At 37.0% G+C, this 72,089-nt stretch overlaps 2 protein-coding genes across 11 annotated transcripts; one reads left to right on the forward strand and one right to left on the reverse strand.

Annotated features, from left to right (window-relative positions):
- The first annotated feature begins 1,603 nt into the window (after positions 1 to 1,603).
- LOC126823223 (ras-related and estrogen-regulated growth inhibitor-like protein) lies at positions 1,604 to 36,259 on the forward strand. Of its 10 annotated transcripts, none has more exons than XM_050551899.2 (6): positions 1,604 to 2,020; positions 26,566 to 26,686; positions 27,183 to 27,313; positions 29,065 to 29,258; positions 33,766 to 33,892; positions 35,209 to 36,259. In XM_050551899.2, the coding sequence occupies exons 2-6, from the start codon at positions 26,605 to 26,607 to the stop codon at positions 35,344 to 35,346; spliced, it is 672 nt and encodes a 223-aa protein (XP_050407856.1). In that variant the 5' UTR covers positions 1,604 to 2,020; positions 26,566 to 26,604; the 3' UTR covers positions 35,347 to 36,259. The 10 variants fall into 10 exon arrangements, with proteins under 10 accessions (XP_050407856.1, XP_050407848.1, XP_050407847.1 ...); XM_050551891.2 differs by having other exon boundaries at positions 1,605 to 2,020; positions 26,563 to 26,686; XM_050551890.2 differs by lacking the exon at positions 1,604 to 2,020 and adding an exon at positions 19,621 to 19,860 and having other exon boundaries at positions 26,563 to 26,686.
- A 31,334-nt stretch (positions 36,260 to 67,593) lies between these two features.
- LOC130010542 (alpha-(1,3)-fucosyltransferase C-like) lies at positions 67,594 to 70,092 on the reverse strand. Its single transcript, XM_056101901.1, has one exon. The coding sequence runs from the start codon at positions 70,051 to 70,053 to the stop codon at positions 68,701 to 68,703; it is 1,353 nt and encodes a 450-aa protein (XP_055957876.1). The 5' UTR covers positions 70,054 to 70,092; the 3' UTR covers positions 67,594 to 68,700.
- Positions 70,093 to 72,089: the final 1,997 nt, after the last annotated feature.

A 72,089-nucleotide genomic window follows, 5' to 3' on the forward strand; every position in this document is an offset into this window, starting at 1 on the left:
AACCCAGAATTTTTATTTTTGTTAAATTTAAATTGAAAGAATTAATTTAACACATTTTTATTGGCCTTCTGGCAATTCAAAAATACTAAATTTCAAGCTGTTTCTGCTTCATTGTTGGCAGGGATGAAAGCAGATTAAAAATCGGATTCATTCCTTAAGAATTATTTACATTTTCACGCACACAATGTAGGTTGTCATAAACAGGCAATGTTTTTCGGGGATGTCATCTAGTTAGATGAAGGTAGGGACCATAAAACAAACTTTTCTTCCTTCATTTGAGCTTTAAAAATGGAATGGAGTTGTACGTCTACTTACGCCATTTCGAAACTAAACTACGGAATGTTATATTGCAGTCCGATCTGCCCTTTAAAATATTTGAAATTCGGTAATTATATAGTTATTACTTTTCAATCTGTTTCTAAACGCGTTAATAGATTTTTTCACTTTTAAAATTTCAAGAAAAAATGTTAAAATTTCTAAAAATTATCTTATCATATACTTACATATTGCTGGTAGAAACATAACCTGATTTAAAGATGTGTTGTCTGGTGCATAATTAGGTCATTTGAACAACAAGCCCCTTTTTTTACTTGAAAGTATAATATTTTTGATATTCAGGATTAATAATAGAATCCTAAATCTAAAATTTGTAACGTACAAAACATGCTTGTATCTCGTTATGAATGAATATTTTTCCAATTGATGGCTATTAGTTAAGGGTGGGTACACGGCAGGTAAAAATGGAACATGTAATAATGACAGGTAAAAATGGCACAGGTAATAATGACAACTAAAAGTGGCACAGGTAATGATGACAAGTACATATGGCACAGGTAATAATGACAGGTATAAATGGCGCAGGTAATAATGACAGGTAAAAATGGCGCATTTAATAATGGCAGATAAAAATGCACATGTAATAATGACAGGTAAAAATGGCACAGGAATGACTGGCAGGTGTAAAATGGTGTAGGGTTAAGGAAGGATGCAATATTACAGGTGCAAAAGATTAGGTTTGGAAGTATTACCTGTGCTGTTATTTTTGCCATTCGCATTTAGAAACTCAAATCTCGAGGAACTACATCTTTAAAGGTAACGGTAAAACACGAGCTGTATGTATACACGCGCTAACACACGTGCAATATGCTATATATATATTCTCGTCAGTGTTTTCTAGTTAGCCGTATATTAGTGTACTTGTGTTTACTTATCTGGTATACCACTACATAACCTGTTGGTATTTTACTTAAAACGTTCAGGTTTTCTAACCAATTTCTCTTCTTTCATGCTTTGGTGTTCAATTCCCATTACCGAGTGTTGTGTGAGCTATCGGACAAGTTTAATTATTTTTAATATATTATAAAAATAAGGTTTTTTTGTGAACAAAAAATCATTTCACCAGGTGACCGTGATTGCTTTCTTAATCAACAGTAAAAAAAAGGTTTTTCTGTTTTCTAAACGGAATCTATTTATGATTAACATATTTTTACTGTTTCTTTCCTGTTCTGCACTAAACATGTTGTCGCTCCCTTTGAAACTAATCTAGTGGTAGGAGTGCAGTTTTCTCGTTTAGACATTAATGTTGTATGCTTAAAAGATCATATTGAAAGTGTCAAAGGATTGGTTAGCTGTTGATTATATAATGTGCCTTTTAGATATTAAAATCGTACAAAATTTCATCGAAATTACAGTTTTATTCTCTCATGGTGTGCTGTGACGGATATTGTGATTTTGATTACAGAGTGTGATTTCGTTAGATCCAAAGGATATTAAGAATAAAAGTACGAGGGATTACATCGTATTTTTTTAATTATAGACTAAGATTTTGTTACATCTAAGGGATATTGAGAGTATATAAACAACAGCACGAGGGTTTGCATCGTGCTTTATAAGTATTAAGTATATGTAAACAAAAGTGGGAATCACATTCTACATTCTGATCACAGACCACCATTTCGTTCGTTCTAAAGACATATTGTATCTTAATATCAGCTTATTATCGTTAAAAATTGAATCCATGGTGAGTATATTTTTATTTGATTGTATACAATGTTTGTATCTTGAAACACTTCGCGTCCTAAAATCTTCGACCTGTTTCCATTTTATAAATGAAGGTTTCTAATCATAAATAGTGAAAAACACATTTAAAACAAGACGGCGTTGTCCGATTGACTTCATTTCTTATTCTGGGGAGGGGGGTTGGATGGCCGAATGGTTAGCGCGTGCGTGTTGTATCATAAGGTTTGTCATCGAGTCAACTGGCGTGGTTTCGATTCCCCGGTTGTACGTAACAAGGAGTAGGGTCGCCTGTCCAACTTCGTTGGTTTTCTCTGGGTCCTTCGGTTTCCTCCTACTGCTAACGACCTCTACGCGCTAGCGAATTACTGAAATATAATTGAACTATGTTTAAGTCCTGAAATGACCTACGTCGAGTGGACGTTAATGTCCATTTCTCTCTTTCTTATTTTGGTGTTAGGACAAGGGACATTGTTCTAACCTGCAGTACCTGTACGTTCTCTGTTACATAATTTTTATGCTTTTACATTGCACCATCCTACTGGTTTTCAGTTACAGGTAGATAGACTGTCAATATAGGGATTATTTGTTTTGTTCAAGAAGACAAGAAAAGCACCCTAAGCCAGGGTCAGAGACCTGGGTCCTTATTCACGAAAATTTAAAGTAACGTATTTTCAGGACGCAGTCTTTTCGTTGGTAGGAGGTTACAATTCTGAAACCCATTTTAGCTCTATGCCAATCAAAGGGCTGCATTCTTAATATATTTCAATTTAAATTTTCGTTTATAAGGTCCCCGGTTCGTTAACCGTTTTATTCCACCCAATAAATTATTACAAAAACACAACATACTGTTAAAATAAATGTTCATTTCAGTCTAGGATCACCACGCCCTCTCGTAAATTACAGTTTGTGATGGATCAGGTTTTCATAGCTTTATGTTGGTCTTTCATTATATCTTAACGGTTCTGGTATGTTTTTAAAGCCTATAAAATCACGAAATTAACATCACTGGGGGTAATAAAAATCTTATATATTCTGAAATAAATGTATGTTTTTGAAGGGAAACTCCCCTTTAATTCGTCTTGATGTTTTTATGTTAATGGTTATTTTATAAAAGATAACACCTGGAGGTATAAATATCTAACTAGTTCATTTTATTTATGTCAAATCCTATTCTCTATTACGATTCAACCACTGTAAATAGTATCTCCATTCATTGCAAGTTTATTAACCTTGGTAAGAGAACAATCATCTCGTCAGTATGTTCTTAGTGAGGAACTCACCCGATAATATTCTTTGAGACTTCCCACGGTGATCATCCCTGCTTTTAAAAGAAATACAATATTGCACCTATATGTAGCCATATTCCCTGCTTTAGAAACGATTCAGTTCCCGTCTAGAAAACCCAACTGATAGTTGTCTTCCTTCCTTAAATAAAATACACAATTGCTCCTAGCCATTTTCACTGCTTAAAAAAACAAGTCATCTGCATTGCTTTAAAATAAATTAAAAATTTATAACCACCTCACTTGCTACGAAACCAAAATCCCATAGCCATTTTCAGCAATCCAATTCAAAGGAAAGATGCAGGACAGATATTGACTTTTCGTTTAAACACGATGCTGAGATGAAATGATGCTGGGACTAAAGTCCTAACTTTTTACCCAAACCAGGCTAATGAAGACTGGCCATGCAATGTTTTATGAGGGATCTTGGCCTGGTAGCGACGCTTATTTCAATCTTTGTCAATAGTGTATATTTGAGCAGCTGCATAGGTTAGCTATTAAAATAGCTATTTATTTATCGTACATGTCTGGAAGATGATGTAAAACTCTTGGACAGAATATTTCAGTTGTGACCTTTCTCAAAGATTCACGGCAGTGTTATCTGGGCTTTTTATTTTTGCTATGTAACACCGTAATATATTTTTTCGAGACTACATTACCTTATGTATCGATCACAACAATGCACCCAGCGAAACGGAACTTTGACATATTAAGCGGAATTCGCTTTGTTTACTGGGGATTTAGAAAAGGAGCTTTCCGTTGCTATAATAATTCAAATATAGATAATAAAAAAATGAATTTATTGAAAATTTCCGTTAAATTACTTTATTCTGAGCTAAGTTATCATTGTTTGGAGTTTTGGCACAGATTGTTTATTATCCTATCAACGTTACTTGTTAATCGAGACTCAGTCTCGCTTCTCCATTTTTAAATTAAATCTTTAAATGGCGATCGTATTTTAATCCGTTTACATCTGCGCTATCTGATGGTCTAGAGAGTTGATTATAGGCTTGTGGTGTGACTAAATGTCTACATAATAATTTATATAAGATTGGAAGCCAAAAAAAACCTTTTCTGTAATAAGCAGATTTACATAATGCATTTTTAATGTTATATCTTTTTAAAATACACTAAAGATGTACTACAGTCGTGCATGACAATCCAGTGTCTCACGCGGCCATGTAATATCGGTCACTTGCTCTCGGTTGGAAATTAGTCGGTCTACTGTCCACGACCCAACTAATTGACGGCCCGAATAATCGAGATTACGACACATTACAGCCTAAGAGTGACAGAAGGACAGACCCAAGATTCCATATTGGCAAAATTGATAATGACGACAATATATTAAAAATGAAAGAGATATGTTTTAACATAATCCTTGAGTGGCATTTAGCGATTGAACACATTAAAAAACACAACACAGTTTATATGGAAATACAATCACTGGTTTATAGGTATAGCACGACGTTTCGACAAGTATTCTCTTATCGTTATCAAGCACAAATGATGATACTGATGACGAATATAATCCTTGATATAATCATTTGTGCTTGATAACGATAAGAGAATACTTGTCGAAACGTCGTGCTATACCTATAAACCAGTGATTGTATTTCCATATAAACTGTGTTGTGTTTTTTAATATTTTAACATATTGTGCGGTGGGATATGGTAATGGTTGGCAGCAATCAGGCTTTATGTTTTTGACTATAGTTTTATATCATGTAATCTCCCGTTGACTGCCGATTGGATTAACTTGTCAAATGCTACACCCGTATGAACCAACTGATTATAAAACTCATTAGTTTCCATGGTTACCTAGCTCCTTTATACGCCCTTTCCTGTTTGCGATTACGCATTAAAAAATGACAGAAAAAATGAAACATAATATGATAATATATAGTCTGCATTAACCGTTGGCAGAATCTGTAAAAAGTTGATGACTGTTTCGAAATATTCGGTGGTTCTGCATAAAAACAATAGTGCTGACTAGGGAATGATTTCCATTATTGCAGATGGATTTAGTTTTTGGTTTCTAAAATTTAGGTATAAAATATTGTTTCGTATAGCCAAAAAAATAGTGCCTAATGTCGTGTATGAGTTCTAGAATACCCACCTTCGTTGGTGTGGAAAACCAAACAGCTCTTTATTCAGTGTCCTCAATTCTTATTTCTTCATTTGTTGTCGTATTTCAACATTTGTATACTAAAATTAACATTTGTATCTTATAGTCAATATTTGTTTTACAAATCAGACATTTGCATATTAGATGTTTAAATTGTATCTTTGTTTAATTAAAGCATTGTATTTTAATATAATAGCAAAATTTATTTTAGAAAATCCAAAAAAAAATACATTTACATTTCATCAGAAATATTCAACGAAAAACAAATCGCCTTTTTTGCCATTTTGGCTTACCGGCGTCTCTCGCGTTACATCTGAAAAAGCGACGATCTAAATGACGCTTTCGGCCACCATACTGTTGGTTCTGCATTGTAGAATCTATTTCGATAATGAGATATAAAGAATCTTTTAATCTGTGTATATAAGTAAATACATTTCCGTAAAAATAAAATTTAAAAACCCAACACTAAAAAAAAATAGAGTTTGTAAAAATGAACCAAATATTAAACCCGAAGAGTTTGTTTTTCACTGATATTTTTTTTTTACATTCAATTCTTATTAAAATCTTCTTTATTACCAAAATTTCCACGGATATCGTTATATAAATCAAGGGTGGCCTGAAAATAACATGATGATGTGTGTAAAATTAATTACATTAATTTTCTTGGCGAGTTAATGCTTCTTTAACATGCGTTGTCTGGTGCGAATATCTAAGGTAATATCTGTCTACAAGTCAACCATACATTATAGTGTATTGCAAATTAAACAAAATCGTCGAAGCGATTCACGTACACGCTTTAAAAAAACCTTGGTATTAAAGGTGATTACAGTCGATATTAGATAGCCAAATAACAGGTAGATTTCGCATTTGAGAGAGAGAGAGAGAGGGGAGAGAGAGAGAGAGAGAGAGAGAGAGAGAGGGAAAGAGAGAGGGGGTGTTATTGACGTCACATCTCACTGATACGCATTGTTTATAGGACCCGGAGAAACCCCAACAGGTTTGACAGGCGACCCCACGCCTTGTCACGTACAAGTGGGGAATCGAAACTATGCCACTTGACTCAATGACAGACCTTCTGATTCAACGCGAACGCGTCAATCACTGCCACCCAACCACCCGTCATACATATTTTAATTTAAAAATGAGCTACATCTATATTCTTTCGAACCTAAAATGGAAGAAAATGGAACCTAAAGCACATATAAATGTAAGTCTGTACATAAAGTCTAATAGGTAAGTTCCGGTATATGCTGTAAAGAAGATGTATGATTAATTCATAACAATATTTCAACAGATAAAGAAGGGAAATTGCAAGTGATGTCTTACTGGGTTGTTTAAGATGGAGACAGACAACGGAAAACGTTCATATTGATGTGTCCGCACCGCCAAAACGCGATACCGAGCCAAGATTAATAGCTTTTTCATACACAAACCTTGAATTATGGCAAAAATGCTGCGAACTGCTTCGATATATTTAAATGTCACCCCTTTGTCCCGGCGACTGATGTAATTGGCTGCTATAATGATATTCCCCAATGTCTAAGTTTGTGAGCTGGAATATGTAAAATGTACAATTAATTTTATGTTAGAGAAAGTGGTAAATTTTTGATAATAATTTAGTATTTTGTTAGACAGTAGTTATATTTGCATTTACTGAACATTTAAGTCTGAGTTCAAAAGTTCGGGTGTCCAGCAATCTGATTAAAATACAGATCTATATAGCGATAGGTCACGTCAGGGGTCAAAAGACCGACTTATGACCCTATGATGTCAGACATTTGATTAACCAATCAGCATTGATGTTACTAGTGGATTACCCACAGTTCCATGCAAAACACGCCTAAAGCTCGCCGTAACAGACCGTTTCATTGGCTTATCCCTGGGACCATTCAGAACACGAGTTAAATAACAACTCTTCCAGATCCAAGTGTAGTAAAGACAAGTAAAACGAAATTTTGAACTATAAAACGAAACGAAATAGGACTCAATTTAGACGAATAAAAAAATGTGACATTCACGGTATGTTATTTTTGTTGTTTTTTTCGAATATGAATATTGAAACTATGTTGTGAGATAATAAGTACTATATTTTAGAATATTAGTCATGAATTTTCTTGTTTGAAATTGAAGAGTCTTGTTTGAATTTTATCACTGTAATAGATTAAAGAGTCTTGTTTGAATTTTATCAATATAATGTATAGAAGTGCTGTTTAAAATCTGTTCGGTGAAATATATAGAAGTGTAATGAATGCTCGAATGTTCGGTACAAGTCTATCCTATAGCAGGTCTGACAGATGTTATCTAGAAGGAGGAATACACTTATGTTATAGCTTATACTTGCAGCGAGAGTGCCGTTTAAATAATTATTAATAGATGGTGTACTTGTCTTGTAAGGTTCACAAAACTCATTTACCATGTTGATTATTTATATATATATATAAACAATGTTCCTCTCTAAGACTACTCGTCAGTTTAATATCTCATTATGTCCTCCCGCACAAACACTCATTTATAAAATAACATTGAAGAGGGATTCAAACTATATGACCGATTTCAAATGAACGGAGAGAAATGGGGTTTAACGTCCAGTTGACACAAACCTAGTCATTTCAAGACTAACATATAGTTCCATTTTATTTCAATAGTTTGTATGGCCTTTAGCTGTGGGGGGAAACGGGAGGACCCAGAGAAAACCCACAAGGTTGGACAGGCGACCCCTCTCTTTGAAACGTAGGCCTACAAGCTAGGAATCGAAGCCACGCCACTTGACTCAATGACAGACGTTCTCGTCAAACACGCACGCACACAACCCCCTTTTCAAATAAATGCGGATGGTAAATTGCATCTTAAAAGTGTACCTCAGTTATAGATTTGAATAAATGTCTCAAAGGAGCTAAATCCTTGTTTTTTGCGACCTAGAAATTGACACAAAAGGGTCGCAACGCATATAATAATGTAATATGAATGTATATAAACTGATTTACATTTAATCGTTTCCGTTTTTATCCCAGTTTCAAATCAGTTATGTTCGGCGAAATACGCCAGAATTAGTCTCAATCGAATGGCAATATCTAGCTTCTGGTTATTCCAGTCTACATCCCAAAAAACAGAAAAAATGTCCATGCCAGATCCTTCGTCCTGCACAACCGGAAAGGGAGAAACTATCTTGACCAGTGAGCCAGCGCCATACCCACTTAAAGGACAATATTGGTGTCAGTCATTATCACATATGTGATAGAACTAATTAAACACGTTCCAAATATAATTTTAACACAGAGATCATTGCTACGATAGCTGAGTAATACAGGTTTCCTGAATCGAAAGTGACGAACAGCAAAGGAAAACACGAGTCATACCTCTATATAACTGACTGATGTGACGAGTGATAAAAGATACACGGCCGAATTTCTGCTCACTAATAATTCCTTCCAAGACCAAAAGTTGTTGTGTCAGACTGTGAAAGGATATCTGACAATTCATAAAAAGAATTGACTGCCACTAGATAAGAGAACACAAAAGAAAAACAGAAAAAGTCCGTGCATTGCTATCGTAGCAATGATCTCTGTGTTAAAATTATATTTGAAATGTGTTTAACCAGCTCTATCACATATGTGATAATGACTGGCACCAATATTGTCCTTTAACCACTTATAATATTATTTAAGCGTTCGTCTAAGTATGTCTCTATAAACATAACACTCGTGGTTGTAAATCATATTCCTATATTACCATCTTTGTACATCATACATCTATATCTATATTATAATCTTTGTAAATCATATAACTTTTTTTTGGAAATGAAATGAAAAGAAACGAAATGAGGTTTAACGCCCTACTGTTCTGCCCCGACTGGGCTAATGAAGACGGGCATACGCCATACGGTGTGCTGTGAGGGAATTTTATATCGAATTCCAAAAACCTCGGTCGGGTTTTCGTCTCATCCGAAAGATTGGACAGCTGTCATTGTCATGCCCCCGTCCTGTACCATTGACAAGGGGAAACCGTGCCGGAAAATCTCGATGAACTTTCTAGGCCAATACTGGCTAGAGAGCCAGCGTCTTACCCACTTAGTCACCGTGGCTTTCTAATTTTAGGGATTTGTTCTTGGCATGCAACAAATTGCTCCTTTTGGTGGACTTTCTCGGAAAATCTATAGAAAAAGTCCAATAAACAGTTGAGGGCGAGCTTGCTTGATCGGTTCTGGTTTTTATTAGACCAATCACGTCCTAGTTTTCCGCGGGTTGTTTATATTGAAGTTGTTAGATTCAACTAGACATAATTGTCTGTTAAATTTGAAGAGTGTCATGATAATCGCTGTTAAACCACGTGACAGCCGGAAACTTGTAAAACAACACAAGAGTAGATTCTTAAATAGGCGAAATTAAATTAAAATGACTTGTAGCACAAATAATAAATTATCAAGACGAATTACTGCGTTCATTTGTGTGCTTTATTGGCAAATATCTTCAAGAAATTCTGCACATATGACTATCACACCATTTTCAAATATCATCTTTTATGAAAACACATTTGTGAAATACTGGACTGTAGAATGGATGGATTTAATTGTGTGATTTAATTGATAGTACTTTTATAGTTTATTACTTGTAACATCCGTGTTTGTTTTGTGTTGTCCACGGGCTTGTCTTCTAAGTTTATGGGTTTTGTTTTGTATGTGCGGTTCTCCTGTACCTGTTATTATAATTATTGATTGCTCTTCCGAAATATATCTGCGTGTTTGCTGAATTATTGACCAGATTTATACTCCCATGGCGGCGTACTATAAACAATAATTTCATTTCTGTTTCTTGAATGAATTGCAGTTAGCTACATCATAATAAACACACAAACTAGTCATGTTTCCATCTACATATTCGCGCCATTAGCTTTGGTTTATTTACACAAGTGTGCTTCCGTAGATATATCACTGACCATGTTGTGACGTGGCGGCATCTGTTTAGCTATTAACAATAATAATATCTTACCAAAATCCATGTTAACACAATTATCATTTATATATAGATATATTGACATCACTTTGACTTGTATATCTGTCAGTGTTTTGACAGACTGACGATATGTTGAAAGTCTGTTCGAAGATAAACAATAATAGTTGGTTATGCCTCAGTGTGATGAATTTCGCCGTGATCATACCCGAAAGTCTGAATTATGACCATCATGACCAATCCCATATTGAGGTTCAGTATAAAGACTTTCACTATTCTGGACGAGTCCTCGGAGACAGTGCTGTGTCCAGTACGGAAAGTCGCGACTAATTAGGCCATACCAACACTCCGAATAACATCCCGGTGCAAATAATTGCTATGTACAGTAAACTAAATACGACATGGGACATCATTAAGTTCCTTCATTTGTTCTTCCTTCTATAGTTGATTTGAAATTTTCTGCTAGGGTTTGGCGAAATTTTTTGAGTTTTAAGACGTAAGGAGTTAAGAAATTGGTTACGTTCAGATGGTAAGCTTGTATGCTACTTCCAGTTTAAGTATCTTGTGATATCTATGGTGAACATTATACGCGCGTTTGAACAAGGCGTTGCAACATGTTGCTCCATCGTGGTAAATAGCGTTCAACCCAACGACAATTTGGAAAACACGTTACAACCTGCCAAAGAAATGAAATGACATGAAATGAGGTTTAACGTCTCAGTTTTCAACACCAACCAGATTAATAATGAAGACGACCAAGGGTTCTTTTACGTGCACACCGGACTTTAGGGCCATGGTATTCCGTCCCTTCTGAACGGCTAGATGCGCTGTTCTATGCCAGGATCTTGCACGGCTAACAAGGGGAAACCACGTAGGAACTTTCTCGGCCAACGTCGGTATGGAAGTCGGGACGACCTGATTAGTGGTTACCTGGGCGACATGGGGCAATCACGACAAGCAAATCGTCAAAAGTAGTTGCGATCACAGATGCCTCTTGTATTGTACCAACCCCGTAACGTACATGTTGATGGTCTGTCATCTTTAAAACCACTTTTGTGGCTAAAATATCCTATACTTCAAAAAATCGTTTAATTCGTGTTAACCTCAAAATTACCGTAATATATGACTTAACGCGCATTCCTTTATTTTATCATGTTATTAAATTACTCAGTTATAAACATAGGTAATATAGATAAGTATATCTATAATTTATTTTATCTGTATGTATATTATTTATGACTGTGATGACTTGACAGTCAGATAATATATTTATTGTATCAACACAAAGTAATAACAAATATACTGTATATAAAATAGACTTAATGAGCTTATCCATATTCTTATAAAGTATACGAGCAATATAAAATGTTCGCAAATTTCACAGGATATACGTTTATTTATATATGCAATACAAATTGGGGGGAAAAATGTAAATAAAGATCCTAATATTGTGACTGAAAATTACAGATAAAGTGTTGCGCCTCTTGGAAAAGGATTGTCAAAATTTTGTTGCGTAAAGGGAAATTGACATTTTGTTGTTCTTTGAGGGACCTGTTAAATACGACTGAATGTAAATGAAATAAAATGAAATGGGGTTTAACGTCCTACTGGGCTAATGATGACGGACATACATTATACAGTGTGCTACGAATTCGACTTTTCCAAGATATATTTTACGTGCACGCCAATATGTACAAGGGACTTCGGTTTTTCGTCCTATCCGAACGACTATACGCTGTCCCTTGTCAGACCTCAGTCCTTCACCATTGACAAAGGGGAACCAAGCAGGAAAATCCCGATGGACATTTTCGGTTAATGCAGGGATCGAACACGGGACCTCCAGGTTAGCGAGTCAACGTCTTTGGGTATCTTTCAAGCTGAGTTTTGTATTGTCAGGAAAGTGTGCCCAGTCGTTGGGATGGGATAAAAAGAACGCGGTTAACCTGTATTTACATTGAAGTGCACGTAAAGTAACCCTTTGCAATCGGAAATTGAAGACGTGTAGGCGGAAACGCCACTGACTGGGCAAATATTTTGCCGTTTACCATTTGTTGACATCAATAATTTATCAAAACGTACTTCAAACAGTTTATGTTTACAACTTATTACAGAGGTATTAAACTATAAGCTGTTTTTATAACGACTTACACATGTGTACAGGGAGGGGCGTCGCGATACCTGAGTATTAAGTCGTGTTGGAAAAATCTTATCAACCCGCGCCTGTTTTGAACCTCACACACCCCGTAACGGATCTTCGTCGTCATTAAATCGTAAATTTCGAACTAACTATACAATTGATTTATTAATTTGGTAGTTCCAAATAAGACGTCATACAAATTATCATACTAAACTTAAGCTGTCTGTCTACAATTAGCTCCGCTTGGGAACAGACACTAAGTTAGTTAACCAACATTTTAACCTTAAATAGCCTGCTTCCATTTAATGACATTGAATAGATTTATTTAGTCTTTGTGTGTATGCCAGGTGTGAAATGTTATAGAACCGCATTACAACTAATTATACGGAAACGGTTCGTAAAACATTGTCTTTTTAAGGTATTAAATTGCTACTTTTACACGCTGAAATGTTCTGCCGTTGCGTTTTTATGAATCTATGTGCATCCTAGAACACGAAGGTGTATATTTGATGTGATTTTAACCATGATAAAGACTGGAATTTAATCATTTCTGTTGATGAGCTTTTCGCGGAATTTTCATATTTTTGCTGTCTGTCTGCCTGCTGGTTGATCCACGTGCTAAATTTAGGTAGGCGGGACCTTGCAAATCTGTATAAAAGGGGTATAGTGATAAATTAGTGAAACCAAAAATGCCCGTCGAGTCAAGTCGAAGCTTTTTAATAAGATTCGACACTAATTTCTTCTTAAATTTGAAATAGCTCAGTGACTATCGAGCGACTTTACTCCCTTCAGGAATTTGTAGGCTGAACATATGACTAGTATTGAGGTTGAACTTGGTAGATAACTGCCATCATGTCAGACGTGGAGAGCGGGCCATCAAACCGGTCACCACATCCTACTATACACATCTTAGTAGCTTTGTGATCGTCTTTGCTTTCCCTTCATGTTTTGTATTTACTTCTTATATCCACCTCAGTTAAGACGTTTGTCTTACCAGGAATAACAATGCAACAGTTCGTTTTTACATTTTATATATCATAGCCGGATACATAGAAATCGACACATCTGTTCCCTTCCAGAATCTGTCTGATGTCTGACGATATCTCACAAGTATGATAGTTTTGTAGCTTTGGGTTTTGGACCTTCAATTATCTAATTGGTCAAATATGATGTAAATAATTAGAGAGATTGGTTAATTTACTGGAGAAACTTCCCATGAGATATCTGTTATCAACCTACAATTGAATGTTTACCACATTATGACTTGTTTTATGTAACCATCTGTCACCCATTCGCTATCTTGATTTAAATACAAATACGCTCGTATGTGAATCTAATAACTTGCCAAAGATATTAATTAATTCGATGCTTCTAATCTAAAGAGCAAAAATTCTACAAAAGTGTTACAGCAGATACCCATACGTACGCGGCGCGAAAATTTGCTAAAACTCTAAAACTATATTGACGCAACGTATCAGGTGCCAAAATTCTCTACTAAGGAACAATCTTATCGTAACGCGTAGCACGACGGTGGGAATCTAGCATAAAGATCACGCGCAAGCGAATTATTAAAAGGAAGATAGATATACACAGCCCTGGAATGATTTAGTTTGTGTTGAATGCTTGCTTATAACCGTGTTACCATTTCTATAATTTAATTTATTATATTAAGTAGCGGGGGTTGGATGGCCGAATGGTTAGCACGTGCGTGCTGTATCATAAGGCCCGTCATTGAGTCAACTGGCGTGGTTTGGAATCCCCGGTTGTACGTGGCAAGGAGTAGGGTCGCCTGTCCAACCTCGTGGGTTTTCCCCGGGTCCTCCGGTTTCCTCCCACTGCTAAAGACCCCTACGCGCAAGCGAATTATTGAAATAAAATTAAACCATATGTTAGTCCTGAAATGACCTAGTTTGTGTCGAGTGGACTTTAAACCCCATTTCTCTCTATATATATATATATTAAGTATCACATATTAATGAAAGTGATAATGCTGATATGTAGAACGTTAAACCCCATTTCATTTAATCAAATACGTCATCACGTCATTATGTGTTCTATGGTGAATGACTACACTACGAGTTGCAGATTTCTAATGTTACAGTAAAAGCAAAAAACTTCAAACAGAATAGCGTCTGGTTATAAAATATTTAATAGATATGCCTAAATAACTCCAATCTACAAACATATATAATGAGACTGCCCGTAGCTTTTGATATAGTGAAAAATTTTCTTTAGAACATGTAAACATGCAGTGCACAGTGTGTATATAGGAACAATCTGTGGTTATTTTGACTAATCGCTGTTGAAAGTTGTATAATCTTCATTAGACCAGTTTACAACAAACATCAAACAAAGTGTAAAATTCTACATTTTCTGTTGAATAAAAAGTAAAGGTAAAGCATATGTACGTAATGACAAAACAAACACAGATGGGGGTTTGGCATTAAACAGTCTTGATCTTCATTATTAAATAGTCTCACGACACTTTCAAATAACTCTGCGATTTGCGGTCGTAAAGTGTTTACTTTCCAAAGGGTTTGTACTTTCCAAATAGTTTTTAAAAGACAATGAATATTGAATATATTGAAACTCTCAGTTCTGACTAAAGTTATGTATGTTTGACAAGATTTGGCAGTCTACGTGAGTGGCGGCTATATTATCGTTTAACAAAGATATGGCGGGCATTGTCTAATCCACTCAATTATGGGTTATGGGTTTGCCATGTTAATAAAGTTCTACATAATAATTTAATTTGAAGCCATAAAACATACCTGTAATAGGCCGATTTAGCTCTTACGTAATGCATATTTAAGACATGCCTGTTGTTCAATTAACCAGTAAGGGGGTGGGGTGGGGCGAATGATTAACGCGTGCACGTTGTATCATAAGGTCTCTTATAGAGGCACCTGACGTGGTTTCGATTCCCCGTTTGTACGTGACAAGGAGTAGGGTCACCTGTCCAACCTCGCGGGTTTTCTCCGAGAGAGAGAGAGAGAGAGAGAGAGAGAGGGGGGGTTTAACGTCTACTCGACACAAACTAGGTCATTTCGGGACTAACATGTGGTTTAATTTTATTTCAATAATTGGCTTGCGCGTAGGGGTCTTTAGTAGTGAGTAAACCGGAGGACCCGGAGAAAACCCACGAGGTTGGACAGGCGACCCCACTCCTTGTCACGTACAACGGGGAATCGAAAAAAACGCCAGTTGACTCAATGACAGACTTTTTGATACAGCGCGCACACGTTAACCATTCAACCCCCCCCCCCCCTGGATTTAATAAGACATTAAATGCGAAATCTACCCGTTATTTGGTTATCTAGACTATGATCACCCGTAATCTCTATTTCCCTCTAATTATTCACACCTGTAAACAATGCCGTATCATCATTAATGAGTTGAGTGTGACGTGGATAACACGTCACAAATTCTTCTAATAATTTATATATTTTAAGATCTCACAAGATTAGAACAACCAGAAAGATAACTCAAAGTTTATTTCAACTTGGATAATTGGAACAGTTTGGTCGATTTCATTATTATGAAATATCAGGTTTAGACTTTTAAAGAAATGGAGCACAGGTAAACGACATGCCTTCGTGTTCGAAGTGGTCTAACCAATAAATTGAAATCAGAATATTCCTGATATACATATCAACGGTTAACCCTGGAGACCCTTTACTTGTTCCTCGCTAATTTCCTGTGCTGTTTCCCTTTTAGTGGCTCGGGATGGAGAGCATGACAGATCAGTTTCTATACGGCCGGATGGGACAAAAAATCAATATGCCGTGTACACATGTAGAGAAAAACCTTGACAGTTGGAATTCGAAATAAGAGTACGCCGTTGCGCTTCCCGGTCCGCACAAAATTTCCCTAAAAGCACATTGCATGGCATAAGCCCGTCTTCATTACCCAAGTCGGTGTAGAGAAATAGCATGTTATATCCCATTTAATATCATTTTATTTACTAATTAATACGACTCAATAGATGGCCTCTACTGCTCTCCTCTTCTTCGTGTGAACTACGTAATACGCCATACTTGTGTTCTATAAAATAGTTAAACTATTCTACAAATGCATCAAATGAGAAGATTCACCAAAAAAACAAACAAATTCTTTTAAAAAAAAAAGAAATGTTTTTGCTTGTTAAAGACTTAACTTTAAGATAAAAACAAACATACCTGAAAGGTAAAACTTAGTTACATCATTATAGCCATGAACAACTTAGCGGGATTTTACATCAAAGATGTAATGTTTTTACCAGCATGTATTTAATTACCTGTTGGTTAATTAACGAGTAATTAATCGTCTTGCTGTCTCACCATCAAACAAAGTTGGTTGTTAAGTCAACAATTACCAGTTTTCAGGCATTTGTTTAGATTTCTGGATGAATAGCCTCAGATTAAAGTGGCGGTCTTGAGAATGTTGGCGCAGTAAATCGGGCATCGCATCCTGCAGCAATTCAATTAAAAGCAGGGCCGCATTAAAATATTTCTTTTGACAAAACACTTTTCACAAATAGAAATGACTGACACTTTAAACCATTGACATCCCGGATTAGTTTTAAAGTCTTATCTCGTGGTGCCGCTGTCCGGGCAAAATCCCCCCCATAGCACACTGTATGGTGGATGTCCGTCTTCATCAGCCCAGTTCGGAGCAGAACGGTAGGACGTTAAACTCATTTCATTTTATCTCTCGTGATTTTGTAGTGATTTCCTTTTTTAAACCGAAATTATTAGCCATGGTTTCATTTTGTAGTTTTCCAGATTCCGAAGTTATTTGTAAAGTTTTATTTTAGGCGGTTCATATTTCAGAATATGTATTTGATTCTTTTTAAACACGTCAATGAGAAATAAATTCATTTTCAACTCTTGATTAGGTAATCTTAGAAGTTACAGGTATCTGAAACCATTGATATCCATCATTTATTGAACTGTTAATAACTTTGATTGAAAATCATCATGAGAGTTCTTTCTGTTGAAGTCATAACAGCCATGCCATGATTGGCCATGATTGGCAATCTTTTAAACTCTTATTGACATTTTTGGTATCTCTGCCCCAACCGGGTTTGATGTGGAAGAAATGTCTCCCGGACATTGGCATTTCCATCTATTCTTCCTTCAATTTCTATTGTTAGGGTAATTTTACGTGTACACAAGACTTAGGATTTCGTCACATATGAACTACTAGATGCTCTTTCTTGGGTGACTGCCCATCCGGCACCGGAGCAAGACAGAGCGAAAGGGAGTTAAATGGAATATATTTAACCGGGCTAACAAAAACTGGCCTACACCATGGGCATTGTGCCCTGGCAGCAGTGCCTACTCTAACTTCAATTATCAAGTGTCAGATGATCTGTAACGTATCACTGTATATGCGTTACTTTGGTTTATCGTCCCCTCCGAACGAACAGTTCCCAAACCGTCTGTCCTGCACTAGTGTCAGGGCGAAACCCCACTGAAGAATCTCGAGGATACATGTATTTCGCGGCCAACACCTGTATGATATATTGGACATTTATTAAACCCCTTTTCCTTCTACCACTATATCAGTTGCTAATTAGAGTTCGCCCTGTTCACATCTGCTGCTCCAGTTATCCAGTACTCCAGTAATCCCAATCTTACATTAATACAGTAATACAGTCATCCACCAGTCATCAGTTATGAAAGTATACAACATACCAGAAGAAGTGCCTAATTGACCCACAGTATCCACAGTCCAAAGCAGCAAACCAGTCAACAAGTCATCTCCATGTCTAACACCATCGAATAAAAGGAGGGGGGCGGGAGGATCATCATCTCCATCAACAACCTCAAGAGCCACATCACCGGACAAATATCCAGCCACTCCAGCAGAAAACAGATTTCAATTCGCAGGAGTCCAAAACACCAGACATGGAGGAATCTAAAGAGAGAGACGAATTTTTTTTTTTTTTTGCAGCTGTGTGGGGCACCCTATAATAAATTCTATTCACTGGTCGTAAATTGTAGTGAAAATTGTCGAAAGATTCAAAAAAAGAAGAAAAACCAATTTACTTTAAAGGAGAATGAATTAAATCTATGATTAACTTTAATTATTTTATCAGTGAACTGTTTAGACTGTAAAAATAAGATTAAAATACCTTCTCGTCGATCAGTTATTTAACAGTAGTTGATACGCCATCAGCTTCCATTCTAAAAACATATGGACCAAACTAGCAAACACGTTTCTTTTCAATTGTCTCCCATGGTTAACTCTCAAATAATTCATTTAGATAATTGATTCTGTTTACAAGGAATGTCGAGAGATTACTAATCACGAGTCTTCTATAATTTATTTTCCCAGTTACAAAATAGTTTTAGATTTTACTCGACCGAAATGCATACTTTGTATTCCTGATTGTTTTCAAATTTGAGTGAAGTCTGTGTCACTACAGGCCCGGGACTGTACAGCGCAGTGGACGCTTACGGCTGGCCCCAAGATCCATTCACTTAATTTGCTATTTGTTTATTTGGTGCAATGCCTATTTTCTGTCTTGTCCGCAGGTTTATCTTGTAGATTTTTGTTTTACGTGTAGTGCGGTCCTCCTGCACTTACTATTTAAAGGCACTGGACTCTCGACTATCAATGGCGTAGGTTCGAATCCCTGAGTGGGCGGAGAAGAATCCGTTCCTTATTGCTACATGTTAGATGGAGCGTCTGTCGGACAAACAAATAAAGGTGCTGCCTAGTCGTTCGGATGGAACCAAAAGCCGTGATCTACTCATGTAGACATTATCGAACATGTAAAAGAACCGTTGGCCGGTGAAACTCCATGGAGAGTATGCAGAAACTCCACTGCCCGGGCACAATTCTCCCCCCTGGCATTCCGCAGATGACCATCGAAAAATTAACCGAAGTATTATGTAGACGAGACGTTAAACCCCATCCCTTTCCTTTAAGACTAAGACATAATGTCATTCATATAGACTATAAATGTATTTTACAATGCAGTGTTATTGTTGTTTGTTCTGGTATGTATCTTTTTTTGTGTGTTCTACGTACATTGTTCTATTTTGTGTGTTCTTTTTTGTGTTCTATGTACGCTAGTGTATTCTACGTATGCAGTATGATATTTATGTCATTATTACAGTTTCGGTTACACACACATGTTAGCTTCTTGCATACATCCTTTGAAATTGTCTTGGCTTGATGATAAACATCTGAGGATAATTCTGTTGGGATTACTTAGAGATTAGGTGGTTGTTTTGATCTATTTTGTGAATATATAGAAGGAAATGCGATCTGTTTAACTTTACTTTTCACGAATAACAAATTTATCGGCATTATGTTGCGGTAATCGTTGTAATCAAGAGAATTTTTATGAATTAGGTAAGTTTTAGACATAAAACTAGAAACTAAGATTTGTTGGATATGTGAAATTCTATGAGGTGTTCTGTGAAGAGTACTTGCCTTTGTGAACGACACCCGTCGTTATTGAAACACTACTCACAGACTCAGAAGACTTCAGAAGTTAATAGGGGGATCACGTAGCTGAGTGGGTAAGACGCTGGCTCGCTATCCTGGAGGTCGGGTGTTCGATTCATGCATTGGCCGAGAAAGTTCATCCAGATTTTCCGGCGTGGTTTCCCCTTGTCAGAGATGCAGGACGGAGGGCCTGGCAAGGACAGCTTTCTAGTCGTTCGGATGGGACGAAAAACCGAGGCCTCGTGTACAAATTGGCGTGCACGTAAAATATCCCATGGCAGTTGGAATTCGATATAAGAGTAGGCCGCTGCCCGGGCAAAATTTCCCTCATAGCACACTGTATGGCGTATGCCCGTCTTCATTAGCCCAGTTTAGGAGCAAAACAGTAGGACGTTAAACTCCATTTCATTTCAGAAGTTAATAAGTTAATAAATATAACATTGATCATAGAGTTTATCACTGAGTCAAGAGTGACGTGGCTTGGTTTAAACAGTACGTATCTCGAAAAGGTTGTACAGTTTAAAGGCATACAGAATAGGATGCAAAAACAAGCCAAATAGGCTTATATTAATCTGGTTTGGATGTATGATATATGTACAATTTCATATTTTAGGCTTGTGTACGACAGCTGTAGGCCTGGGTTCGCATGTTTTATCTTCCCCGGTTTCCTCTTTATATAAAGATGTATGTCATAAACACATACCCTCTCACTCTATTCTATACTTGTAACAACCAAATGAATGGACCCGTTCCTGTGTTTCTAAATCTGGTTTCGTCCAATAACGTTAATTTGGGATTATATACATTGTTATAATATCACAGTAATTAGTTTCTTGTGACAAAATGGTTATCCAATTCCGATTCACTATAATGTTTTGATAAGTACCGATATATAACTAACTTAAAGGGGCATTTTGTAAGATTTATATAAATATCTGGCCATTCTCGCTATAATATTTCAAAAACAGACAATGCGAAATGAATATATTGAAAATGTCATTCAAATTACTTTATTTTGAGCGAAGGTATTATTAATGGTTGTAGTCATGATTCTATGTGTGTATTGTTCGTAAACACCGAACTGGTCATTCGAGTCTTCGTCTCGATTTTTAAAATAAATCATTAAATGGTCGATCCGTTCTAATCTACTTGAAATCGGGGCCATCCTTTGGCATTGAGAGTTGATTATGATCTTGCCACGTTAATAAATGTCTAATTAATAATGTTTATAACATTTAAGGCCCAAAGAAAGACCCACAATAGGCATGTGTAGCTCTGACATAATGCTTGTTTAAGAAAAGAGAAAGAGATATATGAGGTTTAACGTCCACTCGACACAAACTAGGTCATTACGGGAATGACATATCGTTCAATTGTATTTCAATAATTCGATTGCGCGTTGGGATCTTTAGCAGTGGGAGGAAACCGGAGGAGCCAAAGAAAACCCTCGAGGTTGGACAGGCGACTCTACTTCATGCCACTCCATTAACGATAATTTACTTTGTTTCATAAGTTTACGACTTATGACTAAATTTAACTGGAGTTCACTTTGCTGAGTATAAATTTAAAGTGTGTGTTACATAGGTATGGAACTGAATATCTCATTTATACACACTTCGGTCATTTTGAGACTAAAATATAATAATTCTCATTTTAATGCTTACGTTTGCAGTAATAGGCGGGGAATTTTGTCCGAACAGCGGCGTTTTCACTCGCCACCCATCATTATTCTTGAGAGAATAATCTCGATTTCGGGAATAAGGCAGGGAGTGGATGCAGCAGTTTCACACCACGCTGTCTTTTATTAAAGCACAACAGAGAAATGATTGTTTCTTTCTATTTAGTAGTACAGATCAACCTTGTATTGTTACAGAATGGACTCATATATCTTACTAGTTCAGGTGTTACCTGACACCTGATAAAATATCTTCTTGTCGATTAACTTGTATAATATATGTATGTATGTACAGATGTTATTATGTTGTTATAACTATTACAACTATCCACTATACCATTAGTCTCCGGTGTTGGCCGAGAAAGTTCCCGGGATTTTAAATAAGAAAATAAAATTTAACAATCTTCTTTTAGCGCTGTGATGTCCACTATGTAATATTGCTCTGTGGCGCTTCACATATTAAATTATAAACTAATTTAAGTTGCAAACGATATGCAAGATTGAACAAATGAGATATTAGGGCTTTCTTTTACATCATAAGGCAGTTTGTTCCATTCACAGGGAGATTCGTACTTAAATTCTCGTTAACCAAAACGAGTTCTGGTCGTAGTACAGATTAATTTATTATTTTGAGCTGATGATCTGAGCTTTCGGGGAGGTTTGTATGGATGTATGAGTTCCGTGAGATAGGCTGGTGAATTGGGATTGTTGAGGTTAGTTAAAAGTGAACATATTTATCTTGAAGGCTATACGATATTCAAGAGGTAGCCAGTTTACCTCAGATAGGATTGGAGATATATATTTCGCTCGGCAGACCATCCTTGCCACTTTGTTCTGAATTTTCTGTAGTTGATTGATATGACAGTCAGGTTAAGTGTATTAAAATAAATTGCAGTAATAAGGGGCAGATGGTTACAAACGCATTTATCAATAATTTGGTAGTTGATTTGTGTAGACTGTTTCTGATTTTACCGATTTTATACAGATAGAAATTTAGCTTCCTGGACACTTCTGACACATGATGCTTCAAATTTAGATTGCAATCCAAATTAACGCCAAGATTTCTAACCATATTTTCCGGCGTGGTTTCCCCTTGTCAGTAGTGCAGGACGGAGGAAATTGTCTAGAGATCCTGTGTACACATTGGTATACACGTAAAATAATTCGAAATAAGAGTAGACTGTAGCGCCGCTTAAATTTCACTCATAGAACACTTTATTCGTTCGTTCGTTCCCGGTGCTTAAGATCCGCTTCCACCTAGGGTGATATCTCAGACAAGTACACTGTATGGTGTATGTCCGTCTTTACTAACCCAGTCGGTACAGAAAGGTGGGCCGGTAACCCCATTTCATTTCATTTCTTCTACAATCATCAATTTCTGGCGTTTGCCGCGGAATGTAGGTAAAGCAACTTATAAATCAATATGGCTCTTTTACTTTCTACATAAATCAAAGACACTACTCACTTATTCCTGGCTTTATCTCAAGAATAATGAGGTGACACCATGTCACACAATTATATATGTACCTGGGTCATATATATTATATTACCGTCATATATCATGATAATTATCACCGTATTCTAAAAAAAACATTAGACGAAATACAGTAAGCATTTGATAACGTGTTTTCTTAAAATAACACAATTCACAAAAGACCAAAAATAGGAGAATATGATTTATGCTCAGTTTATCAGATCGTCTACCTGTCATGTGATAAATGCTGTATTTACACCATTTCTATTTTCATCATGAAAGGTGTGTGTATGTACCTATGGAGATAAAGATCGTTAGTCAAATTACTCAGAAAATAACAACTAAATCGATCATATCACAAATCACTGTTCGCTTCAGCAAGTAAGAAATTCTAAGAGAGGTAATAATAGTGTTTAGTCAAAATATTTCAAGTATTTCGGATTGTCAACCAATTTTTCTTTTCAAAAAACTAAATCAAATCATATTATCAAAAACCCCTATTCACTTCAAAGAGTAATAAAGTGTTTAGGATAGAGAGAGAGTAGGAGAGAGAGAGAGAGAGAGAGAGAGAGAGAGAGAGAGAGAGAGAGAGAGAGAGAGTTTAACGTCCACTCGACACAAATTAGGTCATTTCGGGACTAACACATGGTTCAATTTTATTTCAATAATTCGCTAACGCGTAGGCGTCTTTAGCAGTGGGAGGAGGAAACCGGAGGTCCAGAAGAAAACCCACGGGGTTGGACAGGCGCCCCTACTCCTTATCACGTACTGCCAGGGAATCGAAACCCCGCCAATTGACTCAATGACAGACCGTATGATACAGCCACGTGCTAACCTTTCGGCCATCCAGCCCCCGAGGGTAGGAGAAATACAATACTTTACTTGCGTATTACTTCTGTTAAAGGGCGTATGGCTCTATTTTTTGGACCCTTATAACAAACGAAAATCGATCTAAAAGCACATCAAGATTAATAAAGTGATTTATATGCAATTTTTGATTTTTTTTATTATTATTATTTTCTAGTCAATTATGTTTAGTGTAATACGCGAACAACCCAAATTGAACGACAGTCGTTTACGACTGCTTAGTCCATTCTTCACCCTTTTTTAAATTATTATTGTGTTGTTTGTGAATCGAATCCACAGAATACACGACTCGTGTAGTGATTATAAAATATTCACTGTGTCTTAAATATTGGATATTAGGATCCCATATTTTCACGGCAAGATAACAACATCAATATTGATTGAAATTCGTATTTATAATTTTAAATATTATGGAAAATATTAAGTTAAAGATTTAGCTTCCTTAATATGCATCTAAAATGCATTCCGCCATTATTGCCCCCGTAACCACTTGCCATGATTTGATACCATGTGTCACTAGGCTGATTTGTAATAGAAATAATGTCCCGTGTCCTGTTCGTTTAGCTGCCCTTATGAAAAAATAATCATTGTTATATTTGTATTAATTTTGACAACTTACATTTGTATGTCAATGCCAATGTGTTTTCTATTAACTTTGGCATTTTCATTTGTCTGTGTTGTTCGGTGAAACATTGTCTATTAACAAACCGTTTTCCATTTTCATTTAGTCATCTGAAAGCGATTGCGAAAGAAACCGAAACTTCTTTTCCAGACAAATGGGAGCTTATCAGCCTTCTGATCATCTCGACTGTCATGTCAATTACATTATTATATCGTTTTCCCTAAACATTAACAATCCTTAATCTATTTATATACATACATTTCATAAACATCATTATCGTTAACGACGACAGTAAAATACCAGACTTCCAGAAGACCTTATCGACACAATACCACACTATTCACATTAGGCTTCACGAACGTCACTGCATTCTTTCTTTGTAAAGGTGCATACAAAAACGAAAGAGGCCACACTTCCAAGAGATTGTTTAATGCATGTTTGACATTCTATGCCCTAGATTTTGAAAGCGTACCAGGGATATAATTTTTGTACAGGATAGGTTTCCTGAACGTGATCACTTTAACATACATAAACCCTTGTATGTGTTGTTTCATTAATAGTTTGACAATTGTTATGGTTAGTTACACTGGATCATTGGGATAGGATATGACGTTAGTTAATTACAGAGTAAGGTTAGAAAATTTTAAGTTCGTCTAGTCTCACTGGGCACATCAGTTATATAAACCACTCCGGATGGTGACGATTAATTGGCATGTGCACCAAACCGATAACGGTCCTAAATGGCGCATTAACTTTTCACAATCCGGACTATGCGGGGGGGGGGGCAGTATAACAACGCAACTACTAAAACAAGAAAATTTAAGTATAAACTATGAGCGGCATTCTAAAGATGATATAGTCATGTTGAATGATTTTTACGACATGTTCGTGTCTTCTATCATCGCATTTATGTGTTTACCTGATGTCTCTGTGTTTACCAACGCTAATGTTTCTGTGTTTACCAACACTGATATTCTATTATAATGTTGTAGTCCATGAAGGGTAGTTGTCTTTTCGAAACAACCGCTACTATTTTACGGTAAGAAAATATGTGCCTTTAATGACGCTCATGCACCGTAACACTAATTTGTCTTTTGATTTGATTTCCTTTTAGGATATATTTTTTTTTATAAACACGTCTAGTGTTGGTAAACTGGGGGTGGGGGTTGGTGATAGGTGTTTAACAATTAACAATGCACACGTTATAAATAGACCTAGTATAGACAAATGGATTTAAGGAAATATCTAAGGAATTTAACTCAATGTTTGCATGTTTATTTTGGGTCCAGCGCGGACCAGAAAGAGACGTATATATAGTTCGTGTAAATATCAGTTGATGTATATCGAGTAGACCCGTGCCTTATTTGCACTGTATTTAGAAATAGAAATTCTGACTTACATGTAGTGATAATATAGCTTTGAAGTACCTTATCACCACATCATACTAATTAAACAACTATTTGCAGTAAATAGATTGTATATTGAAGTAAGTTTAGTCAGCTTAAAAATATATGTGCAACCTTTCAGTTTATAGAACAAAAATTGTACTATGGACGATTTTGTTGATAACATTGGATGGGATACATGGAATCGGTTTAATAAACCCGTACCCGATATGGACCGGGACCACCTCACTTCAGGTAGCATCTATTGTCCCAGGACAGAGCAAGGTTCGATATATCTACACTGGTGAGAGTGTACCTGTATTGTCTCAGATTTGCACGAGTAATCCACTGTTCCGTCCTAGTAGTTTATTAATCATGAGGTATTGTCCAGTGGCGAGGAAACAGAGGTGCCCAGATTCAGATGGATGATGCTCGATCATGAAGCGAACACTCGAGGGGTATGTTTGCTAAGGAAAGATCGAGTAATGTTCACCCAAGATAGGTTTGGGTTCATTTATTCCAATCCCCGTGAATTTGATACAAGTTCTGAGGTACTGATTTGCATGTACTTGATTTATTTCAGCAGACACGACCAGGATGGTGAGAGCGATGTTGATGCTGATACATGAGTGATAAAGAGAAGATTATCAATATGAAAGGACCAATACACCTAGTTGTATTGGGAAAGGAAGGTGTTGGTAAAACAGGTGGGTCATTAACGTTTGCTTATATTAACATCACTACGTAATCCAAGGTTGGCAATATGGGCGACAAAATCCAGGGTTACCACCAAGGACATCATAATACAAGATTACTACAAGCGAGCACGGAATACAAGGTTACTACAAGGGACCACGGAATATTAAGTTACTACAAGGAATCACGGAATACAAGATTACTACAAGCGATCACGGAATGCAAGGTTACTACAATGGACCACGGAATACAAGGTTGCTACAAACGACCACGAGGGACCACGGAATCCGCCAATATATCTCTTGTCAGTGGTGCGGGATGGGTGGAACGAACAACCAAGGTCCCCTATGCACTTTTAAGTACACGTCAAAAAAGGTAGGCGGAAACACCGCTGTCCGGGCAAATTATGCTTCATGCCTCATTGCATGGCGTATGTAGTCTTCAGTCAGGTATGTACAGAAAAGTATGACGTCATTCCATTTTAAATATAATATTTTAACATTTCAGCACTTGTAGTGAGATTTTTAACTAAAAGATATTTAAGTGAATATGCCCAAACAGAAGAGGCGATATATGAAAGAAGTTTGTCTGTGGATGAAAGGAATACAGCTTTAAGAATCACAGATATAAGTGGAAAGGTATCAAATACAAAGATAATATTATATCACACATCGTATATTTAATAGAATAAGAAACATCATAAAAATAATATGATAAAGATAAACGTCACGTAGCAAAGTGCCAACTTGGCTTTTCTACGAGCAATCACTACACAGCAACATCTTCACTGAGTTCTGTAATTCTCTCCCCTATTTGTAACGACAAAAAGCCCGACAAGTTATAACCATCTGATTGAAGGACGTTGACCATTTCGATTTTTAACATTCCAATGGTCTTAATCGTTATAACGACAAAGAGCCCAACATGAAAACAGACAAACAAAGCAATTACTATGATTAGATGAACTGCATTCATTAATCAGTGGAAATAATTACTAGTCTAAATCCATATGACTCTGATAAATATAACCTCATTTTAACAACTACTTTAATTTCATGCAGATACGGCTCAATGTATGCATATTTCTGTTTAAACATATTTTTTTACGCCCACATTTTCATGTGGACGTCGCCCCTGCCCGTCCGTCCAGACGTCCGTTCATCCACAATTTGTTTTTGGACACTCTAGATGTCACATTTTTTTAAATTAAAATATAGGTCTGTCTCCCAAGGATTTCGGTATCTTCCGATATTGGCACATATCGGACCATAACTTCAGGAATTATGGCCCCTGATTGTACGAAAAATCACTCTGAAAGTCACAATTTTCATCTGATTTTGATGACCAATTTTGATCCGATATTGATGAAACTTGAAATACATGTTAATAACCCAAGGATCTTTGGTTCCTGTCGATATTCGCGCATATCGGATCGTAACTTCCTGAATTATGGCCCTTGATTGTACGAAAAATCGCTTTTTTTAGCTTGTTCTCTATCCATCTCTTGCAAAATATGGGCGTATCCTGCCTGCCAACCGCTGGTTTAAATAAACAAAGAGAATAAACCATGGTATTTGTGACATTGAAAATGGTAAAAAGGGCTTGATTATAATAAATGAAGACTATAGTTAGTACCGGGTTGCTGCATCGATATATTACCTTTATCAGAGCTATGTTGAGATTGTTGTTCTTTAGCATTAATGGTTTTTTTGTGGGATGGCAATCTGCCTTCGTTCAAATTTAATAAACTAAAACTACTAATAACCCGCTTCATATATCGGAACAAAAATAATTTATATTGATCCAAGTTAAAGAGGCCCCTGCACTAAATGTAAAACTAAAATGATTTGTCTTGCGATACAGCGTACCACACTAGAGAAATAAAAATACCAGAGCAACCATCAGAAAATATGGAGACAGCCTCTTTTTCATTCTGATTAAAATACAGTTCTATATTTCGTTTCGTTTTTTATATACTTTCGATGGTCTACACTACATGTGAAGATCTTACCAGTTATAGCGGTTTTTAACCCTATGGCTTCAGACATTGATTAATCAATCAGCGTTGACGTTTCTAGTGGTTTGCCCACAGTTCCATGCATCGGACGCCAAAAAGTCACCGTAACAGATGGTTTCATTGGCTAATACCCCACGCCACCCCCCAATCAGGTTATATAACAACTCTTCCAGATCCTGGATTAGTTCAGACAAATAAAACGAAATTTTGAACTATAAAAAACGAAACGAAAAAGGATTTGTGTTTAATCAGATTGCTTCTTTTTAAGAAATCAATTGTCCTGGAATTTTCAGACCATAGGAAAATAATACTTTGGGTTTGTAAAGTCGTTTGGTTTTCTTTTTTTATTTATTTATTTATATCTATTTTTAGGATGTAGAGAGAAAGGCAGCTAACAAAGAAATATTAAATAAAGTTGATGGTGTGATAGTTGTATATTCTATAATAGATAGACATAGTTTTGATGTAGCAAAAAATATCATACATTGGTTACAGCGAGAGCGTCGACCAGCCCCTGCCATTCCAGTTTTACTACTTGGTAACAAATGTGACTTGGGACACAGACGGTAAGTATTATATCTACCATCGGGAAATGGATAGGAGCCGCAGTGGCTTAGTGAGTAAAAGTTGGCTCGCTAACCCGGAGATCCCATGTTTGATCGCGGTATGGGCCAAGAAAATTTCATCCTGTTTTCCGTCGTGGTTCAGACTTGTGCTAAGACAACGTATAATCGTTCGGATGTGTGCACGTACAAGAAGCCTTGGAAGTTGGAATTTGACATAAGTGAAGGCTTTAGCGCCACTGTCCGGGCAAAATTCCCCGTCTTCATAATCCCAGTCGAAGCAGATGAGTAAGACGTCAAACCCCATTTTATTTCATTTCATTTCGCATCATGAATTTCAAATTATAATTCAACCACCCGATTTTCATTTACCCAAAGAGTTATACTTATGACTTTGTTCCATACAATACAATAAAACAATTGGGAATCGCATTGTCCACGGATAGCGTTACATGCCGTATTTATGTTGACGGCATACTTGTTTTGTAAAATTTGATGGTGAATACTTAATCTATATAACATTCTCTTACAAAACCCAAACTTTCAAAAATATTGTCTAACTAGAAGATATAAAATCGGTACACCAAAAATCGAGTCCCAGAACTTGTAAATGGGTACACCGATTCAAAAGGTCATATCTCAGTCAATATAAATGCTAAAGTCAAATAAGTTGGTATGTAACAATTTTTTTTTTCATAATATTCTTATGAAGTTACCTGACAAGCACTGGTCCACTTGACATGGAATCACGCAGGTCTTTTAGTATGATGGATACAAATACAATTGTTTTATAAATTAAGATCTAGCTGTGGCCCAAATGCTCGAAAATGTCCAAGATGAACTTGTGCTTTAAATGTCAGTGACCTCGGTGTTTGTAGGGATAGGACACGAGACTCAGACAGGAATGTCTCGAATTCGATATACGGAGAGGACCTAGAAGAAAGCCTTTTTAATGAAAGTAAAACATTCCTTGGTATTAGAAAACGACACTGGTCGGGAAAAATCACCCCACTATTACAAATAACAATATGCGTTGCAGTGACCATGTTGGCGAAAGAAAGTTAAACTCTGCTATTTAAGTGTGAATTTTCTGCTTTAGTTTTATTAAAGAGTACTTAAATTTTAAATCAGCCGAGGCGTTACAGTTTAGCCGTTTAAAATGGAAGTATTACAATTGCATTTATTGCATATTGATCTTTATGTCACGTTTGTAAAAAGATTAACCATATATAACGAAGAGAGAAATGCCAAAGTTATTGGCTTTTAGTGTCTGTTTGTTAAGGGCAAAACAGTTTAAAATTTTCGAATTAGGAGTACTGTCTAACCTGTTTCTATCTCACATTCACCTTTGATAAAGTTATTCCACGAAATCATTCACCCTCGTTGGGAATATTAGTCATATTATAAGACAGAATATAATTGTATCGGAAAGGTACAAATAAATGAGGCATTTATTGTATATCTCATTATAAATAACTAAAAGTTACAATAAGCATGTGTTAATGGGCATCCATTATATTGATAAACAGTGCCACCTGTTGGTAAGGATAAGATACACAGTGTTATTAAGGTACCATGGTTATTTTAATTCAGACTTACGTGACGTATGTAATCTATGTGTTCTATTTTAGTTCAAGCACCTATTCACGTTCTAATCTTACATCTCAAAAGTCCCAAAAGTGCCAACATAGTGCGTTTAACTATGCAGATAGATATTTAATATACTGGTTTATGACCACAATACACCATTTATTTCCCCATTGACTCTAATGTTAATTATCGTCTCTTCTACCACAGATGGAGCAAGATGTGGCAACCTCCTGCTCAAAACGATGTATAGGTTCACCGTAAAAATTTTGAGACAACTGAAGTAGCGTAATTGTCGGTCCTACATTTAAACGTAACCAACCTCTTAACACTCCTATTCTTCCGTCTGAAACTCATGAATATTTACAAAACAAAAACTAATAGAAAATGTATATTCAAACCCTTTTCTCGACTCTAAACCTAAAAGTCAACAAAAATCGCCATGCAAAGAGAAGAAAGGTGAAAGGTAGAGAAAGGCTGTTTATAACATTTGCACTATATTCGTGTAGGAATTAATGGTGTCCTGTTTACAATATGACACAGCGATGGACACCTTTACTCATTCGTCACATACAGGTATATTTTGGTCCGATCCCGCACATAGTATTTTCACTCCCGCATTAAAATATTTAACATCAATTGTCGCATAAATATCGATCAATAGGCCAATATCCCGATGACGAATCAGGCTCTCCACATAATATTGAGATACTATTGACGAGACAAACTGACAAATTTTGATATATATATACTTAAAAGTCGTGTGGCACCTATCCCTTTTTCAGCAAACAAAACAGCAGAGATAGGGAATGTTGAAATTAAAAACAACTGTTTTCACAAAATATCACCAGATTTTGTTTCAATTCCTACTTGATGATATACTTGGACTGAACTGTATATATATAATTTTTTTTCATATATACTTTGCTAGGGCTAAGCCCCTTTAAATTTCCTATAATATAATGCATTATCAGGTGGATAACGATAAATATGGACAGCATTACATAATACCTAGGAGATGTGTGTTTAGAAAATACATAAAGAACATTACCGGCTTGGAAACAGATAAGCTATAAACACCGAACACCTGGGCATTATGGTTGCATTAGGCTGTACTTAGCCAACCCTAAATAAGATAGTTACGTCATTCTCGATCACCGGCTCATCGTGTCCAGGTCGACCGTCTCAGAATTTTAGTAACCATTAACATTCGAGGTTAGTTTATAGGCCCAGAATGGACGGCGGTTATATACATTCTAAACAAACACAATAAAAGTTGTAGTCTACCGTACAGCATATTGGTCCAAAGACCATTAAAATCGATATATTAACGGAACTTATGGCAAATTCAACAACCACTGTGCCATTTGGGTCGATATTACTCAACAAAATTCAGAAATCAAAATATTAAGACATGAATCGCCTTGGTGGAGTTAAATTTCGAAGTTCAATATTTCACACCATAAACTGGAAAAAAAAGGGAATTTTAAATTTATCCCATTTCTGTTTGTGTCAGCTACGCATCAAATTGTCTTAGAAGTGTGCAATGCAACACACTATTTTTAAACATTTCATATATAAAAACCAAAACAACAATTTGTGTATGAAACTGTTAGAAGCACTTATAAATTTAATTGCTCGGGAATTAAAAACAAACACATATGCAGGGTATCTTTAGATATATTGCTGGGACCAGTAAGCCATTTGATAACTTCAAACAGAAAACAATCTGATTCACCATAATTATACACAAGAACCAAATTTGACTATTTTAATGTGCATATCAAACCCAGGGAGAGCTGCCAAGATATCATCATCTGGGTCGTGTAAAACAGTAAACATCACGTGACCGCGATTTCAGTTACATAGTACATAGTACACTAAAATACTCCAACGAAGAAAGAGAGGGGGAAAGAGGTGGGGTTTAAAGTCCACTCGACACGAATTAGGTTATTTCGGGAAAAATATATGGTTCAATTTTATTTTATTAGTTCGCTTGCGCGTAGGGGTCGTTAGCAGAGGGAGGAAACCGAAGGACTCGGAGAAAATACACGACGTTGGAAAGGCGACTCTACTCCTTGCCACTTACAAGCGGGGAATCGAACCCATGCCTCTAGACTCAATGATGCATCGCGCAGGCCACCCAACACCAATACTCCAACAAATCTTCTCCCTTACGCAAATATGGATTCCATTTACTTTCCGCAGCGAAGCCAGGATAAAATGCATCCATTAAGACTATTGGGTACCCCTATGATGTAGACTTTATAGGATGCAGATACTCAGTGATGTACTTTTCGAAGGACAATAATAGTCTCTTGATAATCGATTTAACTCATATCAGATGGAAAAAGGTTCAAAGTTCACAGGGCACAATTTCTTACTGAACAACGTTCTGACAAGGATTCTCATGTTTGTATCATTGTTCGACAGCGAATCGTTCCCCAGTAATAAACTGAAATGAAATGGGATTGAACGTCCTACTACTGTTCTGTTCCGACTGGACTAATGAAGACGGGCATACGCCATACAGTGTGTCATGATGGAAATTTTACCCGGACAGCGGCGCTACGGCCTACTCTTATATCGAATTCCGACTGCTAAGGGATCTGATCTTTTACACTGGACCTCGGTTTTTCATCCGAACGACAAGACAGCTGTCTTTGTCAGGCCCTCCCGTCCTACACTACTACAAGGAAAAACCACGCCGGAAAACCCGATGAACTGTCTCGGCCAACACCGGGAGCGAACCTGCGACCTCCAGGCTAGCGAGCCAGCTTCTTATCCACTTAGCCACCGTGGCTTTCCACAGTAATAAACAATAATTGTATTACATAGAATTGTGTCCTATGAAAAAGATACGTAATAAACAGTAACTGGTTTGTTCAGATATTGAAAATATATTTGATTGTACTATTTTTAGGGTGGTGGAAAGTCCTGGTTTAGACAGTCCTGATTGGCAGGAATCTGACTCCTTTCTTCGATTTGAATGTTCTGCTTGTGATGACGTAGATGGTGTTGATGACGTGTTTACAAAATTCATAAGAAAAGTAAGTAATGGCTGTTCTTCATTAACTGTAATATTTTGAAAACACCACCATCTGTAATGTCCCAGGCTAAAGACAGTTGATTCCAGGGTTTAAGTTTCAAATAAAAATTCACCTGAGTGATAATACGTCAGATATGAGGTCATAATGTCAAGTCTTAACTTATTCATAGATTGACATCCCCAACCAACAACCCAGATGGTCTTATTTGATGGTTAACGCGTGTGTGTTACATCATAATGTCAAGTGGCGTGATTTCGATTTCCCCGCCTCTACGTGACAAGGTGTAGGGTCGCCTGTGTTAGTCCCAAAATGACCTAATTTGTGTCGAATGGACGTTAACGCCACCCCCTCTCTCTCTCTCTCTCTGTCTCTCTCTCTCTTTCCCCGTGGAGCTAACGCCATCCATACGGGATCTAGGTGCGGATCGCGTTCTCTCCCTTCCCGTGGACAGTTCATATGCGACCGGAATCAAAGACTACATCTTGGCGAAGCAAGATTGGTTCTTCTAGTTACATAGTTTATGGAGTAGTATATCTTGAAGATGGTAAACACTATCTGTTCTCCGATTTGACACACTGTTATTGGAAAAAACATTACCGACCAAATGAGGGTGAGCTGGGGGTTGGATGACCGAATGGTTAGCACGTGCGCGCTGTATCATTAGGTCTGTCATTGAGTCAGCGGACGTAATTTCGATTTCCCGGTTGTACGTGAGGTGTAGGGTTGCCAGTCCAACCTCGTGGGGTTTTTCTGGGTCCTCCGGTTTCCTCCCACTGCTAAAGACCCCTACGCGCAAGCGAATTATTGAAATAAAATTGAACCATGCGTTAGTCCCGAAATGACCTAATTTGTGTCGAGTGGACGTTAAACCCCATTTCTCTCTCTCTCCCTCTGGTATAAATATAACTGCCATACAAACAAATGTGAAACGAAAGTAGGAAATGAACTATGTTTATCTAGACTGATATTTTAAAAATAAAACAGTACAGTTATGAAATAACCTATAGACAGGGCTGATAATGAGACAATATGAAATAGACAGGGGTGATAATAAGACGATATGAAATAGACAGGGGTGATAATAAGACGATATGAAATAGAAAAGAGTGATAATAAGACAATATGAAATAGACAAGGGTGATAATAAATATGAAATAACCTATAGACAGGGGTGATAATAAGACAATATGAAATAGACAAGGGTGATAATAAATATGAAATAACCTATAGACAGGGGTGACAATAAGACAATATGAAATAGACAAGGGTGATAATAAATATGCAATTTATAACCAATACAATATGTTTCTTTACAGATACAGGAAAAGAGAGACCCTTCTAGCAAACCACAGAGAAAAGTTAATCACTCGTCCGGACTCGGATCGCCGACGCAACTTCGTGCTGCCATCAGACGGCGTTTCAGTGTTTTTAATCGTGATCGAACAACATTATGAAATCATGTGACCAAACGTGAATGCTAGGCCGTATTCTAATAGCCCCCATGTCTACGTTTTATTTAAATACAGAAATTAAACTGTTTTCGTGTATGGGTTCCTCATTGATAGCTTATGGATGAAATTATTTAAAATAGATGTGTCTGTATGAACAGTTTATTGGAATACATTATACGAGAAAGAAATTTGATTATATACTGTTGAACGGTCTTGTAATGTTGATATTCTATATAAACTGTCACCGAAAAACAGGCTGTCATACAGATATAATGAAATTATTTAAACTGTGAAAATTTCCAATCTGCCAACTTACAGCGAACACTATAAAGTTGTTTTTACTTCAGATAAAAGTCGTTTCATTATGATAAGAAATCAGGAGTTATTTCCCATAAAACTATATTCATTAGACTAAGTAAACAGAGAGAGAGAGAGAAAGAGAGAGAGAGAGAAAGAGAGAGAGAGAGAGAGAGTACATAAACTATGTTATTTCGGAAGTAATATTTGGTACAGTTTTATTTCAATAATTCGCATGCGTGCATGGATTTTTCTTTAGCTTTGAAACAAAATTGGACGACCCGGAGAAAATCCACGTCAGACCATACCAGTCACCTACTCGGCCATGTCTATTAAGGTGTTTCATTAGTATTTGTTTATGTGTGTTTTTGGTCAACGCCATCTATGGGAGAAGACTGTCTGCGACGTCATCAAAAATATAAAACCTGGACTACAAAACAAATCAAATAATATATAAAAAGATAATTATTTCTTTGTAGTTTTTGATGAAATAATTTTATATATTATTGATGTAAATATGTAATTATTATGTTGCATTTAATATATATTTATAGTAACGCCATGACGTTACGTCTATTGTTCTACGTAATCTTTCATAAATAAAAATGGCTGTGTTCGAGTCCGACTTGTGTGTTTTTTTTCTTATTATTCTATTTCATTTTCTTTTTCTCTCATTTAAGTAAGTTTTTCTCCATTTTCAGTTATTTTTGCACATGTCAAACGACGGAAATACTATATACCGGAAAACACCATTTTATACTGAATACCGGAAAACACCGGAAAAACACTAAATACCGGAAAACACACTAAATACCGGAAAATGCCCTAAACAGGTAACCCGGAGACTGGCTCCCTAAATAGGTAACCGGGAGCCTGGTCCTCTGTGTGCCTGGGTTAGGGTTAGGGTTAGTTTCCGGTTTATAGTATAGCCCTTCTCCGGGTTACCTATATAGGGTGGTTTCGGATATTTAGTGTGTTTTCCGGTAGTTAGTGTTTTTCCGGTGTTTTCCGGTATTCAGCATAACATGGTGTTTTCCGTTAGTTTTCCGGTATATAGTATAGCCCGTCAAACGACGACAAAGTCGGACTTTTAAATAACCCACTTCCGTTCTTATGCAATAGAGTTGGGTCGGAGCGTTCTCCTCGTCTCTCATGGTGGGTTACAGTTAGGTCATCTCATCTCAACTTTAAATGTAAAAAAGTTTGACTAATATCAACATAAAAAATATCCTTGATAGTCTCGACTGTAGCTAAGCAGTAAGTACAAATGTTTGGACGGGGAGGGGAAGTGGTGGTGGGTCTTGCGGGGGTATACTATTACTACTAATGATGAAGCTAAAAGTTGCCTAAGACTCATACACGGTAAATGTAACGTAAATGAGCCATGGAGCGAACGAATCGACAAAATAACTTGTCAAATTGCATAAATCTGACAACATTGTTTACTTTGAATAGAACTTCAAACTTTCAACCGATCAGAGGCCGAATAGATGTGGAATTCGCGTCCGGGAAACACACTGATTAGACTTCCAGCATTTAAATGGTCAAACATGAATTTTATTATAATATTAAGAATTTATTTGACAGACATATATTTATGTGTACAGAAGAAGAATTTGAGGAGTGCTCTCGGTAAATTTAGACTTAGCCCATATAAACTCCTACTCCTCGCAGTGTTTCGTTTGATTAGACCTAATCCCACTCAAACACTGCCGTAACGAAAGCAAATTTCTGTTCCAAATTATGACTGGCCAATAGCCCGATTAACAACCAATCCTTAACTGCGTAACAATATCATTCAGGTTTAAACAGAGCTCAATTGATATGTTTACATAACGTTACGTCATGAATCACGAGATTTATTACGCCTAGGACCGGAGGAAGCATTTCTTGATAGGGGTCAGGGGCTACTATCCTAGGACGTTGGACGAGTGTCCAGGGGTCGCCTAGGCCCCGGAAGCTCCTGGGGATCTAGAAACACTTTCTGGCTAATGAAATTACTCAGCAATGTTTCAAAATCCCTTACCATGCAAGCACATTCGATGGTGGCTTTTTGTGATGCTGAACTTGACAAATATACTAAACAGCAAAAAAAAAAACAACAAAAAAAAAACGTCAGTACGATTTCAAAATCAGAGAGTCACTTTAAATAAATCATTCTAGAAAACGACTTCCTAAATGGATCAAAGCAATTTTTGGTGAACAGTATGTTGACACATTAGTGATTAATTACATCAAAATTCCAAGACATTACGAGAAGGTTTAGAGTCTACGGCAATGGATGTTCTCTCTGGTGAGACGTCGGCGCTCTGTATCGGTACGGATGCGTCTTCCGTGTGTTCCCACTGTCTGACGTGCTGTCTCAGATGCCTGCGTGAAGGGATTCTGCATGTGCTTTCGCACAACATGGCGATCTTGTCGCCTTGTGGTAATCCTTGGTCTACCAATTCGGGGGCGATCATCCGTGGTGTTGGTGGCCCGAAAGCCTTGCTGAAGCCTGTAGATGATCCGAACATTGACCTGGAAGTGATTGGAAACGGCTTGGGCAGTGTGGCCAACGTCGATTCTTCCAATCGCTTGGTTCCTCTGAGCTATCTTGCGTAGTGGCATGCTACTGACGTTGTAGTGTGAATGATTCAACCGGTTAAGGGCTGCATTTTATAGGGCTGGTCTCGGTGAACAGCACGTAAAGCATCGAGTTACATGAAAATCATGGAGAACACATTACCATCTCAGAAGTCAGGTTGCGTTTTTGAGAACATCTCCTGGGTTCAATTCTGTGTTTCGGAAGGAGCCTTATTGCTCAGGTAAAGTTGAAGATGTGGTCACAAATATAAAATAAAAACATTTGCAATGCGTCTATTCAGAGTAACATACCAACCTGCCGTCTCTTTTGCTGCTTAGAATATATGCATAATAATTCCAAGGATGTGGACTCTCTAGAGGTCACAATTTTTATACGATTGATGCAATTGACAATGTATGTTTATAACCGAAAGATCTCGACAGTTTTTATTTAATTGTCAAAACCGTTCAAATATATCACCGTTGCACCATAATTACGGCCGAGTTCAAATTTCGTGAAAATCGGACCGAAACTGCCCGACAAAATGGCCGCTACCCTTAAAAGCATGTAATACCCAGGTTGTGGGCCAGAAGTTCGAATTTTCATCCAATTTTGATATATCTTAAAGGCCCGGGTTTCTTTCGAAATTGGCAGGTATTGGACCATAGCTTTCTGGATTATGACCCCTAATTTACGAAGTATTACGATTTTAGCCCGTGGACACTCTAGAGGTCACCATTTTTTTTTTATCTTATTTCAAAAACCGTTCAAATGTATCACTGTTACATCATAATTACGCAAATATTATAAAAGCATGTAATACCAAGTTTGTGGGCCATCTAGAGGTCAGATGTTTTATCCGATTATGAAGTTAAATTGAGTATCAATAGCAAAATATGAAATATGTATGAAGTTTTTGGACTTTTCTATGTAAAGCTACAATTTTTGTCCGATTCATGAGATGAAACTTAAAGGACAATATTGGTGCCAGCTATTATCACATATTGATAGAACTGGTTTAAAACATAAAGCAATTGACTGTCATTAGATAAGGGAACACGAGAAAAATAGAAATAGTCCGTATATTCCCTTGTTTTTTTTTCTTCATTCTATACCTTATAAAACATGATAATGCACGGACTTTTTCTATTTTTCTATAGTCTTCTCTTATCTAGTGACAGTCAATTCGTTTTATGAATTGTCAGATATCCTCTCACAGTCAGTCTCACACAAAAACTTTTGGTCTTCGAAGGAATTATTAGTGAACAGAAATTCGCCCATGTATCTGTTATCACTCGTCACTTCAGTCAGTTATATAGAGGGATAACTCGTGTTTTCCTTTTGCGTTCGTCACTTCCCAAACATGCATTACGCATCTATCGTATCAGTGATCTCTGTGTTAAAACTATATTTGGAATGTGTTTAACCAGTTCTCTCACATATGTGATAATGACTGACACCAGTATTGTCCTTTAAACTATGTGTTAAGTATCAAAACTTGATACGCAGCAGACCTCACATTCTAGAGCTATAGCCCCTGCTTTTTACACAAGATGTGAAATATGTATGAATTTTTAGGCAGTCCAGAGGGGCTTTATTTGTTGCCCCATTTTAATGAAACTTAACAAATATGTTAAGGATCAAAAGATCTTGAATGAGTGGATGAGCCCTATTGATTTTACCTCTTCCCCATACATTGCTTGGAAAATGTGGGCGTATTTTGCATGGCACCCGCTTGTTTGAACTGGTCAGTGAATTATTTCATAGATAAGGGACACAGGGACAGAGTGTGAGAAAAACTCTATCCCGTCTTTTTTTTTAAAATTACCTAATCTATCATAGATACAACGGGAGTGAGATGGGGTTGAAATAAAGATCGATTATTCAGTTAACTAATCGCGAGCCTCGCAATTATAGACGTACGAGCCCCCCAACTTTTGGGCAGATGGGTAAAGTGAAAACAAAAATTAATATTTCATCTAGTTGGCAAAATGAAGTGCCCGAAATATAATAACACACTAAGTTTACTTTTTTTTACCGCGAATTTGTACTGAATTGACTATGGAGTCACTCTACCTTGTGCGATATTTTTTCGGGCATCGATTATGTTTTGTGAATGCACCTGCAACAGTCTGATTGGATGGTTGGAATTCGAGTCGGCATAGGGCTGTATTTCGGTTGAAGTTGCTTAATACACGGGCTAGAAAAGCAGAAAGATGTTCCCCACCCCCATACCCCGCGACGATTGATTGGTCTCTGCTTTTCTCTCGTCTGCTTCTCTACTCCTCCCCGCTCGTCTGTCAGCAAACTCCCTGTTATATACCCTCCGACATTAGATAATTGTAATAATTGTTTCTTTTATCTCGTCATGGTATGTTTACTGACCAGTGTGTATTCCTTTGAAATAATACAGAGCGTGTGCACAGATCATATGTAGTTTGTAAATGACATATGGGATTAATTACACATGTTTGATTAGAACGTGACTAAAAATAAGTATATACAGAGTTGAAAAGTCAATATAATATACTCTTCAAAAAAAGTAGGGGGTGTTGAAATGCAATTACCTATGCAGGTTTTGATATGATAAATAGTCATGGACACTTGAACTTATCGCCCCAACAGAACCCCTGAGCTGCACATGCGACACGCAATAGCGCCATACACGTGGGAGGGGTTCATTGTCAAACTTGACACTTCAAGGAAGGGTTGATGAAAACTGCCGCGTGCTGGTTTATCTATCCATGTTTGCTTTCCTATCCGTTCTTGCATAAGATATACTGTTTAGCGTATCTTTTCATTAGTGTGTTACGTTTAATTTGATCGGGAGACGTTTTCGTCGACGTCAACGTCAACGGACAACACAGCAAGAATTGGCCGTGGCACTGGAAGAGGAGTGGGTCAGATTGTCCCAAATCGTGATTGGACGGTTGATTAGGAGCAAGCCACGACGAATTGCTGAATGTCTGAGGATTGGTGGAGCAATTACTCATTATTAAGACAAAAATCAAAAACGTCCATTTTCACTTTTGACGGTGTATCTCTTTGCGGATGAAATGGGGCCGTCAGATGAGCCGCCCATATGAACTATTTATGTTCATGTGTAGGCAATTGGCCTGCTATTAACATACACTGGTTACCTCTAATAAAAACAGCAGTGCATGTCCGCAGTTATGTATTGTTTCTGGATATCCCCTACTTTTTTTGAAGAGTATATATTATCAAAAGCAGCTTAGGTCAATAAGTTCTATGAACCTAAATGATCGTTCAATTTGATGAAAGTTATAGAGTACTTTGTCACACTTATGCATCACGGGATCATTTTATGTACAGATTTATCTGATATTTCTATATTTATCTTGATAAAAGGACACCGGCAAAAGGTGAAACACCCTTCATAAAAGGCTTAATGGTTATTAAAAAAATTAAAAATTACCTCATGCTCCAAAAGTAAATATAATTAATTTATTTATCGTTGATGTTATACGCATTCACTCACCGTCTTCTTTTTATTATGGGGATCACGTGGCTAAGTGGGTAAGACGCTAGCTCGCTAGCCTGGAGGTCGGGTGTTCGATCCCTGCATTGGCCGAGAAAGTTCATCCAGATTTTCCGGCGTGGTTCTCCCTTGTCAGTGATGCAGGACGGAGGGGCTGACAAGGAAAGCTGTCTAGTCGTTCGGATGGGACGAAAAACCGAGGTCCCGTGTACACATTGGCGTGCACGTAAAAGATCCCTTGGCAGTTGGAATTCGATATAAGAGTAGGCCGTAGTGCCGCTGTCCGGGCAAAATTGCCCTCATAGCACACTGTATGGCGTATGCCCGTCTTCATTAGCCCAGGTTAGGAGCAGAACAGTAGGACGTTAAACCCCATTTCATTTCATTTCTTTATATTATATATTATTACTGGCATACTTTTTTAACAAGGACATTAATCAAATATCTATTTTTTTTAAACATCGGGGCATAAAAGGTCTGACAATTTTATGTGCGGAAACCAGTGAGGTGTTACATAGAAATAGAAGATGTTAATACAACCGTCTTAAGGGCGTTGCCATGTCTAACCTATGGTAACTTAGCAATTAATTTTATATTATTTTTCAAATTCTGGTCCACATAAATTTGGTCTAATCTTTAAATAGACATCTAAAGTCGCGATTCAAGTCATAGTTTGGGCACATATCTCTTGTGGTTTTAAAGATATTAAATTTCGAAATCATGTTAAGAATGATCTATTTTCGTCATAAATCTAAAAATTTCTCAGTCTTACCTGATCCGCCTTAAATAATTTTTGGCATGCAAATAGCTAAGCTAGTTCCTAATAAAATTACTGGAGTGGTTTTTCGTGGTGCCAATAATAATGCCAAAATTCCAGAAAAAAAAATAATCATAAGTCTTTATGTAATCTGGTCTGAAATAAAATCTATTTCATATAATCACAATTATTCTCACAGAAATCTGTAAGCTTCAATTTGACGTCAAGTTTATAAAGAAACATGAATCGTGACGACCCATTAGGATTACTAAAAACCATAGAAATGGTCCTTGAAGAGACAAAAAATACAATAAAAAAAGTTAGGAATGTTGGATATTGAACGGGCAATGGAAATAGATTTTCTGAAATGACAATGACCTATAGTTATTCTCAAATGTTGACAACCCATCCGGACTACAATATTCGTAAAATGTTTGTCTAAGTGATATAGACTAATGATTTTATCGGTGATCTAATAGCGGAAAAGCATTTACAATGCACAAATATATTCTCAGCATGTGACGAAAAGGGTGGACTTTAAGTGTCGGATGGGTACGAAAAACTGAACGACTGTAACTTTCTTTTGCTAAAAGCCGATTTTCGTGGATTTCTTTAGATTGCAACTGGGCTGGGATGGGACTGACACATAATAAAAGACGACACATACACAGGATGCACCCGTTGGACTGCAGTAATAATCGTTTGGGGTCAACCTCGAATAAAAGCAGACAGTGTCTCTGGTTTAGATTTGTTCAGTCGAGAGCACGTCGAATTTACGTTAAAAATGTAAGTTTCTAAGTTCTCTTGATCACGCATGGTTGGACACCATAACCACTTTTTAATCAACCACTAGATGTCTACATCACAATCAAACTGGCAATCTTTATCTTCTCCACAATAATCCATGTAAGTAAGATTGTAAATTTAAACTGTGATTATTTTTTTTAGAATGCTTTTCACATTACTTCGCTTGGGTAAACTTTTATAAATATAAACATGTTATGAAGGAACGTGTCTCGTTTTATATGCCCACATTGAAATGTGGTCGTATATTGCTGTCGGCCCGTCTGTCCATCCATCGTCCACAATTGCTTGCGAACACTCGACAGACTACATTTGTTAAATGATCTTTTTGAAATTTATGTTGTTTACATTAGTGAGACGATAAAACTTATTGAATTTTAACGATTTCTGTTAGTTACTGATAAATTTGTTGCACACTGCAGAACCTCGTGAACGCTCTAACGACTAAAGTAATCACCCGATCTGTAGGAAATGTATATGCATTGAATTTCAGCAATTTCCATTAATAATTTCTAGAGTTATAGCCCTTGTTTCACTTTGTTGAACCTTGTGAACGCTCTAACAACAACAGTTATCATCCGATCTTTATTAAATTGATATAAGCCACGGTGTTTTAGTGAGTAAAAGGTTGGCTCGCTCATCTGGAGGTTCCGCGCTTGATGCCTGCTTTGGCCGAGAAAGCCCGTAGTTTTCAGAGGTAGCAAACTACACCTATCTTCATTAGGGTCTTGCTATCAGGAACCATCGCCAAACCTTGTTCCCCGAGAAATGGTCATGGATCTGGGGGTTGTGCCTCCCGACTATTAGTTAATGGACATTTTGTGAGAGAGCATTGGTGTTTTATAGTTTAATTTACTATTCTTGTGTTGTAAAATTCATTTTCTAGAAGGTCATAATACACTTGAATGAGAAGAAACGGGCTTGCGGGGGTTTAATGAGTTGCATATATATATAAACACGCATGGCCGACAGAACAACACAAGCTTATTTTTTTTATATATAAACACGCATGGCCGACAGAACAACACAAGCTTATTTTTTTTATTATTTTACCTTATCTATGTAAATAATCTTAATTAAATTAAGTACCATAATTAATATATTGGAAGTTAACATTGTAATAAACAACAACAAAGATCAATATTTTTTAAACAATTCTTCATGGCTATATAGATTTATGTTTGAATCTGCTCTTTAAATTTTGTTTGTTCATACGGTACTGTATTTTAGCTTCATTGTTGAATAATGTGAACTGCAAAGTGTCGACTGAATATGTCCAACTTTTAATGCATGTTTATTTACATTTAATATAAAATACCGCGATATATGTTTCCAGAGATATCGTTTAGCTCTGAAATTATGAAAATGCGGCGTAATACCTACAGGGAAAACTAAAGGGTAGAATGAACGTCGGGAAAGAACTGTAGCTTGCACTATATAAATTATTTATAAACTCCGCCGACTGTTTGATTGATAGATAGATATGTCATGTATTTCATTGAAATTTATTTTAGTTTAATTGAATGTAAGAATCCATGCATGTTTCAACAAACCATCTTGTTTTTACTAAGCATAATGCAATAACAAACATGTATCAATATACATGCGAAAATAGTCACGTTTGGATTAATGTTAATGGATATACTTCAAAACAAACGGTTGCCATGCACGATACGCCCACATTTTGGAAGAGATGGACTGAGAACAAGCTAAAAAAGCGATTTTACATACCATCAGGGGCCATAATCCAGGAAGTTACTATCCGATACGCGCAAGTATCAACAGGGCCCCTCTAGAGGGTCCACAACCTTGGCATTAGATACTTTTACACTATTTGCCTACGAGGAGCGGCCATTTGGTCGGGCTGTTTCGGACCGATTTTCATAAAATTCGATCTCGACTGTCATCATGTTGTAACAGTGACATATTTAAACGCTTTTTTAAAATCAGATAAAAATTCTGACCACTAGAGATAAATTTAAACGTCTTTTAAATCGGATACAAATTGTGCCTTTTGCAGGAACAGCAAGAAAAAAACATTCAGGGGCCATAATCCAGGAAATTACGGTCTGATGTGTGCGAATATCAACAAGAACCGAGGGCTTTGGGGTATAAACATATATTGTAAGTTTCATCAATATCGAATACAAATTGAGACCTCTAGAGGGTCCACTACCCTAGTATTACATACGTTTACACTATTTGCGTATAAAGAGAAGCCATTTTATGGCCAGTTTCGGTCAAATTTTCACGAAATTCGAACTCGACCGTCATTAGGTTGTACCTTTTGATATATTTAAACGCTTTTTAAAATCGAATAAATGTTATGCAAGGGGCGGACATTTTGTTAGGCAGTTTTAGTCCGATTTTCACGACATTAGTAGCATATTATAGCAGTCACCGAAGCGTGAGAGTAAATATGAATATTTCTTTATAAACGGTTATAGCAAGCTGAGAATTGTAAAACATTCCCAAGTGTCCGCGGGTGGTGAAGGATTTGATATGACATTAGTTCTGATGTTCGTACATAGAATGACCTGTAAACACACGAAGATATAATTATAAAAGCGTTTTAAAAGTAATGGTGTATCGATAGAGAGGATAGCAGATTTCTTGTGTTTTATAGTATTCAAGGCCCTCGAAAAGACGGGACAAAGTGAAAAGACTATAGCAACGTAATTACCAAATATGGTTATTATTCATTTAATAGTTTAGGAGAAACCGGACGACAGTATGTGAACATACCTGGTCACAATATGCGATTTCCAATGAACAACTCAATCTTATTTGATTGAATCCATAAATCAACCAAAAGAAGAAATATGTGCCAACTGAACAAAACTGTTGATGCAATTGAGGTGTTTGTCTCATCGGAATAACAATTATGATTCGTGAATATAAATTGTGCGAATTTTCTTTTAATGAAAAAGAAATCAATTCCAGTGTCGCCAATATGTTCAACGGGATAAGTTATCCGTCGAAACCGCCGCCAGATCCAGACCAAGTGTCGATTCTTGCTGCGTGGAAATAGTCGATTTACATGCATGGTGATTCCTGGGAAAACGACGTTTGGAAAAATAAAATAAATTGGACTATGACGTATCGAATAGACTCTGACCTGGTGGAGAAGTGGTGGAGGATAAAAGTAAAATACGGGATTATGATGTCATAAAGAAGAAAAAAACTAAATTAATTGCATGGTGGTTAGTGATTGCAGGACCCAGAGTAAAAGGGTAGACTATGATAAAAATTTGAAAACAAAGGTGTAACTTTTGATATAACCGAGATTTGGAAGCGGTCACTGTTATTAGAAGAGAAAAAAAAACTATTGAGTAGCTTGGAAGCATACAATTTGTAGTGTGTACCAGGCGTATACCATTAGATCTCAACAGTTTAAAGCACGAAGTCAAAGGAGCATCCCCACATTATGCTGTATTACCATGACTGGAAATTGTGTTGTAGTGAACTTAATTATTTTATTCCCAAGGTGAATATAAATGTTGCACATACCTTGAGTTTATTTCCATGTTGGTAACCAAGTCTGATTTAGAGCGTCTTAAGATTACTCATTAAATAATTAACACCATAGCTTTAATTAGGCAACTGAACCTGATATGGTTTTATCGTTAAGTATATGAGGGCTGGATGAAAAGTTCTATTAAGTCTATCCGTGAAACATCCGTACAAAATCAATGAAAAATACTAGTTAGAAATATTAGGTATTAACCATAGCTTTAATTAGGCAACTGAACCAGGTATGGTTTTATCGTTAATTATATGAGGGCTGGATGAAAAGTTCTAAGTCTATCCGTGAAACACCCGTACAAAATCAATGAAAAATACTAGTTAGAAATATTAGTTATTAACCATGAGGCGATACTAAAGTATGTGTTGCATAAGGTTGTGATAAAATGCCTCTTAACCTTTTGGCTACCAAGGGTGATTGTTATGTCTTATATTTGTTCATTAATAATTATAAAACAGCCATTCTTCTTATTATATTTCTTTTTCACTTGAACATATCTCAGAAACTATTTGTCGGATCGATTCGATGGGCATGACTTAGGGATTACAGCGAAATGTCCGAAATTATTAATGAATTTTTTTTATGGCATTTTGCCCAAGGTAAAATTGTCGTCTGATTTGAGCAAAAATGTAAACATTCTTTTGTCTCGATAATTTTCTCTGGCCGCTATTGGCCAATCCAATATCGGTTTTAGATTAATTAATTATTGCCCGATTTGTATAAAACAAAGTTCATGTGCTCCATGGTGCAAATTCTCATCTCATTTATTTATTTATTTATTTATTTTGTTACCGATAAAGATTTCTGTCGGCACCGGATGTGACGCAGTTTTGCTCAAAATTCCAATTTTCGCTAGCAAATGTTTATTTTTTTACAAATCTGATAGATAAAGATAATGCTTATACTAAATGCACAAAATAAAGTCTGACTCAATGATAATATATGGTTTCATTCGAATTCTTTGATGTTTGTGCTCGAAACACGGAAATGCATTGTCCGAAAAAAAAAGACGGTTCACCTAATGCAAAATTCTAAATAGAGAAGTGTAATGTGCAAAATAATTTATATACTGTATTTGAAAAAAAATTGTATTTTGTATTTTAACACTGCCACACTGGACATTGCAGATTGTAAAACTAAAATACGTATTTTACAACGTGAAAATTGAAATAATATTGGCAACCTTATTCTTCCATAAATTATATTCATGGTCTTCATTTATTGTTGACAGAGTTTTTATACAGACATCATACGATTCATCATTATCTGACGAATATTCTTCCATGTGATGCATTTTACCATAATGTCTATTCCCTCCTCTAGACAGGTCATGATCACGTGATTCCCATCCTTTTTATACGTCCACATTCATAATGTGGGCGCATTATGCCGTCGCCCCTGTCTCTGTGTGTCGTCTACAGGGCTCAATTCTTAACGGATTGTCAGGACACTTTGCATACTTACTCCTTATACCCTATGAATGATCCCTATTGTTTTAGTAAATGTCAGACCCTAGGGATAGACCCACGCCCCATTTTTGTATTTGTCACCTACAGGTTGCAATTATTAACAGATCGTCTTCAAGCTGCATACTTTTTCCTTTTACCCTAACGATCATCTCTAGTGATCGGATTCCGCATCAGCTACTAACAGAGTTGGCATATTATTTGAAGCTGATCCTTTTGGAGGGCTGAAGAATGTCCTCTTTGGGAGAGCATCTGTATTTAGGTTTATTTTCACTTTCTTCCATGTTGTATTCTTGTAGCGTTAGTGGTGACACAGCTAATCTACCAGGTTTGAGGTATACCAAAGGTTTGTGATCTTTGTGCACTAAAAATTTTATGTTTGCTAGGCATTATTCTTCTATTACTATCCGTTTCTTTTCACCTGTGTACAAGGAACGACCACCATAAGCAGTTGCATGTTCTTTTCCTTGCTCATCAAGCTGTCTTAAAATGGATCCAAGTGTTTTGTCACTTACATCTGTAGTCAGAATAAATGGTGAGATCTGTCACTCTTGTGGGCATTCAGATTACTTTTATTGGCGTACACCTGGCCCTATGCCTGTATCTGATAAATCGCACTATGATATCTATATGTTCTACCACTCTTCTGTTCTATAAGTTTAAACAGTTTTCTTTAGTAAGTATGGTATAGTTTCTTAGTGTCAGAATAATGTCGTCGGTGCTTTCATTGGGAGTTTCCGGATAATTTCAGACAAGTTCTCGAGAGTGCAGTTCGAGATCAACTAGCCTTTGATCCAATTCATCAATACGCTTGTCGATATGCTATGTAATTTCTGGTTTTATCAAAGCTATAATCCGTTTCAATATGGCTTTTTGTATAGTATAGTATAGCACAGTTCCGAAATTCTTAATAGATCTCAAATTATGAAAACCAGATACATTTATTGTCTTGGAATGTTAGAGAAGTTTTTTGGTTAAATATCTGTAGGCCTCACACACTTATATTTGAGTAGCCACTGATTTATGTCTGGGTACCTTGTCTATTTTTTATCTAAATTGTGAACCTTTTTACACATAGTGCAGTAACCCACCCATCTTACCTAATACATAATGTGTGTGTAAAGATGCCCCTTCTCTTTCAAGTATTGCACATAAGCAGTGTTGATTCTGTCTAAATATTGCAAATATTTCCGGACCTCTTCAAATGATTTAAAATCTCTCGAATCTATGTAAGATGCTTTTAGATAAGTGTATTTCTTAATTTCACGCACTACTTTTACATTTTTCGGAGATTTTCTTTTATATCTAAAAAATTATTTCAATTATGGGTTTCTTTTAAAGTGCAGTGATGGGGCTGTTACATAATGGTTTGAGGATTCTTTGAACATATCAAAATTATAAGACTTCTGCAACAGAAATAAACACATTTTCAAAATAGCACCTTCATTGAGGTTAAAATGGGCACTTTTTGGCCTTTTAAAAAATAATGCTAACTAATGCTATGATAAAAAAAAATAATGAACATGTTTCTTTCATGATAAAAATGTGGTTAAAAATTCGAAAACATTAAATTCGAAAACATCAAAAACTTTAAAACACCAAAAACAAACTTCATAATATCGGGAACAAAATCCTTGATAGAGTTTTACTGAAGGTCAACAAAAAGTTACTATTATGAGTCAAAATTAACACATATTTTATAATATGAACCCAGTAACATGTTTTGTGGGGTTTCTTGGAACACACTATGGGCTTAATATTATCTGTTCAGAGTTAAACCACAACACATGTTCAATGATGATTAAATTATTGGAAATTATTGAATTAAGATTAAATAAAATTATATTTTAGATCATGACTATACTTGCGACACAGAGAAAACATTTGCAGATTGTGAGTTATTTATTCATATCAAACCTACAAGAAGTTCTCAGAGACTCAAAATCAACCCTTTCTCAATCGTCCATGTTCATTTTGTGTGCGGACCAACAAAATAAAAGTAACTTCACAATGACCACAAAAATAAATCACAAAAAGGTCATAAGTTAGTTGCTATTTTTTTTTAATGTCTTTTCATTTCGTTTTTGGCAATTTTCAGTTAAATCATTTTATCAAAAAATGTTCAAAGTTCCCCCCGATTTCAAAATAGCCCCAGTTTACGGTATCTATTAGTTTCTCGGTGTTATATATATATCATATACTCCTTACAAAAGGAATTTTGAATGACAAACTTAATTTGTAAGTTGCGTTTAAATGTTCATATATTAGTATGTTTTTTTCCCCTTTTACGTTGGGTTCTACAATGACTACCCATGCAATTAATTTAGTTTTGTTCTTCAATATGACATTTTACTTTTATCGTCCACCAGGTGTTTGATATAGTTTTCCCTTTTACTTTGGGTTCTGCTATGACTACCCATGCAATTAATTTAGTTTTGTTCTTCAATATGACATCACAATCCTTATTTTACTTTTATCCTCCACCACTTCTCAGCGGGTGTTTAACATAGTTGTACCTTTTACTTTGAGTTCTGCTATGACTACCCATGCAATTAATTTAGTTTTGTTCTTCAATATGACATCATAATCTGTATTTTACTTTTATCCTCCACCACTTCTCCACCAAGTGTGGGTATTTCGGAGTTAATTCGATACACCATAGTCCGATTTCTTTGCATGCTACTTCGTTTTCCCAGGAGGCACCATACATGTGAATCGGCGATTCCCATACTTGTTCTCCATTATTCCGTGTTGGCGGCGGTTTCGATGGTTAACTTACTCCGTAAAACATAATAGCAGCACTGGAATTGATCTCTTTTTTATCAAAAAACAATTTGAACATTTTGTATTCACAACAACTGGTCGTTACTTGGGCCTACTTTGGGGGTTTCATCAAGGTTGAATTTTCGTTACCAGTTATGAAGTTTTGACAAAGCTTTTTTTTTTATTCCCAGCTGGGGCCTCGAACCGTACGGATATCTTATTATCCTTGGTACTCCACTCCCTGCCTTAGTTTTAGTCTTGAGCCCTTTTTGCAGATTTGCGATTTAGAGGTCAGTGTGCGATTGTGAGGATACCAGATAGTCGTGTTCGGCGGGATTTGAACCCATACTACTTTCCCAACTATTTGCCTATGTATTACCATAGCAACTATTAGGATGAGTGTTATTACTTCAATTTAACACAAGAGCTTCTTTAGTTTCATCATCTGCTTAAAAAAAACAGGTAGGATGAATAAATAATAAAAGAACAATGAGTGGTGTCAGACGGAAAAGTTATTGCTAGAGTTTCTAACAGTATCATAATCTGATGCGCAGATTCGTAAAACAGATAACACTTTAAATTTTAAGATGTAACCCGGTCGCCGATTTAATGTCTTTCTGTTTTCTATATATATATATTTCCAAAATAATTATATTATTCCGATGAGACAAACATCAATAGTTTTGTTCCGTTAGCACATAAGTGTTCTATTGACCGCTTAATGGGTCCAATCCCTGGGAAGCGGGGACTTCCCCAGGATTGTTTTCATCTTATTACTGTTTTCATCTTATTACTGTACTATTGACCGCTTAATGGGTTCAATCCCTAGGAAGCGGGGACTTCCCCAAGATTGTTTTCATCTTATTACTGTTTTCATCTTATTACTGTACTCTATCTTTCTAAGAAATCTGCGATCCTCTACCGATACACCATTACTTATACAACGTCAAATAATTAGTCTAGTGAGTAAATTACGTCTAAGTAGCAAACACTTAAGTTAAATATATTTCAATTGAAACACCAAAAAAACTTCGCTACTATAATAAGTTGGTGAAAATCATAAAGATATCTTGAACATCTTATGGGATATGCTCAAGAAACAAATTCAGTACGGAAGGTTGGATCACATTTCAATATCTCTAATTTCATTCGGCAAGGGATGATAAAACATATATATCATTTGAAATCACATATGCCCTTTTTTATTTAATGGTATACACCTTAAAATATAATTTGTGACCTTTAGTTAAAGAAGCTTAATGTCTTACCGCAATATTATCCTTAAAATTCGAAATTAAAAACACGAATTAGAATTCAATATTGGTCAATTTCAATACATATTGATGTTATCTTTGAGACACAATATACATTTTTATACGCCCACAATTCATGTTGTCACAATTTTTGTCCGATTTTCATGAAACTTAAAATATATGATTATATTCCAAAGATCTCAGTTCCTTTCGATATTCGCGCAAATCAGACCATAAATTCCTGGATTATGGCCCCTGATTGTACGAAAAATCACATTTTTAACTGGTGGATCGTCAAGATGAAAGTTGAGTTGGAATTTCGGTTGACAAAATGACCACTCTTTGTACGCAATTGTGTAAAAGTATGTAACACAAAGGCTTTGGACCCTCTATAGGTCACACTTTTGATGGAACATATAATATATCTTTTTATCACCCAATAATACATTCTACAGTAGATATGGCTTGTGTGATATACTATTCAAAAAAAGTAGGGGATATTTGATTTTTAAGTGTTATTAAAGTCACCTAATGAAACTGACGAAGAAACAAATGACAAAATGAAATGAAGTTCACATTCATCGATTTATTCCAAATGATCGTTAGACTAAGTAAGGCACAGACTGACCATTATAAGGGTAAAATGATACCCGGGGTCAAACAGCAAAGTTACCACAGCATCACAACCAAGTCAGTAACGGGTAAATCCTCCTCTGTTTGCCAAACAAGCATTGATCCGACGTGGCATACTCCTAATGAGACGTCTAAGGTCATTTTGGTCCAGATTGTCCCATTCCTGTTGCAACGCAGCAGCAAGTTCTTGGACATTGGCAGGACGTTGTTGACGTTGACGTAACCTCTGTCCAAGCATGTCCCAGACATGCTCGATGGGGGAGAGGTCGGGACTCAGTGCTGGCCAAGGTAATGTGGTGATGTTCTGTTGTTGGAGGTAACCTGTAACGATCCTGGCCCTGTGACATCTTGCGTTGTCATCCTGGAAGATGAAACGGCGGCCATGACGTCGTGCGAACGGCACAACATGGACTGCCAAGATGTTGTCCCGATAGTACTGGCCTGTAACACGCCCTGCAACAACATGTAAAGCCGTTCTTCCAGCAACAGTGGTGCCTCCCCACCCCATAACAGAACCACCCCCAAATCGATCATGTCTGATGACGTTAACGTCTTGGAAGCGCTCGTTTCGATGACGCCACACCCTCCTACGTCTGTCCAAAAAATCAACAGTGAACCTTGACTCATCTGAAAACATCACATTGCTCCAGCGTCGATTATCCCAGTGTTGACGATCCCTACACCAACGACGTCTTGCCTGAATGTGATGATCTCTCAAACAAGGGATCACGCGAGGACGTCGGGCGCGAAGGTGACCCCTATGCAGTCGATTCCGAATCGTCTGGCCACTCACTCTCACACCAGTGTCTGTTTGAAGACGAGCGCTGATCTGATTTGCTGTGATGACACGATTTCTCAAGGCCAAGGTACGGATAAATCGATCCTGGGCTTGAGTTGTCGACCTGAGCGTGGTCTGTCCTGTACAGATTGTGTATCACGGTATCTGGACCATAGCCTGCTTATGACAGACTGAGAAACATTCATCGTCCGCGCCACAACCGCCTGTGTTGTGCCGATCTGTAGCATGCCAAGGGCACGTAACCTTTCATTTTGGGTAAGCCGACGCATATCAAAATTTGTTTTCTGGTCACTAAAACAATTAAACTGATGTTTCCACCCTGGAATTCAATGCCACAATGACTGTAACATTCAAAGTCAGAGTCGTGCAAATCTTGGGTTGGACCCCCATGATGATCCCAAGCATCACCTGCATTCCATGCGGTAGCTATTGGTGCGTTTGGGCGTCACATGTAACTGGAAATGTTTCTTCTGTTAGGTTCTATAGTGACTTTTTTCGTAGTCATTTGCATATTTTAGTATTATGCCCCCAAAATCAAATATCCCCTACTTTTTTTGAATAGTATATATTTCATAATCTACTGCGCTATCTCCTTAGGAGATATCGCTTTCAACGCCGGATTAACCATGGTGGGGCCCTGGGGCCTGGAACATGTGGGGGGGCCCTTATCACCGACCGAGGAGCTGTGCCTGCCACCTCGAGCGCTGAAGGCTCGAAGCCCCGCAAGGAAATTTTCAGAAATTGGAGGCCGGAAACGTGATTTCCTGGCATTTCAGGCACTTGTGTCGGAGCCATTTAGAAGTACCTTTCCCAGAAAAAAATAAAATTCTGCCACAAAATTAGCGCATTCTGGCGTTATTTCAGTGGACCAATCCATGCGAGTGCTATGAAATGATGGCATTTCTAGAGGAGGGGGCTCTAGCCCATTGAGCCCGTTAAATCCGCCACTGTAATTGAGCAGAGCTATACCAAACCTAATTTTGAAGTCGCTCAGTGATAAATAACGGGGTCACTTGATTGGGAATCGTATTATATCCCCCACTATGATTTGATGAATGGAGCACGTAACGTTACGACCAAGCCGGACTCGATTTTTGACGAACGTCGAAAATATGAGGCGGCATCACCGGATTACACCGAATTCTCGGATGTCGATCGCGACACACCATGGATTGAGGGGCCCCAGGGACTTCCGATGGAGGGCCCTCGGAAGTCCCTGGGGACCCGTCACTAGGTCACCGGCCGTTGGAGTCCTCGGTCCGACCATGCTCGAGACGCGCAACTGAGATTTTTGTGGGGGCCCTGGAGCCTGGGCCCCATGGTGCCCCGTGGTTAATCCGGCGTTGATCGCTTTACATGAATTTGATTGGTCAGTTGAAAAGGAACTACTATTTTTTTATTTTCAAAGAACAGTTCATTTCTTATTTAAAGTAACTTTTTTTTTATTAAAAATGAACTATTGTTATTCAATTGACCTTGATGGAAACACTGTGTCAATATAAAGGACTTTGCAATGGTTGAATTGCTGTCAAAAAATGATGTATCACTACGCCATCATGTTCAGTACAAAGCCCTATATAGGGAAAGTTACGACAACTCATTTCCAGGCGCCATTTTGGGTCCCAATTATGACGCCATAAAAGCTATGACGTCATGCTTATTCTTCCGGACACCTGTTACCACTGTTTGTCGTGTATTTTGTACACGAGGAGCAGTCCATTTGCTGATTACACTATTTTGCTTTAATACACTATTTTGCCTATAACGTTTGTTAGGACTTGGAATTCTGTCTTATGGTTTGGATTGTTCGTACATGGTTTTATTTAATTCATACAGGTTTACATACCAAAATTTGTTTTTTTGTCTTGCAGTATTAGGCGTTGAAGGATAACGTTTTACCCTAAACTCAGCAAAAGAAACCAATGCAGTTTCGTTCAGTGATAAATATATCACACAAAATCATACTCGAAATCGGGGAACTTTCTGAGAGCGATATCTCGTAATCAGTGTGTTTTACTATTTACTGTTGGGATTATAAATGATTTCTTTTTAAAATTACCGAAACACAGAGTGGTTATGCAAGCAAAATGTGCCGACGAATTTGACAAACATTAATAAAAAAAAGTATTTTTTATATGGTGCCGAGTGTTTCTTTTATAATGGCCGCCAAATTTGGTAATATTATTATTATTATTATTACATCATATTTATAGCGCGCCCTGTCATAAAACATGTTCAGGGGCACTTTACAAAGTGACAATGTAATCATAAATAAACAACAAGATTATGGACATGTTAACAATTGTATACAGAGTCGGTTAAAAGCCTCATTAGATAGTCCTTTCTGTAACACTGCGAATAAAAAAGCAGTAAAAATGATAGCAAGCCCATATCTTCAGTTTTTCTTCTTCTCTTCATGGATTCATTGTAGCCTCTCTACAGAGCATGACGAAATAATTGTCTGGATACACATAGAGACCTAAATTATAGAAAATAATGCATAATTCATCTAAGTATAAACTAGGTAACTAAACATACCTTCTTTTTTTTTTAAAGTAGCCAATAGAAAAACATGCTTGAATGACCATTGATTAGAAATAATGTACTTTAAAAAAAAATGATTTTATGGAATATTTACATATTCTCAATAAAATTAATAATCGTTACGGGAAATTTCATATTTCCAACTGGTGATCGATAAAAGCTGACATTTTTGTTTACGTCTGTTGTGATTTGCAATTACTACCAATTTTGAAAATGACCCACATTAGTCCATGTGACAGACCTCGGATTTCGGAGTATCATTACCAATTTGATGAATAAATTCAACCATGATTTTCAGTTAGCCTGGTGCCCGAAGTGTTTAAATTTGGCTGATGGACTTCCGGTTCACTTTGCTAAATGCCATTTTGGCGGCCATCTTTAAAAATGGCCGCCGTTTTTTCATTGCAATTGAGCACGTCAAGCAAACCTTCATAACTCTTTCACAGATTGACCTATTGATATGGAATATGGCTCAAAATGTTCGCAAAAACATTCTACAGCTGCTGTTATATGACACATGTTGGTGAATGAATCATATATTTTCCAAATCAACAGATTATTCTGAAAAAAGCAACGTTTTGGCATTTTTTTTCAAGTTTTATTTTATAAGTTCACTACCAAATCATGTTCAGGGTAAATTTAGCCAAATTTTGTGTGTGGTCTTCTTAAGTTATTCATTTGGCATAAATAAATACGCTCAGTGACCCAGTCTGTACAGCTGCGGTGGTCGGAAACTCAACAAAAGTCTTGAGTAGACTGTCAATTTTAAAATGTTGAGCCTCGGCGAGTTAGGGTACTAACCATGTGAACGTTTATTTAGGGTTGTCGCAATCGCAACGATATTTGGGGACCGGTTGTTTCTGAAGAAAAATTTGTCACTGAAGACGATTTTGATATTATGTCACTTCCGTGACGTCATTTTCGGTTGAATCCGCCCGATTTCCAAAATGGCCGCCAAAATTTGACGAAAAATGAATTTCTTGTTAGGATGGATGAGTATCACGCAAAGCAAGACTTGTGATATATCATATATAGGGTTTCCGTAGTCATTGTACTTTGAACTGATCTATAAAATTAGTTTCCCAAAATCCAAGATGGCGAAAATTCAAAATGGCAGTCAAAATTTGATCGATGCCTCGGATAATCGTTATTTTACAGTTTGATATGCCCTGTAATATGCCGCTTAGGGGGTTTTCGATGTCACAGAACATAAATACAACCTCTAGAAAAAAGGTTTCCAAAATCCAAGATGGCTAAAATCCAAGATGGCGGCAAGATTTTCCCTAAAATGAATGATTTTTCAGATAATCGTCATTTTTCTGTTTTGTACGGCTTGTAATATGTCCTTTATGGGGTTTTCAGGATCACTAAACTTAAATATTACCTCAAAAATAGATTTTGGATAAGGTAGATGATTGCTCCAAAAATAGATTTTTAATATCGTAGATGATTGCTTAAGAACAAAACGGGACAATTGTCAGTCTTTCTATTGGCTTTGCTTATTATAAATTTGTGTAGTAGTTTTTTAGGGGAGGATGGAATTAATTATACTAGATCTCGTAAATCAGAAAACAAGATTTAATATTATTCCAGCAAAGCTGTATGGAAATTTAATATATATTTGCAAATATATCTAGTTGTTAAGAATTACCTATTCTGTTTGTTCACAAATGGGCCGAAATAGTGGCTCAGTGGGTAAGGCTCAACAAGGTCCGGAATTCGATCCCTGTGTCTGGGCAAATTTTTCCTCATTTCACACTGTATGACAAATAGCCATCTTCATTGACCAAGTTAGACGTTAACCCACATTGCATTTCATTTCTGGTCCACAAATCGTAATGTGATAGATTTTTACTTTGAAGAGTCTGACAACCTTTTGTGGTATCATCTAGAATCTAGACAGATGGTATCATGGATTCATATTTGTAAATTGTGAAAGTGTAAAGTGTATTTCACAACAAGTTCTAAGTTTAAAAATGATAATTACAGAGATAATTTGAAATACATTTACGACTAGGCATCCCAAAAGCCATGGCTCACGATTTCCTCTTTGTTAATGTCACAACCATCCACCTCATTGGAATTACTGTGACAATCGCAACTACTGTTTTTCTTCAGCAATGTACACTAGCCAAAGTACAAGTAGAAACAGGAGATCTCGGCAGCGACAATGATGATATCATTTTAATATCATAGGCCTGCCTAAAGCGAAAGAGGAAATTGGTCGACATTATTTTTGTGATGCCTAGTCGTAAATGCATTTCAAATTATCTTCGCAACGATTCTTTTTAAACTTTCAACTTGTTGTGAAATGGATCCGTCGATACGATATTTAGACTATACCACAAAAGTTGCCAGTCATAGAGTCTTTGATGAAAAACCGGTCCAGTTGTACCATATAACGAAAAAATGCGAAAAGTACCGAGATAAAAATCTGAAAAGTACCGAAAAATGCAGACAAAATACGGAAATTGTGATAAATACCGAAAAAACTTTTTGATACTAATTACCGAAAATATTCGAAAAACCCAAAATATCGAAAAATCAATAAATAACTAAAAAACAACACTAATTACCGAAAAAAAACCTAAGCCACACATAAAAATTGCTAGGTGGGTCAGACTAGACCATGCATAAAAATGGGGGGAACTGTAGGTTACGCATTAAAATTATGGACACTCTTAGGTGGGTAATGGGTCAAGCAAGATCAGGCATAAATATAGTGGTACACTTTTAGTCAGGGGCGGATTGGGGCCGGGAACCGACCCGGGCTCCCGTGTCGGAGCTGCCCCTTTTACTTACCGCGGAGCACGGACGGGGGTTCCGGGGGCTCTCCCGCTGGAAAAATTTGAAAAATGAACCCCAAATATGCGATTTTGTGGCATATCTGATTATAATCTTTGTCAAATAATATATCTTATAAATCGATTAATTTAGGCCAAAAGCCCGATCTACAAGCAATTTACAACCATCAACCTGTGAAATTATCATATCGTCATATTATTAATTAACGTATTATCATTGAATCGTCGGAGTCAAGAGAATTTAACTGGTTAAAAAATGGGACTAGTTGAAAATTTTTTGATCATTTGATTAACCAGTTAGGAATATTGAATAAGTAAAGTAGGAATATTTTCATTGTAAAATGTCCCATTTTTGTTGCCGGGAGCGCTAGTTGATTCCTCCTGTGATGGGATTCGAAATCCCCATTGCATGATTCCTAATTCCGGCCCACGCCCAGCACACCCGGCCCAGAAAGTCTATTATACCAGCCCATTCCAGACTCCAGTGATGGCGTGGCGGCCCGTTAAGGCCACCGGCCACATACAACATGATCATCGTCGCTCTATGGCCGGTTTTTTAGACGAATTGGACAAAATTATTTTTTTCATTTTATGTCCGACCGGCCCTTCGGGCGATCGCATGGCCCAATCAGCGCCTGCATTCAGTTGGCCATTGATCACAATATGTCCCGCATAAGACTAGTTGGGCATTGTAGGTGGGTCATGGGTCAGGCATTTAGTAATTGAAGCATAATCAAATAACACACTATTCTACCCCAATTAAAAGCAGAGTTATTGTGTTCCAAAGTCTTGACCAATCAAATTGCTTATCGCTCTTTAGCCTAAGCAGAAAATTCTCACGATCGAACTTAGTCAAGCTAATATCGCCCTGACTTCATTATAACCAAATTTATCGTGCCCCAAAGCATCAACCAATGAGATAGCTTATCTCTGTTTACCCTAAACAGACAATGTTCGTCATCGAACTCCATCAAGGCATTCACCTAATGAACGCCTACACCCAGTTTGAACATTCTACCTTAATTAGAATGAGAGTTATTGTGTCCTAAAGTCTCGGCCAATCAAATTGCTTATCGTTCTGCTTACCCTGAGCAGAAAATGCTCATTATCGAACTTAGTCAAGGTATTGATGTAATGAAACTATACACCAAGTTTTATCACTCTCACTTAATTAGAACTAAAGTACTATCGTGTCCCAAAACATCAACCAATCAAATTGCTTATCTCTGCTTACCCTAAGCAAAAAATTCTCATCTTCGAACTCCATCAAGGCATTGGCCTAATAAACACCTACACCAAGTTTGAACATTCTAGCTCAATTAGAAAGAGAGTTATTGTGTCGCAAAAAGTGTGACGGACGGACAGACGAACCCATTTTAATAGTCCTCTGCTTTCTTCGAAAGGCGGGGGACAATAAAATGAAAAGAATATATATATATATATATATATATATATATATACACAAGAGCAGTGTGGACCCTCCAATGGGATGCAAAATCAGCTAGTATGGGCAACTGTCCCAAGCCGTTAGATAAACAAATGCACATAGACAGGTATAAACTGTAATTGGTATAGATAAGCACAAGAATAAAAGATCAAACAATTATTTAAGCGGTATAATGAACCACGAGCAATAGGCCATAACAGTAAAAACATGATAACGACTTGTGAAATCTTGTTGAAAAGACGCAGTGAAATAAACTATAGTAATTGTTATCCATAAATAGTGTGTTATTTGCTTATAAAAGACATATTACAAGCTACATCAAACAGAAAATCGATCATTTTACGGAAATTCTGGCCGCCTTTTTGAATATTCAACACTCTGTGTTTTGGTTCATTTTAAGTTCAGTAATCCCATTCAAATGGATATTACATGTAATATCAAACTGTGAAATAACTATTATCTGACAAATTGGCCATTTGAGCAACTTTGGGCCGCCATTTTGAATTTCTGCCATCTTGGATTTGGGGCACTCATATTAGAGATTATTTTTTATGATCAATGTTTCTGATATCTAGTAAATCACTTTAGTTGACCAAATAGATAATTTGGCTTATATGGGTCTGAACAAGATTTTTTTTAGTAAACTTATGAACAGACATCATGAAAAAAACCCGAAAATATTGCTGTTTTCAGATTAATCTTTTATTTTGAAACCGAAAGCATTGATTAAACAACATGAATCATATACCAGCAGATTTAGAATTGTATTATGAACATTTTGAGCCATATTACATATCCGTAGATGAACCTGTTGAGGAGTTGTGGAGGTTTCCCTGACTTACACTATTTCAAATAAAACAAATGGCGGCCATTTTTAAAGATGGCCGCCAAACTCATATTTGGCAAAGTGACCCGGATGTCCATCAACCAATTTTGGACACTTTAGACCTAAAGCTAACTGAAAATCATGGTTAAATTTATTCATCAAATTGGTAATGAAAATCTGTCTGTCACATGGACTACATGGCCCTACAAAATGACCTGCCGCAACTTCTCTGTCAAAAGTTACTTTAATAATAGTAGGACTTGCAAAAGCAGAATGCAATTATTTTTGAAAATATGGGGTTTCGGGTCCTGTCAAAGGGGATAAGAAACCCATGAGTAAATCCATTATCCAGGTAATCACGCTAACCAGCGTCGATGGATTAGTACCAAAATTCTAAACAGGTGTTATACTATTACCAAAACAATTAAGATTTGGGGGTATATAAGTTGGTTTCGACAAGATAGGGTTGCTTTGGGTACCAGGCATTGAGTTCGGCTTTCGGGGGCAAGTTGAGCGTAGGTGGGGACCGCGACATCGTTGGCAAACATGTCGACATGTATAATGACCGTGTGATAATCCGGTGTTATTGTAGTTCCAACACAACTTTGGCCCATTACTTGGTTTGCTACCTTCTGTTCTGGTGCTGGGTTTGTTATAAGGTCTTGAACGAGAGGGGGTCATAGTTTGCAATATACTGTGTATGCCAGATGAAGTTCAATGTTTAAACATTGCCACGGGAATAATGTGGACTGGCACCAAAGAGAGAGAGAGAGAGAGAAATGGGGTTTAACGTCCACTCGACACAAACTAGGTCATTTCGGGACTAACATATGGTTTAATTTTACTTCAATAATTCGCTTGCGCGTATAGGAGTCTTTAGATGTGGGAGGAAACCGGAGGACCTGGAGAAAACCCACGAGGTTGGACAGGCGACCCTACTCCTTGTCACGTACAACTGAGGATTCGAAACCACGCCCGTTGACTCAATGACAGACTTTATGATACAGCGCGCACACGCTAACCATTCAGCCAATTTAAATTCAGAGTGTCTATAGTTAGGCAATTAAATAGAAATCTTAAGACTCGAACCCTCTATTGTTCGGAGTACAGTAAGCCACGAATTACAGTTACATAAACAACTGTTTTTAGTTTTGTATATTACAAGTAAATAAAATTTAGTTCTCTTTTATTGATGATTTAGAAATTAAGAACTTATTCATCGCAAAAGAGATATTATGATTATTATGTAACATACTAAGAACCTAACTACATTTTTGGGGCACCAACGACCACCGCCCCCCCCCCCCCCCAGTCAAAAATTTCCCCGTACGCCTATGGTTGAGCTGTGGCTTACCAACTATCATATGGCTGTGCCAGCAGGTTAGTCAATCTCACCATGCGTGGCGCTCCTGTATCGGGTTATACTGTACCACATCATTGGGAAACCGAATATTTTTTTAATTAATGTCAATTTACCTTGTTACGTATTACAGTGTCTTAATTTTGTACCATTTTCTATTGTTCTATTACTGTTGTTAATTTATATGTAGTACTTATTTGTCATTTATTGATAATAAATAACCTTTTCAATTGCAAATTATCTTATACATTAATTGTTTATCAGTTAAGCTTGGCTGCTGTCCGTCGTCGTGTCACCGTAAAAGCGATATTTATGCGACAGGATTAAATGGGCTTTACGGTGAACGGTGGATGGGAGGTAACTCTGTTTACATTTCACAGAGGGCCCTCCGTGTCTTTGGCATGGGGTTCTTTTACATGAACATGCGTTAGGGATGACTGTAAGGGGAAAATTTCCAATTACTCCGGGTTATACTGTACCCCATCTTTGGGAAGCATAATATTTATTTAATTAATGTCAATATGACTGCGTTTTGCTGGCACTTCGGATGAAACAGGTAGTTTGACCTGAGTTTTCTTCGGGGTAGCCATTGACATGTTTGCCTCCAAGTCGCGGCGATCTTTTCTGTGGCTGCATAATGGTGAACCTAACAATACAAGTATCTAAATGATTGTAACGATAACTATAAGACAATATGGAAGCCCCTGCCACTCATCACAGATGAACAATGGGGTGAAGCTCTAATCACCAATATAGAGGTAGGGCTAGGCTAATAAAAAATATTGAATGAAGGTTATGCCCTAATCCGGGCATGGGATAAATATGTAAAGCCTAATAAATATTATACAAGTATATGGTGACTGTAAGTGTTAAACCCTACTGAATAGGCAATAGAAAATTAACAAGCACATCGCTGTCCCGCACATAGGGAATAAAATATTGGGGAAACATGTTCACGCCCAGAAGTTATAAAGTATAGGCACATAATATGTCGCTATCCCTGCATGCCCATAGGCTTTAAAGTATAGGCGCAATGCCGTTAAAACCAGCCATAGGCTTTAAAGTATTGGCACATAATGCCGGATATAAAGTGTTGGCGCATATACCGGATATAAAGTATTGGCACATATGCCGGTTATATACTTTTGGCGCATATGCCACAGAGCTAGAGTTGATAAAGTATAGGCACATGCCACATATCATTGGGTAGGTTAGTAGGCTACTTTCAGTGTTCCATTAACCAGAAAGTGATATTAAGTCTTACCTGCCCTGCTCGCGTCGTCGAAACATACGAATGATGGCACCACGGGTATTACGATAGTAACTTTTGTTACAGCATTTGCTAAGGAGAACACCATCCATAATACCAGTAATGGACTTATAAAATAAAGCAGAAGGGGTGAGGGGGACATAGGAATGCCCCGAAGAGACATACAGAAATATTAAGAAATGAAATGAAATGGTTTAACGTCTTACTCCTATACTGGGCTAATGAAGACTGGCATACGCCATACAGTGTGCTATGAGGGAAATTTTGCCCGGGCAGCGGCACTACGGCCTACTCTTATATCGAATTCCAACTACCAAGATATCTTTTACGTGCACGCCAATCTGTACACGGGACCTCGGTTTTTCATCCTATCCGAACGACTAGACATCTGTCCTTGTCAGGCCCTCCGTCCTGCATCACTGACAAGGGGGAACCAAGCCGAAATATTAAGTCATCTTCACGTAAAGTCATTGTACTCAATGACAATTTACGTGCCATTTCGTTGAACAGATCAGCAGATTGTAAATTTCGTGTTTTTAAACGTGACAAGAGGTAACACCTGACATGTGAAACCTGCGGCGCCAAACATCCAACAACAACTCAATTCTTTGAACTAAGCCATCGAGTGTCTCTAGTTTCATACAGGATTGAGTTGAACCACTTCATGGGTAGGGCTTATGCGTGCAATTGCCTCCTCCCGGTCACGACAGTGAGCATTATTCAACACTCGAATGCCAAAAAGCTGAATTTGAATCGCGCCCTCCGAAGGAAATGAAATGGAATTTAACGTCCTACTGTTCTGCTCCGAACTGGGCAAATGAAGACGGGCATACGCCATACAGTGCTACGACGGAAATTTTGCCCAGACAGCGGCATTACGGCCTACTCTTATATCGAATTCCAACTATCAAGGGATCTTTTACATGCACACTAATGTGTACACGGGACCTCGGTTTTTCGTCCTTGTCAGGCCCTCCATCCTGCATCACTGACAAGGCGGAACCATGCCGGAAAATCTGGATGAACTTTCTCGGCCAATGCAGGGATCGAACACCCGACCTCCAGGGTGCCCACTTAGCCACCGTGACCCCCCGCCCTCCAAAGGATGAAGAATAAAGTTACCATAGGACACAGGGTTGTCAATAAATCGGCCATACCAATACACATGGGAAGAGCCCAAAATTTATGCAGTAGACATGCCACTTGAAATCAGGCACGCAAACTAGTCTAAAAATGGCGGAAAAAACACGGGGCAGCCGTTTGAGTCCCGATGCTGTTGAACTAAAAATCCGCTATTATCGGCATGACAATTGGATTGTGAAAACCGTGTGACGTTCACAGTAAACCAGCGGCTGTCAGGCAGGATACGACCACATTTTCGAGAGATGGATAGAAAACAAGCTAAAACGAAAGTGATTTTTCCTACAATCAAGGGCCATAATTCAGGAAATTACAATTCGATATGCGCAAATATCGAAAGGAACCAAGATCTTTGAGTTATAAACTTACATTTCAAGTTTCAACAAAATCGGATAAAAATTGTGACCTCTATAGGGTCCACAACCTTGATATACCATATTTTTACGCAATTTGAGAACGAGGGGCGGCCATTTTGTCTGTCAGTTTTGGGCTGATTTTCACGAAATTCAAACTCAGTCGTCCTTTGGGTGTAACGGTGATATAATAATACGGTTTTTTAAATCAGATAAAAATTATGGCCTCTATAGGGTCCACAAGCCAAAAAACGCGTTTTTACGTACAATCAGGGGCCATAATTCAGGAAGTTACGGTTCGATATGCGCGAATATGGAAAGGAACCGAGATCTTTGGGTTATAAACTTACATTTCAAGTTTCAACAAAATCGGATAAAAATTGTGACCTCTACAGTGTTCACAAGCCAAAAACGTGATTTTTCGTACAATCAGGGGCCATAATCCATGAAGTTACGGTCCGATAGATGCCAATATCGAAAGGAACCGAGATCTTAGGGTGATAAACCTATATTTCAAGTTTCATTGAAATCGAATAAAAATTGTGACCTGTAGACTGTTCACAAACAATTGTTGCCGGACGGACGGACGGACAGAGGCGACGACAATATACGTCCACATGAAAATATCCAAAGGAGATAATTCTCGATTTGTGGCGGAATCGGTCTCATCCAGGAGACGTCGTAGCATTAATTTCCTAAGTATCTTCTCTTTGACCGGCTCTAATTTTTCTCCAAATTTATGTGGGGTTAAACTTCTTTCTACCACAGATGGTGCAACATGTGACAACTCCTAGCTCAAAAGCATGTATGAGGTTCGCCACGGAAATCTTGAGATACACAAACTGGAAGTAGCATAGTAATAAAGATGCAACTGTCAACAGAAGAACATTGCAATGAAACTAACCTGTTAACATCGAAAAGTCAAAAAAACCTATTGAAGATACAAGGCATACTGCAGAGTGCTATGACAACTAGACACTACTTTGCCAGGCCTCTTGTTCTGCACTACCGACATGGAGAAACCACGCTGCAAAATCACGGGGAACTTTCTTGACTAACATCAGGATCAGATATGGCCGATAACCCGACAACACACCCCGATAAACCCGACATCACGGCAACCAGACATCACGATGCCACGACAACCCGACATCACAACACCACGACAACCCGACATCACGACATTTTACCCGACATCACGACATTTTAACCCGACAATACATTATTACGCGACAGTACGAGATTTTTAATGTTGAGGTGTCGGGTTTAAATGTCGTTGTGTCGGGTTAAAATGTCGTGATATCGGGTTGTCGCCTTATGAAGGGCGACACCACGACATCAAGACATGATACCAATCAGCAACCACAGCTCATTGTAATGGATCGAGTGAAAATATCTAAAACAAAATGGAATATAAATTCACCGTTGCCAGCCCATACATTATCACCATTTCCACAAACCATAATTATTTCCTAAAAAAACAACTAAAAGCTATAGTTTCTACAAGTTTATATCTATACAAAGTGTCTTTCTGCAGAGAAATCATTGTGTCGGAAGAGAGATTTTGACCCCAGTCAACATCAAATCCCCGTAGCAAAAAAACAAATCTAAATATTTCAAACCATCTGAATGGGGGTGCTTGATTTAGAGCAAGATATGACTATATGTTGTTACTTCAGTAGTGGTGATCTTTCATCTCAACGTAAATTTAAGTAAAGTTTTAGTGGTCTGCACCCGCTTTATGTTTGTGGATTGTCTCCCTTGTTGTGTGTCTGCACATCGCACGTACGTACGACAATTATATGATAGGGTGGGTCTGTACACCGCAGTGAACGGTAACCGCTCAACGCCAACCCACTTAATTTGATAGTAGACCAGTCAGTTTAGGATTTTAGCACCCAAAATTGCAAAAAAAAAAAAAAAAAAATAAACAGACAAACAAAAAAAAAACCACAGGTGTTTTTATGCATTTTTGCGCTTATTTAAGCGTACTTTATACCATCCCAAATATTAACAATTTATGATAAAAAGAAAAGTTATAAAAAATAGTAAAAACAGTAAAAGAAAAGGCAATGTAATATTATATAAAAAAAATTAACTACACATAAAACAGTAAAATGTATAAAATCAGTAAAAAGCCTGTTTGAATAAATTTTTCAAATGTGATTTTAATGTAATAACAGAAGGTGATTTCCGAATAAAACAAAGGTAATCTTTCCGAAAATAACGGTGCATAAAATAAAAAGGCCCTGTTGTACTAAGAGTAAATCACCACTAGAAGAGATATTTGTATTAATTTGGACAAACATGGAGTGGCTAAACCATTAAAACATTCGTATGTGATTAACAATATTTTAAAATCAATTCTGAATGATACAGGAGGCCAATGAGGACTATAAAGAATTGGAGTTATTTACTCGTGATAACCCGCAGGTTTGAATGTAGCTTAACCGGTAGACCATTTGAAATTACAGATAAATATTTACATTTACATTATAATGGCAATTCTTACAAAATATTATTTACATGATTTTCCATAATAAAATGTGAGTCAAAGAAGGCGCCTATGTTTATGATGGGGGATATCACAGCTTACATACACGAATTGAAGGATCGGAGTCGAATTTACTAAGCACATTTTTTAGAACCAATTCATAGATATTCAGTTTTATCTTAAGAAAATCTGAAGTCATCCAAAGTTTAATGTCATCGATGCACTGTTATGATTTAGAAAATTAATATGAAATGATTGTCAACATAGGGTTTGAATTAGTATCGTCAGCGTATAATTGGAAATACAGCTCATGTGTACGTACTATATCACCTGAGTGCATAAATGGAAAATATTGATATGCATTTCATTATCATCTTTATTATGATCAAACATAAAAGGGCATTGCAATGTAATAATAGGGTGTCTAACACAGGGGAACACCTAAATTAATACACACAAAAAAAGTACAAAAAGTAACAATTTATTATTATATACATGATGAGGGAAATTCCCACCTTATTGCCCACTATAAACACGGTAATCATGTTTTCATTTTTCATAAAACTGCTTCATCAATACTGATCTGAAATTATGAAAACCAGATTGATTTAGAGTCATGGAATGTAGGGGGAACAGCCACATATAATTAAACATTATATACACAGTGATATTAGTTTTGTCTATTGGTTTCATCAATGTTGGTCTCAAATTATGCAAACAAGTTACGGTTAGTCCCCTGGAATGTTAGAAAAGTGCTTAAATATCTGTAGGCTTCACACATTTATCTTTGAGTAGCCACTGATTTATGTCTGGATAACTGTGTCTATTTTGATCTAAATTGTGAAGCTTTTTACACATAGTGCAATAACCCTTCTGTCTTACCGAATACATACTGCGTGTGTAAAGATGTTCCTTCGCTTTCAAGTATTGTACATAAGCAGTATTGTTTCTGTCTAAATACTGCAAATATTTACCGAGCTCTTCAACTGATTTAAAATCTCTCGTATCTATGTAAGATGCTTTTGGATAAAACTGAGTGTAATTCCCAATTCCACGCACTATGGGCACGATATCTAGATTTTGACGATCGAATAGTTTCTCGGTAATATAATCCTTACAAAGGGAATTTTCGAATGACAAATAGAATTTGTACGTTGTGTTTAAAAGTCCAAATACATCAGTAGGTTTAGACGTTCCACATCTACCAAAAATATCAACAGGCACAACTTTTTCCAGGTGTTTGACATAAGCTTCCCTTTTACTTTGGGTTCTGCAATGACTAACTACCCATGCAATTAATTTAGTTTTCTTCTTCATTATGACATCATAATTCCGTATTTTACGTTTATCCTCCACCACTTCTCCACCAGGTGTAGGTATGTCAGAGTCTATCCGATACGTCATAGTCCAATTTATTTTATTTGTCCAAACTTCGTTTTCCCAGGAAGCACCATACATGTAAATTGGCGATTCCCATGCAGCAAGAATCCACACTTGGTCTGGATTATTCCGTGCTGGCGGCGGTTTCGGCGGATAACTTACTCCGTAAAACATTATAGCGGCGCTGGATTTGATCTCTTTTTCATCAAACGACAATTCGCACATTTTATATTCACAACGACTAAAGTAACCGTGTCCCGGATTGGCACCGCGGAGAAACCACATATGCCTATTTAACACAACTATTGTCTTGTATTTGTGTTTGATTACTTTCGTGTTAGACAATGGTTTCTTTGAAATACTACCTTTATGCTCCTTAATGTCATTCGAAAGGTTAGGGAACCTATTTTGTGACAAATCGCTGATATTATCACCTTGGTCGTTACTTGGGCCTACTTTGTTGGTTATTGGTAATGATGGGGTATCTAGGCGGAATTTTTGTAACCAGTCATTCCGAGTCTGTGTTTCTAACCGTACGGGTATCTTCTTATCCTTTGGTACTGCCCCCCTTGCTTTAGTTTCAGTCTCGGGCCTGTTTTGCAGATTTGCGAGCCAGATGTCAGTGTCCGATTGTGAGGATACCAGGTAGTCGTGTTCGGCTGTGTCATGTCCATTGTTATGGATTTGAATCCAGACCACTTTCCCAACTATTTGCATATGTATTAACATAGCCACTATTAGGACGAGAGTTATTACTTCAATATAACACAAAAGCTTCTTTAGTTTCACCATCTGTTTGAAATAAAAACAAAGGCAGGATTAATAAATGAATAAAAAAATAATGTATGGGATCAGACCGAAAAGTTATTGCTAATTTTTTCTGACAGTATCAGAATCTGATGCACAAGTTCACAAAACGGATTACACTTTTAATTTCAAGATTTAACCCGGTCGCCGAATGAATTTATTCTGTTTTGCTATATATATTTCCTAAAAGAAATATATTATTCCGATGAGACAAACACTTCAATTGCATCAACAGTTTTGTTCCGTTGGAACATAATTTTTCTATTGACCGCTTAATGGATTCGTTCGCGAGAGCACAAGGTAAAAGTTACTAAGGATTCATCATTAGATTTAGACCGAATTTGGTACATAGGTGGGGGTAGTAACCGAAAAGACGTTTTCCTAGTGCGAAGCGTGATAGTGGGACCTATCATTAAAACGGTTGTAATAACATCTTCTATTTCTATCGAAACACCTCATATAACAACTTTATCCCACAACGGAATTATCAGTGAGTGGAAATTTGCCTGTGTATCTGTTATCTCTCGTTACTTAAAGGAGCTAAATCGCTAACATTTGGGACCTAGAAATTGACAAAAGTGGGTCGCAACGCATATAATACTGTAATATGAATGTATATAAACTGATTTACATTCAATGGTTTCCGTTTTTACTCCAATTTCAAATCAGTTATGTTCGGCGAAATAAGCCAGCAGTCTCAGGCGAGTGCAAATTTCTAGCGTCTGGTTATTCCAGTCTACATACGCCGTTTGATTTGGTGCAATGTGTCTAGCCTCGTCCCTCGAGTCTCTTGATACAACTGGGACTGAAGCGCATTATGGTACACGATTCGTGTACCAATGGTAAAATGTTCATTTTGTCTTAAATATTGGATATCAAAAGTCCATCTTTTCCCGGTAAGATCACAACATGAATGTTGATTTAATTTGACAAATAAATCGTGTTTTCAATGTTGAAGATTTTGGATGATATTGAGTTAGAGACTTAGCTACTTTAAGTCAGTTATATAGAGGGATAACACGTGTTTTCCTTTGTTTTCTCACCTCCTTTTCTTGAAATATTCGTTACGCATCTATATTAGCAATGATCTATGTGTCAAAATTATATTTGGAACGTGTTTTAACCAGTTCTTTCACATGAGATAATGGCTGACATCAATATTGACCTTTAAAGGGACCATCCCGATTTTAAAAGTCTCAGAAATTAAAGTCCGTGTACGTATGGTGTATTTACATTGTCTCAAAATTTTAGCTCAAAATATTGAATCCGGGCACGTAACCCTTTTAAGATTTCGGGTGAATATTCTCATTGGGTGACCTGATAATCTACTGCCGTTGCTGTAGAGTACTATACGGTGCTGTGCTTGATAACGACAGGTAAGTTTCACCTACACGACACACGTTATGTTTATAAAATAAAAGTCTGGTTTTACACCGGTCTTCGTTTCCAGATGAAGACGGGTTTAAGCTGTTGTTTTAAAACGTATCAAATATTATATTGAGTTAGTTGCCTGGCACTAAGGTAGGGGATTTTAAGGGCTTTTAACACAGAATTACGTAGTTTTATTCTCCAAAATATAATCGAGATTGGCCCTTTAACGCCGCCACGTGTAAAATAGATATCTGAGTAACTTCCTTGGTGAATAATTATACCAATTATAATACAATATAATATATAATATAAAGAAGACGGTGTGTGAAATTGTATACGTTATGTATAACATCAACGATAAATATGGTTAATGTTATTCATTATTTATACATTTGGATGATAACGTTATTTTTAAATTTTTTAAGATTGTGATTGTGGTCATTCCTTCGAAGATACCGATCATTTTCTTTTACATTGCTCCTTACATTCTGATGCACGCAATATATCTATAAATCTTTAACCACCCAATTTTATCAATCCACATAATTTGTTATGTGGTTTAAAGTTACAATTTCATATTTTCTAAG

The sequence above is a fragment of the Patella vulgata genome, chromosome 6 (assembly GCF_932274485.2).
Source record: "Patella vulgata chromosome 6, xgPatVulg1.2, whole genome shotgun sequence".
Taxonomy (NCBI): domain Eukaryota; kingdom Metazoa; phylum Mollusca; class Gastropoda; family Patellidae; genus Patella; species Patella vulgata.

Coding starts and splice junctions, on each gene's coding strand:
- LOC126823223 (XM_050551899.2), top strand. CDS start 26,605: ATGAGTGATAAAGAGAAGATTATCAATATGAAAGGACCAATACACCTA. Junction 29,259..33,765: donor TGTGACTTGGGACACAGACG/GTAAGTATTATA, acceptor TACTATTTTTAG/GGTGGTGGAAAGTCCTGGTT. Junction 33,893..35,208: donor TTACAAAATTCATAAGAAAA/GTAAGTAATGGC, acceptor GTTTCTTTACAG/ATACAGGAAAAGAGAGACCC.
- LOC130010542 (XM_056101901.1), bottom strand. CDS start 70,053: ATGTTAATACATATGCAAATAGTTGGGAAAGTGGTCTGGATTCAAATC.